Source organism: Ambystoma mexicanum, chromosome 6q (assembly GCF_040938575.1).
Source record: "Ambystoma mexicanum isolate Mex_15411 chromosome 6q, UKY_AmexF1_1, whole genome shotgun sequence".
In the NCBI taxonomy this organism is placed as follows: Eukaryota; Metazoa; Chordata; class Amphibia; order Caudata; family Ambystomatidae; genus Ambystoma; species Ambystoma mexicanum.
The window spans coordinates 518,248,853-518,320,941 of record NC_090937.1 but is presented as its reverse complement, the minus strand read 5'-3'; positions in this window follow the sequence as shown (position 1 = coordinate 518,320,941).

The window sequence follows — 72,089 nt, the reverse complement described above, 5'->3', positions numbered from 1 at the left end:
TGAGGCCAAATGACATTGAGATTGCACAAGTGCAGAGGAGAGGGAAGGGGAAAAGTGCCAGGGGATGAGGAGGAATTCAAGCGCTATACATAGGTGAAAAACAAGAAGTGCAGCCAGCAGGTGACAGTGTAAAGGTTGAGTGCGGACAACACTTGTTAGAAAGTGCAGCTAGGAGGACTGTACAGTTGCAGATACAGCCCCAAGTGCAGGGTTGCCAGGTGGCAGTGCAGGTGTGCAACTGGGTGGGCAGGGACCTGGGCCTGTGGTTCAGAGGGTAGCCAGGTAATCAGTGCAGCACCAGACAGGAGATCAGCAGGGGAGAGGAAGAGAGAAGGCAGAAGCAACAAGGAAAGTTTTGAACTGTTTCTGGAACCAGAGATGGTTCTGCTGAAGTTTAAGAGAGGCAGGGAGGCTGTTCAAGAGGGAAGCACCACCCAAAGAGAAAGATCTGCCCCCAACTCTTTGCTTGGAAAAGTGACAGACCCTCAATGAGTTGGAGGTGGAGGAGTGAAGAGCTCGAGTAGGAAGATACTTCTGAAGAGAAAGCTGGAGATATTTTGGTGCCAGGCCCCAGAATGCCCTGTGGACAATGCAAAGGGTCTTGGACTTGATCCTTGCAGCCAGTGGGAGCCAATGGATAGATTTCAGTGCTGGAGTGATACGATTCCTGGGCTTGAGGCCAATGACAAGTCTTGCAGTCCTGTTCTGGATGAGTTGCAGTGGACGAGAGTAGAGGTGGGCAGATTAAAAAAGAGGCTGTTACAGTAGTCAAGCCTAGAGAGAACCAGGGGTCTCGGAGACAGTGAGCTTCTTTGGAAAGGAGATGAAAGGAAGAATATTTCACAGGTGGGTGCAGAAAGAGGGCCGAGGGAGGCCAGCCAGACAGTGGCCAGAGAGTGGCGGGAAGGAGGGGGCAGGTGTGCCGATGAGGAGGATCTCTGTTTTACTGGCATTCGGCCAGTGATCATTGGCTTTACACCACTCCTGGATTGCAAGCAGACAATAAAGGAATAAGAGAAGGAGGAGAGGCAGCAGATGGGAGCCTGAAAGCGAGTGGGGTGTCATCAGCATAGCACTGGAAGTTGGAGCAGTGGGTAGCAATGCAGCATGTGAGAGGTGCCAAGTATTGGTTGAAAAACCACAGAGAAAGGTTAGGGCCCTGCGGAACATTACAGGTGGAGAGAGAAATAGAGGAGAGGGAGTAGCCAAGTTGGACCTGGGAGGGTCGATCAGAGAGGAAAGAAGTCATCCAGGCCAGCCGGTTGAGAAGGATGACATGGTTAACCATGTCAAAGACAGAATAGGATATAGTAGTATGAGGTCAGAGGCGAGATTTTTTTATTTATTAATTCATTCATTTGTTACACACTCAGAACCTGGGGTATCACGGTGTGGTTACAGCTTAGAAATTAGTCATACAATAGTATAATAGGCATAAAACCTTACTGCAGCAAACAGAAGATTATACAATACACTCACAAACATTATTTACAGTTAGATCAGGTGTGCTTATTGCTAATATCGGTGGAATACCAGGTTTTTAGCAGTTTTTTTTTAAAGCAGGGGAGCAAGGTCTCTTTTTTGATAATGATAGGGAGGGAGTTCCAGTGTTTGGGTGCTAAGACCTGGAAGCTGCTAGTCCCCGCTGTGGTAATTTTATACCGGGGAGCCACTAAGAGTTAATTATCATTAGACCTTAGAGTTCTAGTCGATTCTTTTTTCTGAAGAGCGTTGTTGAGGTAGATCGGGGCTTTTTTAGCAAGACCTTTGTGTGCAATGCAGAGAGTTTTAAAAATCATTCTGGCATTGATTGGTAACCAGTGGGGCTCCTTCCTTATCTTGGTAATATGGTTACACTTTTTTATCCCTAAAGCTTCTCTTAAGGCTTTGTTTTGAATCAATTGCAGTTTGCTGAGATTGGTGTTAGAGGTCACTAGCAATAAAACATTGCAGTAATCCAACTTGGACCGTACTAAAGCCCTGGTCGGAGTCAGACATTGTCTACTTAATGCTATTAGTTTGGATGTGTACACTGCGGTGGAGGAGAGCGTACTGATATGTTTAGACATGGTGAGGTTGGCGTCTAGGTATACACCTAATGTTTTTACTTGCTTGAGTACTAGAATTAGAGTGCCATAGCTATTTATCGAGGAATAGTCTGCAGGGAGGGCAGCTATTTTGGAAGGGGAGCCCACAATGAGAACTTCAGTCTTCTCATCGTTGAGGCAAAGACTATTTAGAGGCATCCAGTTTTGAATAATGGCGTAAATTTTGTTAATGGTCGTGTGTCTTGGTCATAGTTTCCTGAGATAGGTATGAGGATCTGGGTGTCATCCACAAAGTTAGTGTAGATGACACCCGTATTTTCTAATGTAGAGAAAAGGAGTTTAGTATAGGCATTATAAAGGGTGGGAGAGAGACATGATCCTTGGGGTACTCTAATGGGGACCGGGATGGGATTGGCAGCTTCTTTGCCCATGGCAACTCTAGAACTGTGTTCAGCAAGAAAGGATTTCACCCACATAGTGGCATCGTTAGAGAAATGGAAATCCTTGGCTAATGAGGTGCACAGTTTGTAATGGTGCACAAGGTCAAATGTAACGGACAGGTCTAACAGCAGGAGGATGCTAAGTTTCCCTGAGTCTCTGATAGTGTCTTTTTGGATTTTGAGATCCAGGAGGGCCGTTTCCGTACTATGATTGGGCCTGAAACCTGATTATCTGATTCCGAGTACATGGTTCTGTTCCAGATGGGCTCTTATTTGTGTGTAAGCTATTTTATCTATGAGTTTGAGTATAAATGGAACCGTTGTTATTGGACGACAATTGGTAGGTACATTGTTGGTGATGAAAGAGGAATTGACAAAATGAGAGATAGGTAGGGGTAGGGAGGATGCGCATGCTTTGACTAGTTTATCTGGGACGTTATCCCCTTTACAATTGGATTTTTTTAGCTTGGAAATGGTGTCAAACACTAGTTCTTGAGAGACCGATGAGAAATGGAATAGGGAGTTTGTATTATCATTGGAAGAGGTTAGTGGCTAGAGCAATTTTGTCTGCTAATAACAGTCTTTTGGTACTTATTTTATTTTGTAACACAACAATTTGGAGGCAAGTGCATCTTGAATAGTGGTGCACCATTCTTTGCTGGAATTGGTGTGAGTCGTGGTAGGGGTAGGATTTTCTAATTCTCTAAGGATTGAAAACAGTTCTTTGGAATCTGATGCAGCATTACTGATGTGTATGTTGTAGGAGTTGGCTTTATGGGAGATAATGGCTGTTTTATAGCTCATATTGGCGTCCTTGAAAGCTTTGGCAGATTCGGTAGTGGGGTGTTTGTTGTGGGCATGTTCAAAGGCATGTTTCATTCTTCTTAGGGCGGCTAGTTCTTCATCAAACCAGAAATGGGTCTTTTTGTTAGCACGTCGTGTTTTAGTTGTGATGGGTGCTACTTCGGCGATGGTGAGGGTGAGGCATCTATGCTAGTAGTCATCAATGGTGCTAGGGTCGTTACTGGCAACTAAGGTAGTTGCTAGGGTTTTGTTAAGAGTAGGGACAACATTCTCTACAGTGAGCTTTCTGGGGTTTCTAGCTTCAAAAGTATCCATTATTATTGTGTTGGCAGGACGAAGTTTGTCACTATTGAGGGTGAAATTAATGCAGAAGTGGTCCGAATAACTAAGTGGAGTAATGGCATCAATAGTTAGTCTGGTATTAAGTGAAAGGATCCAGTCAAAGGTTCTGCCCTTAATATGGCATTCACCAGTTGGGTGAAATTCAGATGTTTGAGTGCTGAGTGTAGAGCTGTGACTTTAAGGTCTTGTTCATCATTGAAACCTCATTGAAACCTCAGTTCAAGTCTCCAAGTCTCAAGTCTCCAAGGATGGTGCATTTCATGTTTGGTTTGATGAAGGGTGCAAGAAGAAGTGGGATGTCTATTTCGGGATGACTATTTGAGCTAGGTGTTCTATAAATCACCACAAAGTGCTTCAGGGGGAAGGGAAGGTTCCAGAGGTGAAAGAGTGGTTGCAGAAGTTGGCCAAGGCTGGAGTGAGGGTGCAATGTGGTCCTTGATGGTTTTGGAGGAACAGGGAAGAACCTGTTTAGAAGAGGTTTTCATAGATCAAGACTTGTCTTGAAACCTTGTCAGGGGAGAAGAGAGGAGAGGCAGAGAAGGGAGGGAGGTGGCCTCGGGGGGCCTAGGGAAGAGAAGAGTGTGTGGGGAGAGGCAGGAGAAGCCGGGAGGGTGGATAGGATGTCCTGGATTTTAGTGATGAAGTGAGAAGCCTGGGCCATACAGAGGACCTGAGAAGGGACAGGGGAGGTAGAGACTGTGGCAGGTTTGGCCAGCTACTTGCAGATTTTGAAGAGTTCAGCCAAGTTGTTAGATGCTGCAGAAGCACAGACTTGGATGTGAGCTCTCTTATTGGTGAGGAAAGAGAGTCAATATTTCCTTTGGAGCAGACGGCAGGCCAGTTTTTCAGAGGATGTACAAGAAGCCAACCATTTCTTCTCAGCCACCCTATACTTGCGTTTAAGGGTGATGAGGTCTGAGTCATACAAGGAGTTGCACTTGACTTTAGGTTTCATGCGGATCCTCATGACAGGGCAAGTGCATCGAGAGTATCAGAGATAACGGAGTGGAGCACGGAAAGGGCTCTGTCAGGGTGTGATTCAGCCAGAGGTGCAGGAGGGGGAGAGAAAGATGCAGCAAAAGCTTCAACTGACACACACTTCATCAGTTGAATGACTGAGAAGGTGGGTGGCAGTGTGTTGGTAGGCTTGGCATGAGGGGTAGAGAGAGAGAGAGATGAGAGGAAAGGAGACAGTGACTACCCCAGGAGAGAAGTGGTGAGTGGGTTATAGAGGGGGAGGTCTGGGGAGATTATAACATCAAGAGTGTGCCCTGCAGTGTGAGTCGGGCCAGAGGGAAGAATAGAGAGAGAGACAGCGTCGCAAAAGTCGTGTTAGAGTCCAGTGGTGGGACGAAAAGCAACCAGATGGGTGTTGAAGTCTCCAATGAGGCAGAGTTGAATGGTCGAGACCAGGAAGGAAGAGGAGAGGTCCATCCACTCAGAGAAGAAGGAGGAGATCTGACCAGCTAGCTGAAAGATAGTTGCCACTGTGATAGAGTGGCCAACCAGGCATTCAAAGGAGGAGCAGGTCTGCATAGGAATGACAGAGGCAGGAATACACTCTGGGAGGATCATGGCTACAACCCTACTGGGCTTGTGACAGAGCTGGCCATGTACCATGTCTCAGTGAGACAAAAGACACCAAGGTTGAGTTCTTCAAGGAGACGGCAGATGTCAGAGGAGTGTTTGACAGCTGAGCGAGAGTTAAGAGTAGCAAGGTGGAGAAGGTTGCCATCCTTGAAAGATTTCTGGTGATGGGTACAAATCAGAGGTACTCCCTGCAGAGGTATAGAAGCAGCCTGAGGGAGGCCAGAGGATGTAGGCAGAGAGAGCAAGGTAGCCAAGGAGATGGAAGAGGGCACCAGAGAAGTAGCAGAGGATGGAGGCAAGGAAGCCGAAGCAGGGAGAGAAGGGACAGCGGGAGAGGAAAGGAAATTGATAAGGTGTGGGAAGCGTCTATCAAAGAGGAGGCAGTTGGCCGGAGGGCCTTTGACCATGACGTTGCCATTAAGGTAAACAATAATGATGACCTTAGAGGAGTGGAAGAAATCCAGGAGGTCCTCCCACTGGGTGCCACCATTAATGGGAGAGGAAGAGAAAGGAGACAGCACAGAGACCATATGAAGAGTCCATAGGAGGAACGACAAAGAGAATGTTGGTGAGGGTCTGATATAGGTATTAGCAAAAGGGGGGCCTGAATTGGAGACCAAGATTTCCTTTTTGAACTTCTTCCTACATCAGACTTAGTGAGAAGGGTAGGATAGTCAATAGAGAAATAGTTTGAGGACAAAGGAGAAGCAGAGAGCACCATAGGTGATGAGGAGGAGGGGGAAGAGGAGTGAGAGAGGGGTGGGCGGGGACTTAGAGAAGAGCAAAGGGGATGACATTGGGGGAGAAACACGGGAGAGACTGCAAGCTGAAGAGAACGAACAAGATAGGAACATCAGGGCAGAATGAAGGCCCATGCAGCTACTGGGCACAGCTAAATTCGAACTCAGCAGGACAAAATGAAAACACAATGCAGTCACTGGGCAAAGCTAAATACGAAATCAGCAGGACAGAATGAAAACACAATGCAACCACTAGGCACAGCTAGAGATAATGAGTGCATCTATCTGCTCCCTCGCAGAATGGCACGTCTAATATCTAAGACAACTATGGTCAATCGCCCTCCACCACTAATAAAGTTGCATCCTATACACCATAAAAATAATACATCCCGCCCTTTGCGCTTTCATGCTCGGGTACACTCATGTATCATTTTAGGAGATTCTTCACTTCTATCGACCTCGGAGTCTCCCTTTAAAGGCCTGCACTTCAGTCAGAGTGAAGGCAGCGCTGGACCAGAAGGACCTTTGGGAACTCGGCGTCCACAGACCTCCTCGTACTAGAGCTCTTCGTACTGGACAACTGATGCTATCCTGCACTCCTCTGGGAGCAGGGCTGCAATTCCCACACCTCAGTCTAAAGGCTGAGATATCAAAATTTGTCAGAAAGGAGTGTATGCTGGTGCAAGAAGTAACACATTTTTATTCATGGCCCAGGCACAGTTTATACAGTAAATTTAAACATATCACTGAAAAGGACTGCATGAAAAGGCGCTGTCAAAGAAACACCCCTAAAGCTATGACTATAATAATAGTCAAGCTGAATGACATTTGTAAGATTGTAGCATGAAAAGAATCTTCCCACACCAAGCTGACAAATCAGACCCTTATAGAAAAGCATACATTATATTTTTAAATTGAGACCACAAACCTTCAAACAATGCCCTCAATTACAACATGTGATGTCACAATCCAACTCCAATTCCCAAAGCACAAAGTTAGTTAATTGAAACATTTGAGACGACCAGTAGAACTTTAATCAACTGCCCTGGTCACCTCATCTCTGTTCAACCGGAAAGTGCTTTCCACTATGTCACTGTCAAAGCCTTGAACCACGGACGTTCTGCTACACAAATGTTGCATATCGGAAACACTTTAACCCTTTTCCCCACGGAAAATGTACTACAGGGAAATTTGAAACCGCTGTGGTTCTATTCGGCTCCAATAGAAAGGATATTTTACAAGTAATTTTGAATTATAAAATCGTCATGCATTAATTATTCATTGGCGGAATCAGTAAACTCTAATCTATGGCCACAAAGAATAACCACTGTAGGTATACTTCTTTCAGTAGTAGCCCGGGAAGGCAGACTCTGCACTAAGTCACCAGTCACAGCAGCTTCTGCTGCACACAAAAAGATAACATACATTTTCTGCAAAGCAACCTTTTAAGGCCTATTTACCCATTACATTCTACCATTAAGTTTGATTATACTTACCCATGCCCCTGTATTTATGAATTTGTTATAGTATGAATTGGGTTGAATTTTATTTCACAAACATCAGAAATAGACTCCTCCCCTTTGAACATGCTACTCTTGCAGCTGATAAGTCTGTTCCATGATACCGCGTTGAACTTACATCTTTATTACACCCCTTCTCGCAAAATGATAGCTGTATTTTTCCCATGGTGCTTTACAGCCGAGAAGCTGAGAGGCTTTTCAGAAATGAAAAAGCAACCATTGTTGCCCAAAATTCTATTGGTAATGATATTTCACTTGCTGGATGAATTTGAACATGCTGGACGCCCTCACAACTAACGCCCACTTTGGCGTCTCTTCTGCCCTTCCATGAAACCTCTTGTGTTCATCTGCTCCCAGTCAAAGCACAACCAGTGGTGAGTGGAGTATTTCTCTGGAACCTTTTAGGACCTGTTCTTTGTGTATTAGATACACCTTGTTAACCCACTCCAGAACTCTCCGCTGCTGTTTTAACACTATTTTTCTATTATTTCTTGTTTTGACCAAATATGAGGTCAGACTTTAGCCGGGCATATGAGACCTACTATCAACGTCTCCTCCACTCACACTTTTTATCCTGTGTTTAATGTTCCCAAGCAAGTTTACTGTTAAAATGTGTAAATGGATGTTTTACACCTTATGTCACCTGTAAATATGTTACACTGAATTTTCAACAGAACTATGTGTTTGTTTACCACAACGGTCATTATATACTGTTATGTATATACAAAAACTTAAACTACTTTGCAAAAAAAGAAAAAGCATCAGCTAAAACTAATAAATGCTGATATTTTCATACAAATTTGAGATATGTGTTTGTCAGCAGCAAACATGTTCTTTTCAATAATGGTTGCCCCAATTGCATGGGCACCCATAAGGGTTTAAAAACCAGTGTGCACTAGATGTATTGTGTGCACACTTTTGGTTCATAGAGGGTAGGACAAACCGCCTTGGATGAATTTGAATGACATTTTCAAAACCAAGTATTTGTCAATGACAAAACCCCCAAAACTATTTTGGGGACAAAACATTAAAAAATGAAAATGTTATTAAGAAGAAAAAACACCAAATTTCTCAGCCTATTTATTTTCCCATAGAGCAAAAGGGCAGTTTTTGAAGTGATTGCACAAAAACCATTTGCTTGTATATAGGCCAATGAGGTGCTTGTGTTTGGTACTTTGTTATTAATAAATCCATGCTCCTCTAATCACTGAGCTACAGGGTCTCCCATTAGAAGCATAGCTTTTGTAATTATGATATGGCTGTTGAAGGAGTAAATAGATAGATTGGACCATATAGGAAACAATTTAGGACCAACGCGAAGAGGTTCTCAAGACCCCTCCACCCACCAAACTGGAACAGTTTAGAACAATTAGTTACACGATGAAAAAAGATTAAGAAAACATAAAAATGCAGTTTTCAGGTAATACCATTAGTTTTGTGGTAGAGACAATGTGCCGTTTTTGAACATCCATACTGTGAAAACCGCTTGACGGATTTGGACCAAATGAGAAACAATTCGGGCACAAAGCATTGATTAATTACCTTGACTGATTTAGGGTAAATCCATCCTGTAGTTTGTAAAAGATTTGACAAAGAACAGCATACTGCTTGCTCCTTAAAACCTTTATATCGGCCTTGGTACTATGCAGAAGACAGGCTAAGATCAGCCATTAACTTTGACTTGCCGGATGGATTTGGATGACATTTTATAAACAACACATTTATCAAGGGCCCCTTTGTTTTGGGAACAATTTGTTAAAAAATTACAAAGTTATCAAGAAATATAAAAATGCACTTTTCAGCTTAGTAACATTCATTTTCCAATAGAGTAAAAGGGCAGTTTTTGAACAGCCGAAGCATGAAAACTGCTGGGCAGATTTGGACCAAACTTTGGAATGTACTCCTGCACGACATTATAGAGTTTAATAACATTCTCAAAATCATAAAGAGACTCAAAGCTCTGCTGCTCATATAGTCACTCATAGGAGAACACAGATTGTTTTGAACAACAGTGCTCGGAACACCTGGCTGTTGGTGCAATAAAAACACCAATATCACTAGCAATAGCAATAGGATTCTCATCAGGGGATTTAGGGTGGGTTGGGGAACCAGTTACTGGTAGAAAGGTTTTGGTTTAGTAGAAGACCACGTGAATCTCATGAGATTACAGCAGCAACACTACAAGACATGCTCAGAAAAACATGTAATTCACATGAAGCAATGAGTGATGGGGTTAGTGGAACAGGGTTAGGGAGAGAAAATAATTGAGTACAGTAAGGGCACATAAAAAAAGGAAGGGGAACACATGTGTATTGCCGGTGAGTACTTGGAAGACTTTTTAATTCAAAGTCATTTTTCCCGTTATGGCAGGAATCGGTGAACCTCCACACTACCACAGGAATTTCTGTTACTGGAAATGATCACTGTGAAATTATCATGAGAATATGGAGTTTAAAAAAAAAGAAAGGTTTAACATCTGCAGTGCCTATATCTACTGGGCAGGGGGCAATGGGTGTTTGGTAACAAATGAATGATGTCACATGGCCAGTGGCCAGTGGCCATGGCTAGTGGGACCAAAGAAAAGATATTGGTGCAACACGTACAGAGACCATGGCCAAAAGCCATAGTTAGCGAGCCCGCAAGAAGCTATGCTACATGTTCAGCTGTGGCCATGGTTGAAGGCCATGGCTAGTGGGCCCAACATAAATCTATTGTTAAGACATGCACAGTGACCAAGGCAGAAGGTCAAGGCTAGTGGGCCCCAAGGAAACTAAGAAATATCAAAACCCTTGAAATTCAGTGAAAAATCCTTTAAGAGAGAGTTAAGGTGATCAGATTCAGTGCAATAAAACCCATAGAATTCAGCACTCACATTTCAATCAAGTCTACCTCAGGGAAGACAATGTGTTACATAAACAAAACAGAGATAGTGGGTAATGACCAGGATAAGGCCAGGGAGGAAACAAAACAATGGTGGAGATTGGGGGGACCATGGCAATAGGAGGGGGCACCTGGTGAGTGCCTGGTGAGGACAGGGAAAAGTTTTTGATTTTCAAATATTATTGGGGGAATCCTGGGGAATCAGGTGGGCATGGGTCATTCAATGCTGTAGTGTAGTACTTTGCCGTTATTGGGGGGTTGGAGGACATCAGTGAATCCCAGGGGAATGGGGAGTGACTGAAAAAAAAGTAAGTTTAGAACTGCAGTGATCAAATCTCATAGCCAGAGGGTAATGGGTCTCTGTGCCGAAGGTCATGGCTAGTTGGCCCCAAAGAAACCTAATGGTGCAACAAACAGAGGCATGGTCCCTGGCCATGGCCAAAGGCCTAGCTAGGGTAGTGGGCCCCAATGAAACATATTGGTGCAACATGTACAGTGGCTGCGGCTGAAGGCCATTGCTAGTGGGCCCGAATGAAACCTATTGGTGCTCCATGTACAGTGGCCTCAGCCGAAGTCCATGTCTAGTGGGTCACAAAGAAATTATATTATATCCAAACCCTTGAAATTCAGTGAAAAAAACATAGTTAGGAGAGAATTATGGAGATAATATTTAATGTGAAAAATACATAGCAACAAAACCTTTCAAATTCAGTGAAAAAAACCTTGGTTAAGAGAGAGTTAATGTGATCAGATTTAATTCAACAAAACCAATGCAATTCAGCAATCACATTTTGAGCAAGTCAACCTTGACTATGTGCCTCCTGTTGCACAGTGTATGGCCACAATGATGACACCCCTGATGGCATCACTGATGACATCACTGATGAAATCACTGGTGGCATCAATAATTACATCATAAATGACATTACTGATAAGTTATAACTCTTTTGTTAACCTCTTTGTATACATACTTTATTTTATTACGCTTAGCAATAATAGCAATGATTATGTATGGAGCATTAATTTGTAGCACTTATCAATATATAAACTTTAAAATGTAAATATGTAATGTTATAAAATGTTTTATATATTGTGTATAAGTAAACCATTACAATACTTCAATACAGGGAAAGTACCAGAATCTGGTAAATCTATTTCAGGTATTTCAATCATAATATAATAAGTGTCTATAGTATCAAAACACAATAATAATAGATAGAAGTAGAAACATGCTTAATTGTGTTATGAAAATAGTCAATGTTCACATTCGAATTGACAATTCTCTCTACTGCAATAGCCTTGCATGAACACATTATTTTCTAAATGACAAGTTTTATAAAAATAAATCACATATAAAAGAAAGTGTGTGCCCGTGTGGCTTGGGATAACATATAATCTAAGAATTGGAAATTTAGTTAATATGTAAAAGAAATCAGTTACTTTTACTACATAGATTCAATTATAGAAATGAAATGAAGATCAGAAATGTAATACTTGGGGCGTGGCTTAGTGCCGTTGGTGATGGCCGCCAGAATCGAGTGCTCACGCTGCGGTGAGACTGTAGATTGTTATTACGCACTGCTAATAGTGTATTGCCACAAGAAATAATGTTTTCCTTACATCCCTGGTAGTCTGTGGCATGTTTCTTATGAGCTGGTGCGACTGCATTCCAAGCTCATTGCAGCATTATTCATACAACCCTTTTTGTCAAACCAACCGCAGTAAATAGCATTCTTCATGCGAAAATGTGTTTCTCGAGGATCAGACGCTCTTTCAAGTATTCTGGTGCTTGACCGTATAGACATTTATGCAAAAAAGTGTTCATCTCGAAATGTATTCTGGCCTCTACTGGCAACCAGTGTATTCCCTCCTGTGCGCAGATAACGGGTCACTTCTTGCAATACAATTAATACTGCCGACTGAATCCTTTTGGAGTGTCTGAAGATTTCTGGTGCAGCCCTTACCTGCTCCGGCCAAAATTGCACAGCAGTAGTCAAGCCTAGGCATTATCGAACAAGTGTGGTACAATTTGCCAGAGAAATATAAGGCTTTACCAATCTAAGAAATCTTAGGGGGTATTGTGATTTACACACAATACTGCATATTGTGGGAGTTATGGTATTGAAGGAGATCAATTCCTGTTCCTAAACACTTGGCTTACAAAGCTCCTAGATCTACAGAATTCAGTTCAACTGAATATTCAAAGAGCCCACCGGACCGGCCCCATCAACCCAACGCAATCATCTAACTACGCATCTAATAATTCTTCTAGAACTTTCATATATGTATTACTTGATCATACTCATGTTATTCTTATTTTGGAAAAAGCAAAATCAAGTAAACAACTTGCTTGGAATGGCAAAAGGATCTTCATTACCCAAGATATATCTAAAGCCACGGCGGCGAGAAGCAAAAATGTACTTTCACTGAGACCAGATTTAAAACAGTTCAGTGCGAAATATGGCATTATGCACCCAGCCACTCTTAAAGTTACTCTCAACGGTAATCCTCTGCCTTTCAAGATCCAACGGATCTAAGACACTTCATCCAATACCAACGAAGAGACGACATGGACATGTCAAGACCATCTACTTGAACATCAACACTTATTCTTCATTAAACATTAGCAATCATCAATGTAATGTTTTCCTCACTGGAGTGGAGTACTAGGGTAGCTGTGTCCTCAATGGCTCTCCTACCTCAATGTTTCTTTTTTGATGAACATGGATCGGAATGGCCATTTCCTGTTAGCCACAATTATTTTTGATGTTCTTCTTCTCAGATATTTATCATCTATGTTGTTTGTCCTCCCACTTCCCTTATGTGTCCTACCCTCTGTTTCCTTGTCAACCGCGTTAATGAACGGATCCATCTATTCCAAACGGTTGCCTAAATTCAGGTTTAACTTTATTCTTGTATCCTCTCTGGCAGTATCTATTATGTACATATATTTAAGCACTACAACATGTATGCTATTTTACTGTAATTCCTTAGAGTCAATGTAACCTCATGGAACATTAAAGGGTTACATAAACATATTAAAAGACAGAAAATACTATCACGCTTTAACAGAACTAAACCATCAATAGCTTGCATTCAGGAATCCCATCTTTCAAATGCAGAGGCGGTCAAACTTAAACCCCATTTGGTTGGTCAAGTCTTCTCAAGTGCAGCCAACGAGAAAAATAATGGCGTTATCACTTTGATTAACAAGAAATGTAATTGTCAAGTGTTGTCAAATTAATCTGATGACATAGGCAGATGAGTATTTGTTAAACTATTAGTTGACTTTATTGAATACACTGTCTTTAGCATCTATGGTCCTACATTTCCTGACCCCTCCTTTTGGGCACAACTTAAAACCCATATTTTCTTCTCTAATCCCAATAATGTAATTGTCTGCGGGGATTGCAACAAGATTATGGATCCGTTATTAGATAGGAAATCCACTGTATGCTTTAAGCACAACAAATCCTATACGCAATTCACCAAATGTATCTCAGAATTGGGCCTCATAGCCACCTGGCGTATCACTCAACCTTCTGATTTAGAATTCACATTCATTTCCAGCCCTCATAAAACTCTTTCAAGAATAGATTATATATTCATATCTAAGACTCTAACTAGTTGCTTCCTAGATGCCAACATGTATTGCATAGCATTATCTGATCTTCCACTAATTCATATTCAGCTCTCCTTCCCATAAAATACCTGCAAATCCTATAGATGGAGACTTAATCCAGCCTCCTCAAGGATGAATCCTTCATACCCTTCATAACCCAACAGCATTACAATTACTTATCAGAATACTTAAGGCAAAACACTTCTGTTATTGACATCTGGGACTGCTACAAAGCAGTACTTAGGGGACATATTATATCCTTTGCAGTGAAAAAAAGAAAAGCGCTTCAACAAGAAACAGAGAATATTCGGAAGCAATTTAAAATCCTTGAATCTCAATATTCATGCAGCAACTCTGATACTATCTTGAAAAACATTATTAAGCATCAGAATTCAATATAATAAGATTGTGACACAATATTCTTGTGATAACCTGTTAAAATAGAAAGCAAAAATGAACAACAACAATTGTAATTGTCAATTGTCGGCAAATTAATCTGATGACATAGGCAGATGGGTATTTATTAAACTATTAATTGAATCTATTAAATACACTGTCCTAAGCATCTATGATCCTACATCGCATGACCCTTCCTTTTCAACATAATTTAAAAACCATATTTTCCTCTCTAATCCCAATAATGTAATTGTCTGCTGGGATTGCAATGAGATTATGTATCATTTGTTAGATAGAAAATCCACGGTATGCTTTAAGCACACCAAATCCTATACCCAATTCACCAAATGTATCTCGGAATTGGGCCTCATAGACACCTGGCGTATCACTCACCTTTCCGACTTACAATTCACATTCTTTTCCAGCCCTCATACAACTCTTTCAAGAATATATTATATATTCATATCTAAGACTCTAAATAGTTGCTTCCTAGATGCCAAAATGTATAGCATAGCATTAGCTGATCTTCCACCAATTCATGTTCAGCTTTCCTCTCCACACAATACCTGCAAATCCTATAAATGGATACTGAATCCAGCCCTCCTCAAGGATGAATCCTTCACACCCTTCATAACCCAACAGCATTACAATTACTTTTCAGAAAACTTGAGGCAAAACACCTCTGTGATTGACTTGTGGGACTACTACAAAGCAATACTTAGGGGTCATACTATAAGCTTTGCAGTGAAAAAAAGAAAAACGCTTCAACAAGAATCAGAGAATATTCTGAAGCAATTTAAAATCCTTGAATCTCAATACTCATGCAGCAACTCTGGTACTATCTTGAAAAACATTATTAAGCTCAGGATTCAATAGAATACGACCGTGTCACAATATTCTTGCGATAACCTGTTAAAATAGAAAGCAAAAATATTCCAACTTTCTAATAGATCAAGTAAATCCCTGGCCTCATACCTAAAACTTTAAAAAAAGATATAGCCACAGTTGCAGTTATTAAAAATTGTATGGGAAATACAATGTTTTCAGACAAGGAAATCATAAACATTTTCTCTACTTTTTTATCACAACTGATACTCCTCTGAAGCCTCTCGCAATACCACACACATTCAGAAATGTCTCCAAAACATAACCCACACTACATACCCTTTGGTTAATCTACAGTCAGCCAATGCCCCCATTTCTCATGGGAAATCCAAAAAGCCATCAAAGACCTAAAAAAAGGAAAAGCCCCTGGACCAGATGGCTTCTCCAGGGACTTCTATGCACACTTCAAAGACCATCTATTACCTAAACTTAGTGAACTTTTCTCTCAATTCCTCCTGGATGGTGAAACACATGGATCCTTTCTAGAAGCCATGCTTATAGTTTTTCCCAAACCCGGTAAGGATCCCGAATCACCTCAGAGTTATGGACCCATCTCCCTTATCAAAAAAGATTGTAAATTTATTTAAAAGATCCTAGCTAATAGACTTCTCCCTGTGCTACCTAATCTAATAAAATCAAGTAGGCTATACTAAAAGCAGACTATCTTCCTTCAACATAAGACTTGTTTTGAACATTGTAGTCTCCATTCATGGCTCTAAAGATCCAGGTGCAGCAGTTGCTCTACATGCTGAAAAAGCGTTCGATCAGGTGGAATGGAACTACATGTTTGAAGCCTCTAAATGTCATGCTATTGAGTCCCTGTTCTTGCTATAATTAAAGTTCTTTATCCTAATCCTAAAACATCCATCTTCATTGACGAACAAATACCTCCAAACTTCCACCTAATTCCGAGGTACATGCCGAGGGTGTCCTCCCTCCCCACCTCTTTTTATCCTAGCACTTTAACCCTTTTTTGAAAGAATAAGACAGACTAACAATATAAAAGACATTTGGTGTGGGGATCTACAATTCAAATTGGTGGTGTATGCTGATGATGTCCTATTACTACTAAATAATCCAAACCCTCCTTGCCACACTTCTAGATATTACTGCACGATTATTGGAAAACAAACTGAACACAGACAAATCAGAAATTCTCCCTCTTAATGTACATTGTACCAAACATCAAATACTAACCTCATTTATGAAATGGTGTCCTAATGGCATCAAATATCTTGGGATACATATCTCCTCCTCTGTCAAGGATATCATTAAACTTAACTCAAGATCTCTACTCTCTAGAATAAATGAACACTCCAATTCCTGGTTCCCCCTCTTTCCAATTATTCTGTATCTCTGATATATGCTGCCAATCCCTCTTCCCAACTTTTTTTGAAATCTATAGACACCTGCCTGTTGCTGGAGGGGTGGGATTTCCTGACTTTAGAAAATATCATATGGCTTTTGTATTAAAACAAGTACAGTTATGGTTCACTCATGAATGTTCTATTAGTTCACCCCAGTGGTTATGTCTAAAGAGACAGCTATGGTATTCCCTCCAACTCTTGCTGATTGCTATTGCATCAAGACGAAGAGTAGATTTTTCAAGAGTACAAGTATTATCTTATCAGCCCGATACATCAGAATGTATTTGTTCTCTCTAAATCCAAATCCCTCCCGCTACATCTCTCCTTACATCTGGTTTAACCCTATAATTAAGATTAAAAAGAAATCAATGTTCGGAGACCATGGCTCCCTCTGGGTACCGAAATTCTGGATCAGTTGTTTGTACAAGGAACCCCTGTCAACTTTAATGAAGTTGTTGAAAAATTTATTGCCCCTTTTTCATTTTTGCGACAATTTCTTTCCATTATTCATTCTATTATAGAAAATTATGACTCCCTCATTTGTAATATCACTATCTGTGCAGTCTATGTAAGCTTGCTATTCAGCCTGGCAGCATTACTGTGCTCTATTGTATAGTCAACTAGAGTGGCTTCAATTATGGAATCATATATCCAAAGTCACCACCTCAGCAAGCTTATTGCAAACTACATACTTTTTTTGTATCATAGAATTTGTATTAGTCCATCATTTCTCTTTAGATGTGGTCATATGCTGAATGACAATTGCTGGAGCTGCCATCAACCCTCAAGGCCTTTTAAGCATATGATCCCTGACTGTAGATTTCTTAAAACCTTTTGGCTCAACACATGGAAAAATATCAAAAACATTGTTAACATATCAATTGACTTTTGTCCTCAAGTTCTTTTTTCTGCTAGTGTTATCCTAAAAGATGCTATCGATAAAAATAAGTGCTTCTTCGTTGATTTGTTTATTATGCTAGCCATCAGAACTATTTCAACCAACTGGAAAAATTAAGACAGCGTTCTTTATAAGATGCAGTGGAATTCAATATGTAACACTCAGAGGCGCAATGCTTCAACTCTGTTCTTATTACTAAACCATGAACTGAAATGGAAACCCTTTATAGAATTTTAACATATGTAACTTTGGTTTAATTGTTATGTATTAATAACAAATTCTGCACCATTCCCCAAAATACATAAATGCTTTCATATGTTTCTTCTTTGTAATAATGTCTGTATGTACTTACCATTGTATACTACATATTACATTTAAAGAACTAAGGACCAAATACATTGTGCTCTGTAAGTGTGAAATATGTATATTTATGTTATGTCAAAAAACAGAAGTGCCATATTTTATAAATATAATTAGTCAAACCAGTGACATCAGTGCATGCATGATGTAATTAGTGATGCCATCAGAGATGTCATTAGTGATGTCATGTATGTTGTAATTAGTGTTGTCACCAGTGATGTAATCGGTGATGCCATCTGTGATATTATCATTTTGGTCAGAAGCTGTGTAACAGGGGACAGACATTTAAGGGGAAATTGCTTTAAATGTGATTGCCAAATTTCAGGGGTGTTGTTGTGTTAAATCTGATCACCTTAGGTCTCTTACCCAAGGATTTTTTTCACTGAATCTATCTATATATATATATATATATATATATTCAATGAAAAAACTTTGTTAAAGGGACATTATGGTTAAGTTGCGCTACTAAAAACCTATGAAATTCAGTGAAAAAACTTTGTTAAAGGGACGTTATGGTAAAGTTGCGCTACTAAAAACCTATGAAATTCAGTGAAAAAACTTTGTCAAAGGAACGTTATGGTTCCAAGTAAAACCGAAAAACCCTTGAAATTCGCCAGTTATGTTAAGCTAAGCAACCATAACTCGTGCCACCACCGTGCACTGCTAAGACTAACACCCAGGACATCAAAGATGACATCATAAATGTCATTGATGACATCACTGATGACATCACATGTGTATGTACTTTTCATGAAATGTGTGTACAAGGGATTCTTATTATAATGTTGCGAAACAAGTGTCAAGGATCATTGCAATAAATATCATACCCTAATTAGTGCATTGAACGGTGAATTGATATAAATAGCATTCTATTATGGGGTTCTATCTAGTATACTAAGCTACTGATACAGAAACATAACATGGTGTGCAGTGTACAAGATGAAGGTATAATATTCGCAATGTTAATATGTTGAATAATGAAATGATAATTGTTTTCTTAATAGATTTTTGTGTACTGTGAAATATGTAATACGTAGCTAATAAAACATTACTATAGACAAAACACAAAGACACAAGAACACATACCAATATGGGTATATACAGGGAAAGTGAAGTTAGCAAAAAAGCACAAGTAGTAGCAGAAATAATTCATAACTTAACTGATTATTTTCATGCAAATAAATGATTGCTCTGTTTCAAAGCTGCTATTCACCCTATGTATATGTATCACTTGATGTGATTGGACCCACAGGGAAAGTACAGCCATAAAAAAAAAAACAACAGAACTATCAGAAAGTGCTCATAAGTCTATTGATTATCTTTATGCACAAAAAGGATTGCTGTCTTTCAAGCTTGTGTCTTCCCGTATGTATATGTTTCATATGATGTGACTGTACTCTAACAGAATTACTGTAAGAACCGACTTGAAGGATATGTCTACAAATAAAATAAAATGTTTAGTTTCTGACTGTTACTGAAGAAAACCATGTGGCCTAGATATGTCAGCAAAAGAAAAAAGAGTGAGCCAGACATGTGATGTCATCAGTGATGTCATCAATGACATTTGTGATGTCATCTTTGATGTCCTGGGTGTTAGTCTTAGCAGTGCACGGTGGTGGCGCGAGTTATGGTTGCTTAGCTTACCATAACTGGCGAATTTCAAGGGTTTTTTGGTTTTACTTGGAACCATAACGATCCTTTGACAAAGTTTTTTCACTGAATTTCATAGGTTTTTAGTAGCGCAACTTTACCATAACATCCCTTTAACAAAGTTTTTTCACTGAATTTCATAGGTTTTTAGTAGCGCAACTTAACCATAAATCCCTTTAACAAAGTTTTTTCATTGAATTTCATAGGTTTTCATTAGTACAACGTGACCATAACATCCTTTTCAATAGATGAAGACCACTAATATCTTATGTCCTCAAAGTGGGAATGCCGGGTGGTAAAAAAACCAAAAACATTTTCCTTCCTACGCCGGGACGCCTGCGGCGTCTCGGTGTAGGAAGGAAAATCTTTTACCAAGATGGCCACCATGGAAAGGGAAGGCGGGGTGTATAAAGAACACAACGGCGCATGAGCGGGGTTGGGAGGGGCACAGGGGAGACGCATGGGCATGAGAGGGAACAGGGTGCAAAAGGGGCATGAGCAGGGGATGGGGGGAAAAGGAAGGAAACACAGGGCATGAGCGGTGGTGGGGGGAACACGAGAGAGACACGGGGCATGAGCAGCGGGTGGGGAGGAACATGAGAGAGACACGGGGTATGAGCAGGGGGTATGGAGGAACACGAGGGAGACACAGGGCATGAGCGGGGGGGTAGAGGGCACATACGGGACATGAGCGGGGGTGGGGAAGAAAGGAGAGAGACAAGGGGCATGAGCAGGGGGTGGAGGGAACACGAGGGAGACACAGAGCATGAGCGGGGGGCGGAGGGTAACACGAGGGAAACACGGGGCATGAGTGGGGGGTGGGGGGAACACGAGGGAGACACGGGGCATGAGCGGGGGGTGGGGGGCAACAGGAGACAGACACGGGGCATGAGCAGGGGGTGGGGTCAACAGGAGAGAGACACGGGGCATGAGCGGGGGGTGGGGAGAACAGGAGACAGACATGGGGCATGAGCGGGGGATGGGGGAATGGAGACAGATACGGGGCATGAGCGGGGGTGGGGAGAACAGGAGACAGACACGGGGAATGAGCGGTGGGTGGGGGGCAACAGGAGACAGACACGGGGCATGAGCAGGGGGTGTGGGGGCAACAGGAGAGAGACACTGGGCATGAGCGTGGAGTGGGGGAATGCAGGAGACAGACACGGGGCATGGGTGGGGGCAACAGGAGACAGACACGGGGCATGAGCAGGGGGTGGGGGGAACAGGAGACAGACAAGGGGCATGAGCGGGGGGTGGGGGAACAGAAGACACACACGGGGCATGAGCGGGGGAGTCGGGGGCAACAGGAAAGAGACACGGGGCATGAGCGTGGGGTGGGGGGTACAGGAGACAGACACGGGGCATGAGCGGGGGGTGAGGGGCAACAGGAGAGAGACACGGGACATGAGTGGGTGGGGGGAACAGGAGACAGACACGGGGCATGAGTGGGGGGCAACAGGAGACAGACACGGGGCATGAGCGGGGGGTGGGGGGGTACAGGAGACAGACACGGGGCATGAGCGGGGGGTGGGGGGCAACAGGAGAGAGACACGGGGCATGAGCAGGGGGTGGGGGGAACAGGAGACAGACACGGGGCATGAGCGGGGGTGGGGTAACAATAGAGACAGACACGGGGCATGAGCAGCGGGTGGGGAGGAACATGAGGGAGACACGGGGTATGAGCAGGGGGTGGGGAGGAACACGAGGGAGACACAGGGCATGAGCGGGGGGTAGAGGGCACATACGGGACATGAGCGGGGGTGGGGAGGAAAGGAGAGAGACAAGGGGCATGAGCAGGGGGTGGGGGAAACACGAGGGAGACACGGAGCATGAGCGGGGGGCGGAGGGTAACACGAGGGAAACACGGGGCATGAGCGGGGGGGAACACAAGGGAGACACAGGGCATGAGTGGGGGTGGGGGGCAACAGGAGACAGACACGGGGCATGAGCAGGGGGTGGGGTCAACAGGAGAGAGACACGGGGCATGAGCGGGGGGTGGGGAGAACAGGAGACAGACACGGGGCATGAGCGGGGGATGGGGGAACAGGAGACAGATATGGGGCATGAGCGGGGGTGGGGAGAACAGGAGACAGACATGGGGAATGAGCGGGGGTGGGGGGCAACAGGAGACAGACACGGGGCATGAGCAGGGGGCGTGGGGGCAACAGGAGAGAGACACTGGGCATGAGCGTGGAGTGGGGGAATGCAGGAGACAGACACGGGGCATGGGTGGGGGCAACAGGAGACAGACACGGGGCATGAGCAGGGGGTGGGGGGAACAGGAGACAGACACGGGGCATGAGCGGGGGGTGGGGGGAACAGAAGACAGACGCGGGGCATGAGCGGGGGAGTCGGGGGCAACAGGAAAGAGACACGGGGCATGAGCGTGAGGTGGGGGGTACAGGAGACAGACATGGGGCATGAGCGGGGGGTGGGGGGCAACAGGAGAGAGACACGGGACATGAGTGGGTGGGGGGAACAGGAGACAGACACGGGGCATGAGTGGGGGGGCAACAGGAGACGGACACGGGGCATGAGCGGGGGGTGGGGCGGTACAGGAGACAGACACGGGGCATGAGCAGGGGTTGGGGGCAACAGGAGAGAGACACGGGGCAAGAGCGGGGGGTGGGGGGAACAGGAGACAGACACGGGGCATGAGCGGGGGTGGGGGAACAATAGAGACAGACACGGGGCATGAGCAGGGGGTGGGGGGCAACAGGAGACAGACACAGGGCATGAGCGGGGGTTGGGGGGCAACAGGAGACAGACACGGGGCATGAGCGGGGGGTGGGGGGCAACAGGAGACAGACACCGGGCATGAGCGGGGGGTGGGGGGAACAGGAGACAGACACAGATTAGAGCGGGGGGTGGGGAGAACAGGAGACAGACACGGGGCATGAGCGGGGGGTGGGGGGAACAGGAGACAGACACAGGGCATGAGCGGGGGGTGGGGAGAACAGGGGACAGACACGGGGCATGAGCGAGGCGGTGGGGGACAACAGGAAACAGACACGGGGCATGAGCAACCGGTGTGGGGGGGCAACAGGAGAGAGACACGGGCATGAGCGCGGAGTGGGGGGTACAGGAGACAGACACGGGGCATGAGCGGGGGGTCGGGGGTACAGGAGACAGACACGGGGCATGAGCAGGGGGTGGGGGGCAACAGAAGAGAGACACAGGGCATGAGCAGGGGGGTGGGGGGTACAGGAGACAGACACGGGGCATGAACGGGGGATGGGGGGCAACAGGAGAGAGACACGGGACATGAGCGGGTGGGGGGGAACAGGAGACAGACACGGGGCATGAGCAGGGGGGGCAACAGGAGACAGACATGGGGCATGAGCAGGGGGGTGGGGGGGTACAGGAGACAGACACGAGCATGAGCGGGGGGTGGGGGGGTACAGGAGACAGACACGGGGCATGAGCAGGGGGTGGGGGGCAACAGGAGAGACATGGGGCATGAGCGGGGGGTGGGGGGAACAGGAGACAGACACAGGGCATGAGCAGGGGGTGGGGGAACAAAAGAGACAGGCACGGGGCATGAGCGGGGGGTGGGGGACAACAGGAGAGAGACGCGGGGCATGAGCGCGGGGTGGGGGGCAACAGGAGACAGACACGGGGCATGAGCAGGGGGTGAGGGCAACAGGAGACAGACACGGGGCATGAGCAGGGGGTGGGGGGGAACAGGAGACAGACACGGAGCATGAGCGGGGAGTGGGGAGAACAGGAGACAGACACAGGGCATGAGAGGGCATGGGGGCAACAGGAGACAGACACGGGGCATGAGCGGGGGGTGAGGGCAACAGGAGACAGACACAGGGCACAAGAGGGGGTGGGGGGCAACAGGAGACAGACACGGGGCATGAGCAGGGGACTGGGGGGCAACAGGAGAGAGACACTGGACATGAGCGGGTGGGGGTAACCGGAGACAGACACGGGGCATGAGCGGGGGGACAACAGGAGACAGACACAGGGCATGAGCGGGCGGTAGGGGGTACAGGAGACAGACACAGGGCATGAGCGGGGGGTGGGGGGAACAACAGAGACAGACATGGGGCTGGAGCGGGGGGTGGAGGGTACAGGAGACAGACACGGGGCAGGAGCAAGGGGTGGGGGGCAACAGGAGACAGACACGGGGCATGAGCGGGGGGTGAGGGGCAACAGGAGACAGACACGGGGGAAGAGCGGGGGGTGGGGGGCAACAGGAGACAAACACGGGGCATGAGCTAGGGGTGGGGGGCAACAGGAGATAGACACGGGGCATGAGCGGGGGTTGAGGGGCAACACGAAACAGACACGGGGCATGAGCGGGGGATGGGGGGAACAGGAGACAGACACGGGGCATGAGCGAGGGGTGGGGGGAACAGGAGACAGACACGGGGCATGAGCAGGGGGTGGGGGGAACAACAGACACGGCCATGAGCGGGGGGTGGGGAGAACAGACACGGGGCATGAGCGGGGCAACAGGAGACAGACACGGGGCATGAGCGGGGGGTGGGAGGAACAGGAAAAAGACATGGGGCATGAGCAGGGGGTGGGGAGAACAGGAGACAAACACGGGGCATGAGCGGGGGTGGGGGGCAACAAGAGAGAGACACGGGGCATGAGCGGGGTGTGGGGGGTACAGAAGACAGACACAGGGCATGAGCGGGGTAGTGGGGGGCAACAAGAGAGAGACATGGGGCATGAGCGGGGTGGGCGGGGTACAGGAGACAGACACGGGGCATGAGCAGGGGGTGAGGGGCAACAGAAGAGAGACACAGGGCATGAGCGGGGGGGTGGGGGGTACAGGAGACAGACACGGGGCATGAGCGTGTGGGGGAACAGGAGACAGACACGGAGCATGAGCGGGGGGTGGGGAGAACAGGAGACAGACATGGGGTATGAGCGGGAGGTGGGGGGCAACAGGAGACAGACACAGAGCATGAGCGGGGGTGGGAGGAACAGGAGACAGACACGGGGCATGAGCGGGGGTGGGGAGAACAGGAGACAGACACGGGGCATGTGCGAGGGGGTGGGGGGCAACAGGAGACAGACACGGGGCATGAGCGGGGGTGTGGGGGGCAACAGGAGAGAGACACGGGCATGAGCGCGGAGTGGGGGGTACAGGAGACAGACACGGGGCATGGTGGGAGCAAGAGGAGACAGACACGGGGCATGAGCGGGGGTGGGAGGAACAGGAAAAAGACACGGGGCATGAGCAGGGGGAGGGGAGAACAGGAGACAAACACGGGGCATGAGCGGGGGGGTGGGGGGCAACAAGAGAGAGACACTGGGCATGAGCGGGGGGTGGGGGGTACAGAAGACAGACACGGGGCATTAGCGGGTTAGTGGGGGGCAACAGGAGAGAGACATGGGTCATGAGCGGGGGGTCGGGGGGTACAAGAGACAGACACAGGGCATGAGCAGGGGGTGGGGGGCAACAGAAGAGAGACACAGGGCATGAGCGGGGGGGTGGGGGGTACAGGAGACAGACATGGGGCATGAGCGTGTGGGCGGAACAGGAGACAAACACGGAGCATGAACAGGGGATGGGGTGAACAGGAGACAGACACGGGGCATGAGCGGGGGGTGGGGGCAACAGGAGACAGACACAGGGCATGAGCGGGGGTGGGAGGAACAGGAGACAGACACGGGGCATGAGCGGGGGGTGGGGAGAACAGGAGACAGACACGGGGCATGAGTGAGGGGGTGGGGGGCAACAGGAGACAGACATGGGGCATGAGCGGGGGTGTGGGGGGCAACAGGAGAGAGACACGGGCATGAGCGCGGAGTGGGGGGGTACAGGAGACAGACACAGGGCATGGGTGGGAGCAAGAGGAGACAGACACGGGGCATGAGCGGGGGGTGGGGGGCAACAGGAGAGAGACACGGGGCATGAGCGGGGGGTGAGGGCAACAGGAGACAGACACGGGGCATGAGCAGGGGGTGGAGGGGAACAGGAGACAGACATGGAGCATGAGCGGGGGTGGGGAGAACAGGAGACAGACACGGGGCATGAGAGGGGGGTGGGGGGAAACAGGAGACAGACACGGGGCATGAGCAGGGGGTGGGGGGCAACAGGAGAGAGACACGGGACATGAGCAGGTGGGGGGAACCGGAGACAGACACGGGGCATGAGCGGGGGGGCAACAGGAGACAGACACAGGGCATGAGCGGGCGGTGGGGGGTACAGGAGACAGACACAGGGCATGAGCGGGGGGTGGGGGGAACAACAGAGACAGACACGGAGCACGAGCGGGGGGTGGGGGGCAACAGGAGACAGACACGGGGCAGGAGCGGGGGGTGGGGGGTAACAGGAGACAGACACAGGGCATGTGCGGGGGTGAGGGGCAACAGGAGACAGACAAGGGGCATGAGCAGGGGGTGGGGGGCAACAGGAGACAGACACGGGGCATGAGCAGGGGGTGGGGGGCAACAGGAGACAGACACGGGGCATGAGCGGGGGGGTGGGGGGAACAGGAAACAGACACGGGGCATGAGCGAGGGATGGGGGACACAGGAGACAGACACGGGGCATGAGCGGGGGGTGGGGAGAACAGACACGGGGCATGAGCGGGGCGGTGGGGGGGAACAGGAGACAGACAGGGGGCATGAGCGGGGGGTGGGAGGAACAGGAAAAAGACACGGGGCATGAGCAGGGGGTGGGGAGAACAGGAGACAAACACGGGGCATGAGCAGGAGGGGTGGGGGGCAACAGGAGATAGACACGGGGCATGAGCAGGGGGTGGGGGGAACAGGACACAGACATGGGGCATGAGCGGGTGGGGGGAACAGGAGACAGATACGGGGCATGAGCGGGAGGGGTGGGGGGCAACAGGAGATAGACACGGGGCATGAGCGGGGGGTGGGGGAACAGGACACAGACATGGGGCATGAGCGGGCTGTGGAGAGAACAGGAGACAGACACGGGGCATGAGTGGGGGGAGCAGAAGACAGACACGGGGCGTGAGCGGGGGTGGGGGGTGGATGGGAGGGAGAAAGACACGAGGGGCAAGAGCGGGGATGGGCAGGAGGGAGAAAGACACAAAGGGCAAGAGCGGGGGTGGGCGGGATGGGGAAGAGGGAAAGAGTCACGGGGCAAGAGCGGGGGTGGGCGGGAGGGGGAAAGAGACACGGGGCAAGAGCAGGGGTGGGCGGGAGGGGGAAAGAGACACGGGGCAAGAGCAGGGGTGGGCGGGAGGGGGAAAGAGACACGGGGCAAGAGCGGGGGTGGGCGGGAGGGGGAAAGAGACACGGGGCAAGAGCGGGGGTGGGTGGGAGGGGGAAAGACACGGGGCAAGAGCGGGGGTGGGCGGGAGGGGGAAAGACACGGGGCAAGAGCGGGGGTGGGCGGGAGGGTGGAAAGACACGGGGCAAGAGCGGGGGTGGGCGGGAGGGGGGAAAGACATGGGGCAAGAGCGGGGGTGGGCGAGAGGGGGGAAGACATGGGACAAGAGCGGGGGTGGGTGGGAGGGGGGAAAGAAACGGGGCAAGAGCAGGGGTGGGTGGGGGGGGAAGACACGGGGCAAGAGCGGGGGTGGGCGGGAGGGGGAAAGAGACACGGGGCAAGAGCGGGTGTGGGTGGGAGGGGGAAAGAGACACGGGGCAAGAGCGGGGCAGGAGCGTGGGTGGGCGGGAGGGGGAAAGAGCAGGGGTGGGCGGGAGGGGGCAAGAGCGGGGGTGGGCGGGCGGGTGAAACACACGCGGGGAAAGAGCGGGGGTGGGCGGGAGGGTGAAACACATGCGGGGCAAGAGCGGGGGTGGGCGGGAGGTTGAAACACACACGGGGCAAGAGCAGGGGTGGGCGGGAGGGCGAAAGACACGGGCAAGAGTGGGGGTGCGGGGCAAGAGCGGGGGTGGGCGGGAGGGGGAAAGAGACATGGGGCAAGAGCGGGGATGGGCGGGAGGGGGAAAGAGACACGGGGCAAGAGCGGGGGTGGGCGGGAGGGGGAAAGAGACACGGGGCAAGAGCGGGGGTGGGAGGGAGGGGGAAAGAGACGGGGCAAGAGCGGGGGTGGGCAGGAGGGGGAAAGACACGGGGCAAGAGCGGGGGTGGGCGGGAGGGGGAAAGACACGGGGCAAGAGCGGGGGTGGGCGGGAGGGGGTAAGACACGGGGCAAGAGCGGGGGTGGGCGGGAGGGGGAAAGACATGGGGCAAGAGCGGGGGTGGGCGGGAGGGGGAAAGAAACGGGGCAAGAGCGGGGGTGCGGGGCAAGAGCGGGGGTGGGCGGGAGGGTGAAAGACACGTGGGGCAAGAGCGGGGATGGGCGGGAGGGCGAAACACGCGGGGCAAGAGCGGGGGTGGGCGGGAGGGGGAAAGACACGGGGCAAGAGCGGGGGTGGGCGGGAGGGGGAAAGAGACACGGGGCAAGAGCGGGGGTGGGCGGGAGGGGGAAAGAGACACAGGGCAAGAGCGGGGGTGGGCGGGAGGGGGAAAGAGACACGGGGCAAGAGCGGGGGTGTGCGGGAGGGTGAAAGAGACGCGGGGCAAGAGCGGGGGTGGGCGGGAGGGGGAAGAGACACGGGGCAAGAGCGGGGGTGGGCGGGATGGGGAAGAGACACGGGGCAATTGCGGGGTAGGGCGGGAGGGGGAAAGAGTCACGGGGCAAGAGCGGGGGTGGGTGGGAGGGGGAAAGAGCGGGGGTGGGTGGGAGGGGGAAAGACACACGGGGCAAGAGTGGGGGTGGGCAAGAGCGGGGGTGGGCGGGAGGGGGAATGACACACGGGGCATGAGCGGGGGGAGGGAGAGAGACACACGGGGCATGAGTGGCGGGTGGGGGGAAGGAGAGAGAGACACATGGGTCATGAGCGGGGGGTGGGCGGGAGGGGGAGAGACACACGGGGCATGAGCGGGGGTGGGGGAGGGAGAGAGACACACGGGACATGAGTGGGGGTGGGCGGCGGGTGGGGAGAGACACACGGACATGAGCAGGGGTGGGCGGCGGGTGGGGAGAGACACACGGACATGAGCGGGGGGTGGTAGAGACACACGGGGGTGGGAGAGACACGCGGGGCAAGAGCGGGGGGTGGGCGGTTTGGAGAGACGAGCGGGGCACGAGCGGGGCATGAGCGGGGGTGGGCGGGAGGGAGAAAGACACACAGCGTTCGTGTGCAGGCGGCAGATCCCGCTCCTCAGCCCTCCGTTGGCCACCGTGTGCCGATGGCGTGAGCGGGGGGCTGGAGGAAAAGGGAAGACACTTAGCATGAGTGGGGGGGTGGGAGGAACAGGAGACAGACACGGGCATGAGCGGGGGTGGTGGACTTACTGTGCAGGTGGGATACCAAGCCTCTCATGCGAGGAACAAAGATGGCGGGCGTCTCTGAAGCCAGACGCACTGCACGCTTCCACGCATCCAATGAGAGAGCACGTCAGATGTCCGCGGACATCACGCAAGCTGCTTGCCCAATCACCGTACTGTCCGCAGAGCGGACAGGGAAGTGTGTCCGCGAAGCGAACACAGATATCACTAATTTTTTTCACTTACATTTTTGTCATTTTTTAAAAACTACTGGACGGATTTACACCAAATAAAGCAAAGCACGCTTTCGGGACCAAGCCGCTGCACCTGCCGCTAATTTGGTGTGAATCCGTCCAGCGGTTTGGGCTGTAGGCGTGAGCAATGTTTTTTCCCATTATGTCTATGGGAAAAAAAAAAGTTTTGGGACCCCCCTATAACTTTGCCCCCCCTGGACGAATCCTCACCAAACTTTGCAAAATAATTCAGAGTGAACCAACTACTTTTTTTGCAAAGTCTGGTGAGGATCCGTCCAGGGAGAGAGAAGTTATAAGCCACCCAAAAAGTGCTCTTCCTATGGAAACAACAACTTACCCATAACTACATGGCCACTACTGTGGCCATGTAATATATATATATATATATACTTATATATATTACATGGCCTGCGGTAGCGGCCATGGAGTTATGGTTAAGTTGCTCAACCCATAAGAAGAGCACTTTCTGGGCGGCTCATAACTCTGCTCCCCCTGGACGAATCCTCACCAAAATTTCTTTTTTTCCCATAGACATAATGGGAAAAAACTGTGCTCACGCCTACAGCCCAAATCGCTGGATGGATTTCACCACATTTGTGGCAGGATTGGCGGCTTGGTCCCGAAAATGTGCTTTTTTTAATTTGGTGTAAATCCGTCCAGTAGATTTTTTTTTAAACAACCAAAATGTAAGACAAAAAAATGAGTGATATCTATGTCCAGTCTGCAGACTCACTTCCATGTTCCGTCCACGGACCGGCCTCTGATTAGCCCAGAAACATTTGCAGACTTTTGTGTGTTCTGTGGACATCGGGACGGAGCCGCTGACTGGGTGGAGAGAAAACGTGAAATGCGTCGGTTTCCGCAAAACGCCTGCCATTTTGGATTTGTGGACATTTTTGGGGTCCACGCACAGCGCATCGAAGACATAAAAAAAAAAACAACTTTGCACTTGTCAAACTCAACAAACAATCTCTGGGGAGGTGGGTGGGATGAGGTTGGGATGGGATATGGCCATAAGCAGCCAAAAAACGGGTTGTTTCATCCCCGCCAGTCCGCAAACACTCCAGATGTCCTGGAGCAGTCCTGTGGTGTCCACAGACACTTCAGATGTCCTAGGACATCTGTACCTATTTCTGCATTACAGGATTGGGGAAAAGCATTTTTTGGATGGCTTATAACTTTAGTGTCACTCAATGAAACTGCAGGTAATTTTGCAATTTTATTCTAGGCCTAATCCTGAATGGTTTTGCAAAGTTTTGTGGGGTTCTGTCAAGAGGGGGCAAAATTAGAGGGGGGGTCCGAAAATATTGTAAAGGCATATAAATGTGGTGTCATTTGACGAATCTGCACAACATTTGGCAAAACGATTTTGGAACTAGATATACATGGTTTTCTAAGGTTTGGTGGGATTTTCTCAAGAGGGGGCAAAATTAGAGGGGAACTCTCAACATTTTTAGATGGCTTTTAACTTTGTTGCTATTTGACGAATGTGGACAAATGTTTTGAGAAAGATTATAGACCCAACCTTCAATGTTTGTGTAAAGACTGAATGGATTTTGTCAAGTGGGGGGTAAGTTATATGACTATTGTATGTACATACATTTTGAAACTTTTGAAAAAATAAAACATGGGTGGATTTTGAGCAAACTCATGAGTAGCATCGGCAAGGACATTAAAGCATGGTTTCGCAAATGTGCCCATGTTTTATTTTTTGACAAGTGTCATAATGTAGGTACAAAAAATAGTCATATACCTTTGGTGACTGAGGTCTACCTGTGGTCGTGGGCAGTATCCAGATTGTCTGGGTAATGGCATAAGGTCATGACGCAGACAATCTGGCTACTGGCCATGACTGCGAGGGACATAAAATTGTGTTAAAGTGGCCATGTCCACATGCGACGGCTGTGTGGTAAAGTTATTCGAAAGTAGGATAGGTTTGAAAGGGAAAGAAAATATGCTTGTGATAATATGGTCGTAAGGTTCTGCAGGCTGCCATAGAAACGGAAATGGGGCTCTGTACAGAGCCCCGCCTTCTCTTTCCATGGTGGCCATCTTGGAAAAGGATTGTCCTTCCTAGAACAGGATGAGTCCCACTGTAGGAAGGAAAGACCTTCCTTCCCACTGTAGGAAGAGAAATCTATTTTTTAGCACCCCGGCTTCACGCTTTGGGACCCAGGATTGCTAATGGCCTTTATACCCCATTGCCAGCTCTGCAATGGAAGATAATGATCCATAGTCCTCTTTATTTATTTATTTATAGCACGCTAAAGCCCACAGACATCAGGGTGCTCAGAGACAAACTTTGCTTGGGCCGATAACTTGGGCTGCTGGGCTGTTATCCCCTGTTATGGACGAAAAATTGTGTTAAATTGGCCATGTCCACCTGGGACCAGCTATGTGGTAAAGTTATTAAAAAGTACGATAGGTTTGAAAGGGAAAAAAAAATTGCTTGTGGTAACATGGTCATAGGGTTCTGCAGGCTGCCATAGAAAGGGAAGTGGGGCTCTGTACAGAGCACCGCCTTCTCTTTCCATGGTGGCAATCTTGGAAAAGGATTGTCCATCCTACAGTGAGACGCCCAAGGCATCCCGCTGTAGGAAGGAGAATCCTTCCTTCCTACAGCGTGATGCCGTAGGCGTCCCGCTGTAGGAAGTACATGTTTGAGCACCCAGGGTTCCCGCTTTATGCATTTCACTTTGTTATCTTAAGCAGTTGGTACACTCCCAACAGTGGTTAAGAACTGCCACACCCATGATTCTATCTGGGTGCTAGAGGTAGGCACGTCCTCTGCCTCATCTTCTTGGTCCTCTTCATTGTCTTTGGATGTGCTGCGCTTTTTCTGTTGTGTAGGTCCTCCAGCTGGTGGTGAGTGCTCTTGGGGAGTAGGGAGGGCAATACCCGATGCCATATTTAAGAGCAATAGCAGTTTTACTGATATTCATCCAAGTATTGGCTTTACAGTAGATTGTTAATGGATAATGAGTAAGTATGGATGTAGGAGCTGTGCACGGGAACATTTTGAGCTTGAAAGTTCCTAGATCAGTCGAAAAATGCAGTTCCAAATAGTCTTCCAAGAATGGACCTGATTCCGAAGTGCAAACACCTTCGCTGACACATCATCATGCTGCGTGCGAGCGCATGGTCACGTGGCACTGTCCAGAAGGTCTATGATGATATCAGACGTTTGTGGATGTCGACAGATGCAAATACATTGGAGAAAGTTCCAAAAAGTGTCTAGAAGAGTTAAAAACGATGCTAGAAGGTGGGAAATGGCAGAGTTTTAAGGTGAAACATTGTAAATTGGACAGAAGTGTTTCTCTATTGGGGTAAATATGATATTAGTAAGTTGTAGGAAAATAGCATGCACTGGTAAAATCCCATGACATTCAGTGAACATTTTTTGTTAAATGGACGTTATGGTTAAGTTGCACTGATAAAATACTATGAAATGTAATGAAAAAACATTGCTAAAGGGACGTTATGGTTACAAGTAAAACCAAAAAACCTCAGAAATTTGTGAGTTATGGTAAACTAAGCAACCATAATTCGCGCCACCACTGTGCACCTCTAAGACTAACACCCAGGACATCAAAGATGACATCACAAATGTCATTGATGACATTACTAATGACATCACATATCTGGACCACTTACTTGGTTTTGTTCACTGACATACATAGTCCAGGTGGTTTTGTATCTGGACGTTAACCTTCTCATATGTTCTTAAAGTACGGTCCATATTGTTTAGTCTCAGCTGATGGTGCACATACATGGGGAAATAAGCAGGCCTCCAACACTCATTTCATTGGTACACATGAAGATAAACTTTCTTCCTTACTTTAGTTTCCCTGTATGTGCATTTGATTTGTATGTATTGTAGTTCTTCATATGTACTATATTGTTTGTACTGGCAAAAGTGTAATAAGTCTTGAATTGTTAGCTAGTTTTTTCATGTTTAACATTACTCAAAACCCACATAAGGTAGAATTCATTATTGTACTTTCCAAGATTATAAGATTATAAATATTGTACTTCTATGATGCATGTTGCAGCCATTGCCTATGTTTATATATGATTAGGTTCCTGTATTAACAACACTCAAATACAATGTTGTTTAGATGAGTACATTCTTTAATCAATTAAGTAGTTCACAATAGGTCCCGTGATCACCCCTGACATCTTGTTACCAACATTATAAACGCAACCCCTTGTACGGACTTTTCATGAAAATTTATTTCACATGTGATGTCATCAGTTTTACTTGTAACCATAACGTCCCTTTAACAACATTTTTTCATTGAATTTCATAGGTTATTATAAGAGTGACGTAACCATAACATCCCTCTAACAAGGTTTTTCCATTGAATATATATATATATATATTCATTAAAACATACTTTCTTAAAGGGACGTTATGGTTAAGTTGCGCTACTAAAAATTGCTTAGCTTACCATAACTGGCGAATTTCATTTTTTTGGGGGGTTTTACTTGGAACCATAATGTCCCTTTACCAAAGTTTTTTTTTTACTGAATATAGATATACATAGGGCCTCATCACGAGTTGGGCGGTAATGCCGGCGGTATTACCACCAGCGGTATTAGCCCTACCGCCAAACCCCCCGGCTCTATTAGCACCAGATCACGGGTTTGGCGGTAATGGAATTCCCCACTGAGCCCATTCGGGAATGCCCCATTCCCCATTGGGCTCAATAGGGAATTTTCGCACTGAAATCCGCCGGCAAGGGGTTGCGTTTATAATGTTGGTAACAAGATGTCAGGGGTGATCACGAGACCTATTGTGAACTACTTAATTGATTAAAGAATGTACTCATCTAAACAACATTGTATTTGAGTGTTGTTAATACAGGAACCTAATCATATATAAACATAGGCAATGGCTGCAACATGCATCATAGAAGTACAATATTTGTAATCTTATAATCTTGGAAAGTACAATAATGAATTCTACCTTATGTGGGTTTTGAGTAATGTTAAACATGAAAAAACTAGCTAACAATTCAAGACTTATTACACTTTTGCCAGTACAAATAATACATATGAAGAACTACAATACATACAAATCAAATGCACATACAGGGAAACTAAAGTAAGGAAGAAAGTTTATCTTCATGTGTACCAATGAAATGAGTGTTGGAGGCCTGCTTATTTCCCCATGTATGTGCACCATCAGCTGAGACTAAACAATATGGACCGTACTTTAAGAACATATGAGAAGGTTAAGAGCGCAAATTTTCGGCGGATTTCCCCCCAACTCAGAGCTGGGGGGAAATCCGCCAAAGCCCTGATTTGGCGGACCCTTAAATCTGGCGGTAATAGCGCGACCGCCAGATTTAAGGGTTACCGACAAACTCGTGATGAGGCCCATAGTGTGAATTTGATAGGTGTTTACTAGTGTGAATTTGATAGGTATATACTAGGATTCCCTTACTTTATATACATGTAACATATAATATACTGAACCCCCTGCTAGAGATTTTGATGTCCGCGGACTGTGCTATGTCCGCAGACAGATGCGGACAACATCAACACTACCCAAAAACTCAAGGGGTATCTTAGATTGTGGTATCATGCTATATAAACACTGAACAAGTTCAAAAACAGCACATGAACACATTATATTTAATAATACATAAGAAGTGGAACCTGTATATGTAAGACATCAACCGTCCATTTAAATAGAATATGTACTAGAATGGAATGTACCAAAACAAAAAAAGATATGCCTCCAATATAATTACCTCATATAAACTGCAGAGCAAGAAGCAACAGCAGACCTACACAATAGTAATAACAAAACTTACCCGAAACTAGTAAGTAAACTTCATTTTTCTTATATATTTCTAAACTTTCTGTATTAGGTACACTAAAAGTGATATATTTTCTTTTTACATAGAAAGGTCCAGTACTTTGGAATGGCTTGAAAAAAATGCCCCACATGATGAAATGAGTGAAGACAGTGATACTAATGGTAGACACTTCTCTATATAAGCCAATTAATAACCATTACTTTATGTGTACTTAACACATGTTTTAATTTTAACAGACCATGCAGTGAAAATAATATGAAAAATGAGACATTAGAAAATGTTCTGCAGTGAATGGAACACAAAATGGATATTCTAATGGACAATTGCAATCTTTTAAAACATTTTGTGTAGGACCACATAAAAGAAACCATTAAATATCATTGTCCCACATGTACCTGTTCCCCCACTCCATGTCCCAGTCAACTATCCCCAAATCCTCACCACCAAGACAAACGTTATGATGAGACTTCCATCCCTTCAACCCCTCACATCCATCATCTCTAAACCCCTAATTCCTCTGTGTTTGTGTCAGTTTCTTCCCCCTCTCTTTCATAAATGTTATATTTGTATATAATAATAAAATATTATGTGTGTTGTTACTTTATTCCTCTGTGTCTTATTTTTTTTTTAAAAGGCAGTTGGGATGTCCGTGGACAGCGTGGGTGTCCGGGATGTCCACAATTAACCCAAATGGAGGTGTCCTAAGAACACTATACCTGTCCGTACTGTCCATAATCAAGATGAAACTGTTCTTAGAACACACCCGGTGTCTGGGATGTCTGAAATTAACCAAAATGGAGGTGTCCTAAGAACACTATACCTGTCTGTACTGTTCGCAGTCAAGATGAAACTGTTCTTAGAACACACCCGTGGTCCGGGATGCCCTCAATCAACCAAAATAGAGGTGTCCTAAGAACACTATACCTGTCTGGTCTGCCCGCAACCAAAATGGAACTGATCTTAGAACACACTTGATGTCCGGGATGTCCACAATTAACCAAAATGGAGGTGTCCTAAGAACACTATGCCTGTCTGTACTGTCCTCAATCAAAATGGAACAGTTCTTAGAACACACTCGATGTCCGGGATGTCCGCAATTAACCAAAAATGGAGGAGTCCCAAGAACACTATGCCTGTCCGTACTGTCCGCAATCAAAATGGCACTGTTCTTAGAAGACATTCAATTTCCGGGATGTCTGTAATTAACCAAAATGGAGGTGTCCTAAGGACACAATACCTGTTCGTACTGTTCGTAATTAATATGGCAGTGGCCACACTGTCCGTAGAACATCTACGCACATGTGCACCACACCGATAGGTCCTACAAACATTGTGCCTGTCCGTAACTGTCTGTCGCACATGTGTCGCACTTTTAATTAGTTTGAGGACACAAACACTGTCCGTAGAACACCCGTACAAATGCGCACAACCTTCCCTGCACATTTCGTGTCCTGCAGACAGCCATCTCATTCGCGAATGTGTCCGCAACATCATCATGTGACTGCACCCACGGTGAGCATGTGTCCTTATTTGCGGACACTGTCTGAGTCCCTGAACATTTTAAAAGTGCTTTTTTGGACAATCCAAAGTATTTTACAGTAAAAGTCCACCATTGCACATGTCCCAGACAATGTCCCTGGCAATATACATAATTTTTGGAACTTTTTGTGCTTTTATTGGTGTTCGACCTGTCTAAGGACTGCGTGGCTTTCCGCGGAGCGTGCACCCGCACCCCTATAAAAGGCCACATCCCAGAGCTTATCCTCATTCTGTCTTTCTACTATTGCAGATTGACCTGCTTTTGCTGCTCTTGCTGCGATTGCTTCATCAAACATGATGGCATCCATGGCTGCTGCTGTTCCTGTTTGTGCTACTTCTGCCCAGCACCACCCCCACCCCCTCCACCACACCACCTCCCCAAGGGCCTGCAGAGGGGAACAGGTGTGAGGATGCAGAGGAGAGGGATTAAGAGGATGAAGAGGATGAGGTAGTGGAAGTCCCTACTACCAGCACTCACCATGAGTCTTGGGTGTGGCAGTTATTTAGCACTCTTGATGGAAGCCAAAAGCCTGTGCGAACAAGGTGGTCTGCAATCAGTGCCACATGGTGCTGAGTCATGGAAGGCCTAGTTCGTATAGCTTTGGTACGACATCAATGAAGCGACACCTGAGGTTGTTCCATGGTGGGGCTATTCATAAAGTTGTACCTTGCGATACACGTAGTAGGTTGAGTTCCTCTACAGCATGCTCCGTTTCCGCTCCTGTCACCACAAGAGACAATCCTGTGGGACATTGCATTCCTCCAGCTGCCTCGCAGGCCATTCATGATGCTGTTGATGCTTACCTTTCAAGGGTCACAATATTGTCTATGTACTGCAACACAGAACTCTGCAGGGGGAGAACCTTCGGAGTGCTTTCGAGACTGTCGTCAAGGAGCATGAGAAGGTCTGAGACCTACCTAAATAAGTCACACCCTACATCTTCGTCTCTGCACCTGCCCTTTCTTATCCCTGTGGTTGGTGCCCCTTCCTTACCCTCCTTTCCCCTCCTTTCCTTATGTGTCATGTTTAAAAAAGCAAAACAAATATAAAACAATAAAAACAAAAAAATACACAGTTTAATAATAGAAGTGACAAATAAATAGTGCAGGGCCCTGTGCATTTTTTAGAAGTCTGCAGACAGTCTGTGACATTTATTTTTTGGGGGGTGCTGCCCTATCAGAACCATTGCACTTTTCTATTGGAAGAGGTGGTGGCTTTGAAACGAGCATTTTGGTGGTGTTTTTTTGTGTTTCAAAAACTTCAAATGATTAACACCTACTGCACAATGTATTAATGTAATTACAAAAAAGGTTGCAATGCATTTTGTATATTTCGCAGAAAAATCTTATTGCCAGCAAAAGTAAGATGTACTCCATCTCTGCGAAAAAAGTATGTGCTATGAAACATAATATTTTCATTGTGAAAAGAGGACATGCCAACTTCTCTTAAAAAGGCACAAACATCTTTATTGGCATTGTGCCTCTCTTTCTCCATTTGGGGACCAAATGGAGCAGAAGGCAGCCACATTTGTCTCTGCGCAATACGAGAAAAAATTACTTGGGAATTTGGAAATATGTCCATGACCTACGCAAGTCTTTCTTTCATTGCAAATTGCAAAGAAATTCCAGACACATGTCCTAAACTGTTCCCTCCACAATTTATAATAATTATGTCTGGATGACGCTGTGTCACCAAAGTAGCGCAGAGAAGTACCAAATCAAGCCACTTCATTCCACGCACTCCATGCCAGTGCACTTCCACATGAGGGTATCCAAGATGTGCAGCCACTCCACAGTGTTCTGCATGCACCTCCAACCAATGTATCCACGAGTCTCCCAAAATCCAGACATTGGCCCTCATTACAACTCAGGCGTTAAGGGTTTAACGGCGCTGTCGGCGCCGATAACCCTTAACGCCTGATTACAAGTGTCCCTTTGCGTGTTGGTGTTTAACGCCTGCTTTTAGCAGGTGTTAAAAATTCAACCCGCAAAGGGACTTTGGAGCTAATTACGGCACCGTAATTTACGGTGCCTTAATTAGCGCCTTCCCCATTCCCATTATGCCCTATGGGGGCAAAAATGGGAATGGGGAAGGGCAAATGGTGAATGGAGAATTACCGCCCCACTCACCTTGGAATGGGGCGGTAATTCCGCCATCCACCATGGCGGAATCGTAACCTTAGCGGCATGGACCATGGTGCTAATAGCACCATGGTCCTCTGCCAAGGTTGTAATGCGGGCCAATCTGTTTTCTGAAACACACAGTCATAGCTATCTGTTCTTCTCTCAGGAAAAAAGACTGTCGGACAAACTTTCTCCTTACACAACACACCCAGTAAGCCTTATTGACCAATCCCTTGCTCTGCTCATTCTCATTTGCATGCCTCTCAACCCCAAAATCCCTATATGTAATATAAGCTGTCCGGAGACAACCCCCACGTCCGTGGACATATCGAAAAATCTGGGCGAGATTAATGTAAATTGAAATAATGTACCCCATTTCCCCTTTGAGGTTGGCTCTGAAAATAGCCTTTCTTTTTGTAGATGCTTGAGAGACACCTTTCATTTTATATTTTGTTTCTTTTTTCTTTCCTATTTTACTCCTAAAATCTTCACATAAGCTTCTCCAAAGCTACCCTTATGTTCCAAAACAGCATGGCATTTCACACAAAAAATAAAGAAATTCCATCTTCTTTAAAATAAACAGCATTACCAGAATCAATGTTCTCATTATTACAAAAAAACATACCAGCTCTAAGCATGAAAGCAAACATGCCTCGGTTGATTGCACACCTAGCAATATTTTGATGAGGACAAAAAACATAACTACTGTCCCGTATTGCCCTAGGTACTAAACCAGAAAAAAATAACTTTGGAATTTGGAAGAACTTTCATTACTGCTTGAACCAAGTGTTCCAAATCTGCTATCAAAGTAGGGGCACTGACAGCCCAAATGCAAAGCACCACAGTGCAAAACTACCACATGGGGACTGTTCATCTTTCCCATATCTTCACAAACGTGTACAATTCCCTGCACATTGAAATAAGGCACAGTGCTCCACACCACCTCCACTCCTTTAACATCAAAATTGTTTGCCACATTCCTGCATTTTGCATTCTGCTCTAAACCATGCACAAACATATCTCCAACCACCAATACTCTGACTTTCTCCACCTCTGCCATCTTCACTACACACAGCCTCTTTCAACACAAACCACAACCTCTACACCTGATTGGCTAATCCTTACAGTCCCCTTTCCATGCTGGATTTGCTGAAAAACCCTGGATGTGGCACGCCCTGTCCACGGACAGCCAAGGTGTCCATTGAGCGTGTAACTCTTAGACAGCCTTCTACCCTTTCCACTTTACTCTCTGTGCCATTCCCTCATTAGATACAGCTAAGCAGTCACACAACCATCCACCAATCACATCCAAGAACTCTACATCTAACTCTATCATCATAGTTCAGCACTTCAATGTACTGTTGATCACTCTGAGTACAAGTCTCATGTCATTGGAAAGCACCTACTACAAAAACTACTGTACAAGTCTCCAAGATTCCTACTTGCAGCTTCATGCATATCCATATGCATGAATAGAAACTACAGGTATGCATATTTTCTGCACAGTACACATACAGCTCTTGTATAAATGCATATAAACAGGGTAACTGCCACTTAACTTTTATAACCTATAAAATGAACTTACTGTCAGTTTTCCCATCTGCTATAATCAACTGTCACTTCCAAACCTTTCTGCTATCTAAATTCATTTTTTACACACACACAGCTATCTAAAAAAGTGTAATTTCAAAATAAAAGATGGGAGAAAAAACATTATAATTGTAGAAACACACTTAGTAGTGTATTACAAAATTACACACAGCCAGTATGAGTTCATGCATCTTTATACACTCGCACAGATAGACACTATCATTAGAAAAGCTCCCAGCTGAAATAACATCACTGCCTCTACATCAGATCCTTCTGCTTTATTACCCACACCTTTACAAATGCATACATTCCATGTGCTTATACAGTTTCTGCCATTTACCCTATAAATGTAGCAAAATAAGTATATGATTATTTCTTCTTTCTCCTAACATCCAATAACACAGCCTTAAGAAACCAAGTGAGTTTCATATGCTCAGTATGATACTCATTTGCAAAGCATGGTCAACTAACAGATTCTAAGTAAAATATACAGGCTGCACATAGTCAAAGGAAACTGCATGCAGACACTATGTTCAGTTATCAAAAAACACTACTACTACAAAAACATAAAAATCAACGTCTAAATTAACAACAGTGCTATAAACACACAAAATTACTAACTTCTTTGTTTTACAATTACAGTGAAGACCACTCTCTTGAAAAGCAGCAGCATCTGAAGTACAAACAACAACTCAGAAGAAACCTACTATTTCCATACAAAAAAGTAAGTACAATACTACCATAATGTTCTAACTGTTACTCAAACACACTGTGGGGCTGAATAATGGAATTTTTGTGCTGGAAAACGGGGATTTGTGCACCATTCTGCCCACAAATCCCCATTTTTTAAACAGGGATTTGCGTGCAGAATGGCACACAAATCCCTGTTTTTCGGCACACAAATTCCATAAATCAGCCCCTAGAATGTTAGTATTGCAGAAAAAAACTGTTTTAATTCTTTACCAGTAGATTAAGTATTAATGCTCTCCTCAACTCCAGCTTACTTTGTACTGTCATCTGAACCCCAGTATAGTAACAGACAAATACAAGAATAGCCTTCCCAACTTGTAGCTGGCCATTGCACAATCACACACCTCCGCATACATCCTTACCATCATACTCAGACACTCATGCACACAGCACACATACATTGCACAACAGCCCAACACATACCTTCTTTTTTTTCCAACAGACGCCAAAAAATGCCTAAAAAAAAGCAAGTCCATAGAAAGCAACACAAAAGTAGAGCAAATCAAAATAAAAGTGTCCAAAAGAAGCATTCATCTCTAGCAGAATGTGTAAAAGAAGTTCAAACAAAACAGCTAATACAGTCATTAAGCGAAACAAAACAAGCTTCCAGTACAAAATCGTTGTCTCCTCTTTCAAAATGTAAAATGAAACAGAAAGTGATTAATAAGAATTCAGCTACCACTACTGCTAACACTGCTCCTATAAATCTTGATGTAGTGGCAAGTAACCATACCAAAAAAAGGATTTTACAAAAAATGTTCCGCCACAGAGTCCTTCAGAATCTTATAAAAACAGGAGAGAAATCATGCACAACCGTTAAAACCTACCATAGAAAATTAATCTTAGAAGCTCTAATAGACAGTGCAATCCTTCTCAAAAGGAGGTTATTTATTTTAGTTTTAAACAGAATGAAACCACTAACAAAACTAACTTCTAAACTACAAAAAAGACTTCCCAATAAACGGAATGTCAACAAAAATAACTTCTTAAATATCTGTGGAGGTGAGTGGAGTCACACCACGAGCACAGAACCATATTTTAAAGAAGAAGCGTACAAACAAAAGCAAACAAATACAATTGCCATACATAGCAGCGGACGAGGGTATGAACAACTTAATAATACCATAATGGAAAAAGAAATGCTGCTTACAAAAATATCCTCAGAAAACTCTGTATCACCTCTCCATTCGACTGAACGATAAACGTCCAGTGTACAAATGGCCATGCACGTCAATGTGTAACTTTGCCAAAAAAGCTTTCAAATCTTTATGCCAGTTCCTCAATCAGTATGTGAAAGGCAACGACAAATTCAAAATGAAACTACTACAAAATATGGATACCTGTCCAGTGCGCAAATATACAGGACCACAAGGACATTCATTAGCCTGCATTTCAGGGCCTATTTGCAAAAGCACCTTCCATCATATCAAAATGATATCAACACATCATTCAACTATAAGAAATCTAGTCCATAAACTGTACTATGCTAAAAGTGCTGCTTTATCACTAGCCAATTCAAATAATAATCTTCTGCATGGTACAGCCAAAGACCTACTCGAAGAAATAGAGCATATCCAGAGAAAATATTTTGGAAGTGAAAGCCACTCACAAAATGCAATAGCTTTACAGCAGACTAGCAACAATTGTACAGATGGCAACCTTCTACTACACACATACAAAAAAGAAATACTAAAATTTAAAAGAACATCCGCTGAAGTACCAAACCATGTGTGTGTGTGTGTTGCTGCAGAACATTTTATAAAAGTAGCACAACAATTGTAGACATAACATACAAAATAGAAGACTATGAAGATTCCAAATGGTTTGAATTAGCTCTCTACCTTGTAGCAGAAAACAAATAGAATATAACTGACCCCTTAATACTTTGCAGTTACTGCACTGCAAAACTTGACAACAACCAAACTCCTTCACGTGCTATCACAAACAACTTGGAATTATTCCCACTCCCAAAACCCCTGCAACAACTCAATGTATATGAGAGCATCATAATTCAAACAGTGCACCCATTTCAAGCAATAATACGCCTTCCACCAAAAACAACAAAATTATGTCCCTCTGTTTATTTACCATTCGATCTGAAAGAAAATGCACATACTCTGCGAGTGCCTCGTCCAACAGATCAATCATTAATTGTCTTAGTAAATGGTGTAGCTACAAAAGACAAAAAAAAAAAATTGGCAACAACTCGTGGACTTACATAAAGTTAGACAAGCCTTACGATATCTATAAGACAATAATGAATACTACAAAGAAATTAATATTGAGGAAAACCTGAGGGAAACCACTGAAATAATTCAAGAGTCATCATAAACTGGTCAATTTCAACTTCTAGATCCTGCTACAGTATCCAATATTTTAGACCAATATTCAATTCATCCATTACACTCTAAAAACACCATAGATGATGCACTGGAAACGTACCAAATGCAACAAACCAAAGGATCACCAATCAGCATATGGGAAAAAAGTATAGAAGCACGTGCCGTTCCTCTACTCTTTCCTACTGGGAAAGGAGGAAGGTACGATGATAGACCCACTAAGATAACAGCATGAGAATACTGCTCTTTACGAATGTATTCTGAAGATACCAGATTTAGACAAAATGTGGAATACATATTCCACCTACTCTTTGAAAGTGAATTATCAACTCTATGCTACGGAGTTGCACATACATTGAAATCAGGTACCCATTTTCAAAATATATCAGCAACACAATTACAACAAAAAGTGCAAGAAAAAGATGAGGTTCTACAAACAAGCATTACAAATCAGTTAGCAAACATGTGTGGTACAAAAAAATACTTTTTCCGTCATCATGGAGATGTACGTTGTATGATAAGAAACCTTGGCACACCCACATAGCTTGTTACATTAAGTTGTGCAGAATATTCATGGGAATATTTACATGATTTCCTATGCATAGCAAACAAAAACAAAACAAACATAGATATACTAACACCTGAAGAACTCTGCTCTCTAGATCCCATTAATGTTTCAAGATATTTCCATCATCGCTTCATTGCTATGTTACACTTTATTTGTAATAAAACTGTTCCTCCCCTCGGAGAAGTGTAACACTTTTTTTGGAGAAAAGAGTACCAAGCCAGAGGATCACCACATATCCACATGCTTTTATGGAATAAAGACGCTCCTAAATTTGGTCAAGACAGTGATGCCACTGTTTTACAGTTCATCAAAATATATGTCACTTGTGAAATTCCTTCACAAACAACAAATAGTGACCTTCATGCACAAATTTACAATTTCAAAGACACAAATGTGGGAAATATTGTTGACAAAAATATAAAAACAAAGGGAAATACTACACCAAATGCTGCTTTGGTTTCCTTAACCAGTTACAGAAACAGGTCAAGTAAACAACTTCATGTGTTCAGTTAGACATAGTGTCAAAGGTAAATCACCTAAGAATACATATTACATAAAAAGAACAGAAGACACAAAACATATCAATGATTACAATGCAATCATTGCTCTCTTATGGAATGCAAACATAGATGTGCAGTACATTGTAGACACTTCCACTGTGGTTGCACAATATGTTACAGCCTACTTAACCAAAGCAGAAAAAACAGAACTTCAAGAACTGTGGGATGGCCTATCATCTGACAAAACACTGTCACAGAAATTGTACAGCTTAGGCATAAAAATGTTCTCTCATAGAGAATGTGGCTGCTATGAAGCTGTAGACGGTTTAACCGGTACTGCTTTGTATGGAAAATCTGAAAATATAGTATGGATAAGCCTTGGTACTGCTAAATCTAGAAAAATAGTTCTCAAATCATATGAGGACATATAAACAATAGCCAAATAGTATCTCAACAGCCAAGACATTTTGAAAAACAATTTACTGAACATATGCTACCCAAACAAGAGTACCACTTTGGAAACCATGTGTCTAAACCACATAGCCCAAAACGTCAAATACAAAAATTATATAAAACCAGATGAAAATAAAGGTAGATACAGAGGGACAAATTGTGAAGGCAGCTTAGTGAAATTTACCAAATGAAGCTTAATTAATCATATCAAATTGTCATTAAAAACTCCTCAACATAAAGAACTATATTACAAGTCCCTGCTACAACTTTTTAAACCACAAAGAAAAGAAGAAGAGTTATTATATATCTATGATTTCTCTGAAGACACTTTCAAAGCAAATGAAATCAATATAACAGATGTAAACTTTACAAAGTACAAAACAATGTTGCACAATGAACAGCAACACAAAGAAGAACTCCAGGCCCAACTAGATGAGGACACTCCAGACAGTAGTCAACCTTCTGTAACAGAAAGCCAAGAACCACTGGACAGCCACTAATAGCAAATGAGGCAGAATTAACTATGACAGAAGTAGAAAACACCATGTGTCACTATGAAGAAAATACAGAACACGTCAATGTACTGAAATCAAAACTGAACAATGAGCAGTCTAGCATTTTTCAAGAAGTAATAAAACAAATTGAACATGGTGTACAACATGAAAATAAAAACTGTACCTGCCAAAACTACAAACCCCTACTGCTATACAATGGTCAATAGTCAAGCTGATTCAGGAAAAACATACTTAATTAAAATCATCAGCAAGTTCCTTCAACAATTGACAAACAACAAACTGTCAGCTGTTGTAACTGCTCCCACAGGTTCAGCTGCCTTCAAAATAGGTGGTGTCACTTTACACCAATTACTACTCCTTCCAGTAGAACAACAAAAGAAATTAGATTATTACAAACTTTCTACAGAAGCTGCAATGAAACCACATAGAGTTTTGAAACAAATGAAAATGCTACTAATAGATTAAGTGAGCATGGGCTCCAACCTAATGTTGGCTTTGATTCACCTCAGATTACAAGAGGTACTCAAAAAAGACTACAAATAGCTCTTTGGAGGAAAACACATTATTGTTTTCGGAGATCTTCTTCAATTAACACCAGTGAAAGGTGAACCTATTTTTAAATCCTTAGGGCACAAACCTTGCCATAAAACTCTTGGCAGCATAGGAAATGTCAACCTTTGGCAACATTTCCAATACAGAGAATTAACATAAAACATGTGCCAGTCTGCAGACCTCACATATGCCAACATTTTGAAAAGTATAAGGGTAGGTGTACTATCTCAAGAAGCACAAGCAATATTAAAAACCTGGCACATCCATGCACTCTATGTCCATAACTCATGTGCTGCTGATGTCATGGAACAATTAGCACACAGAAATGTCAATTGTATGACCTGAAGCCAACTCTTGCAAGCTGTTCAAAATTCAATGAAACAATGTTGAAAAAATTAATGCAACCAATAATTGAAATTTGCTCCACAGACAAACTGGATGTACATGGTATGACACCACCCATGTGTCAAAAAGCCACAACAAGACTAAATAACTTAGAAAACTCTATCTCCAACACAGCTGGTACGGAAAAAATATTAAAATTATCTTTAAATTGTAGAATAATGCTTAAACGTAACCTTGACGTGAAGCAAGGGCAAGTTAATGGAGAACTTGGTACCGTTGTTGGCTTTCAAACATACCCACGTGACAACAACATTCAATTTGTCAATATTCTCAAACTATCAGAAATGAAATGGATAGGATGCTCAACAGCCCGATTCCTTCTTTTCAAAGACATGTATGTACGCAGAGAACATTTTTCTCTAACTCTGGCATACGCAGTCACCATTCACTAATTACAGTCTTACCCTAGATAAAGAATTGATAGATATTGGTAGCACAGTCTTTAAAGAAGGCATGAGCTAAGTAGCATAATCACTTGAAGGACTATTTCTAATCAAATTTGATGCAAGTAAAGTAAATGCTGATATTCCTTGCATTCTAGAATACAATAGACTGTGTTCACTCTATACCCATTCTAAAAACCTGTTCCACAAAATGCAAAACGTTATAAAAGAAAACTACTTCAAACAGAAACGAAACATGATCTCACAGCAAATCCTCCAAAGAGAGTAAAAGAAGTTAATAGTTAATCAATTACTACAACCAAAGTAGAATCTACTGCTCAAAGTAACTCAAGTACTTCTTGAAAGAAGCAACATACACAACGAAAAAGTGACTTGGACACAGAACTATCAGGTCCCTTCAAATTTTCAAATATAACTGCTGTAAATTGCTTGGCAAATGTAGCAATAACTATTCTATTTCAATTGCCACCAATTATTGACAACATTTACTTGTACACAATACAGACCAATTGTGTTTTGCAAATGTTAGTCCTTCATAGAAATGCAACCAACAATCCTGACAACACCCACAGTGTTCATGGAATAAGACAAGAATTGGACTACTGTGCTGGAATGGGCAAATTCACTATAAACTCACAAGAAGATCCACACAAATTTCTAATGCACTTACTACAAGTACTGGAAAACAAAAACATACCTATTAATTAAGTCTTTCAGATTTCATACATGTGGAAACATACATGCACTCTCTGCAACCATGTGGCACAGGAACAAATCCCTAATGAACGCTTTGTGTATGTATCGATACCTAACTGTGAATCCATTCCATTTCAGCAACTTGTACAAAATGCAAACCACAGCAGATTGTGTACTACCTGCAATTCAGTTAATCGCTCCCCCTTACAAGTACAGACACATAGTTAATACGTAATACTAATGCTTTTATGTCACAATGCAGATGGTACCAAAAACAACTGCAAGCTGACTGGATTCTCACATGGTCAAGTATCACTTGGTAAGAAAACCTTCACAACAATGGGTATAATCTACCATGCAGGAGCCACAACCAATGCATGTCACTACACTGCATATATAAAAAAAGAATTGTGGATGGTTTGAATGTAATGATAGTACCATTACTTTAAAGCAGAGATTACCAGCAAATCTTATAAACGCTTATTTAATATTCTTAAAACCAAAATTTAATAACAAATCTGTGCATAAACATTAACCAAACTTCAATTAGAAAACTATAAACAGTTAGAATACACCAACAGGTATCTAACTGCCCCAAGATTCTGCAACAACCAAACAGATACATCAAAACCACTAAAATATAACAAACAATACACAGTTAGAATACGCCAACCGGTATCTAACAGCCCCAAATATCTACTACAACCCAACAGATACATGACTAACTTTAAAGAATAAATACAAAACTAAAACCAGTTAGAATACGCCAACAGGTATCTAACTGCCCCAAAAAATCTGCAACAAACCAACAGATAAAAGATTAGCCAGAAACAACAAATAAACACTGAAAACAAAGAAAGAAAGAAATTGTACCATAACAAAAAAGTGTTTTTATTTTTTTATCCAGCATGGATTTTCTTTCTGCCACAGACCCAATGATTTAACAAACAAACACAGAAACTGAGCAAATTACACAATACACTGGTTGAAATATAGTGCTTCTAAAGTACTAAATATGAGGGTCAAAATAATGCAGAAATGTCTATTATGCAATGCAATAACTCATTATGAACTACCTACACTAACATGTGATCTTTTCTTTCATCACATAAATTGAAAAATATGATCTGCTCCAGTTACCCAAGTCATGAAAAAAATATATCCAATCACAAAAAGTCCAACAGTAACTATTTAATAATTCAACTCACAAATACTGCTGCATAACACAACCAACTAAACATCTAACCATACAGTTCAATCCAAAATGTTTACTTCCATGGATATGATATACTGCAGTGCTTGTTACCAAACAATCTTAATTGCATGATTTAGCCAAAACTTCACATACAGCCATGGAACGGAGGGTGAACGCCACAATATTCCCATTAGCATAACACAAAATGCAAATGGAAATGTTGGTAAATCTTATTGAGTCTATGTACTTTACTGAGAAATATAAAGTAGATGGAGTATATACATTTTTTTTTTAGTTCTATTTTTTAACTGTGAAAGGTTGTTCCGAAAGGAACATTTCTTTGGTTGTTTTTGGATGTATATATTTTTGGCAGGAGAGCTAAGAACGAAATGTGGGGAGGAAATGAGGGTAGATGCACTAAACACTAATATGGAGGTGTAGGTGGACAGGGGAAAATGTTGAGCGTGTGTTATTTCTAAGGTAGGGGGCAGTGTTTCTCATGCTCTTTGATTAAAGCAGTGGTGGTGTCTCTTGGGGAGGAGGGATGGCAACAGCTGATGCCATTTTAAGATAAATAGCAGTTTTGCTAAAAGTATGCACTGTGTACTAGATTGTTAATGGATAATGAGTAGGAATAGATGTTGGAGCTTTGCAAGGGAAATTTTGAAGTTGAAAGTTCCTAGATCAGAAGAAAGTGTTGTTCTGAACTGTCCGTGAAGCATGGATCTTATTGTGAAGTGCGGACAGGTTCTTGGACATGTCATCATGCCGCGCGCCAGCGTATGGTCATGTGGCACTGTCCTGAAGGTCCGCAATGAAGTCAGATGTTTGTAGAAGTCCACAGATGCAAAACTAGTTGAAATAGTTGCAAAAAGTGTATAGACGTGTTAAAAATGATTCTAGAAGGTGGGAAATGGCAGTTTTTTTAACCCAGGGGGGTTGCCAGAGCCCAGCATGAAATATGAAACATTTTTACAAAATATATATTTTTTATTTTTTTTTAGATTGGAGGAAATGGGAAGGGGCAGCTCACATGGTCAGACTGGACCATAAAACGGTCTCAGGCACCAATGAAAAAATGGTCAGCAGTTGCAAACGGATATTCAGTCCTTTAGTCACAGACTGTTTCAATATTACCCAAGGGGTTGGTTTTTGTTCAAATGTAAACAAATTGTGATATTTAAAGAATATTTATTCAGCAACAATGGTCAGAACTACTAGCTGCATAGTGAAGTAACTCCTCATCTGGCCCACATTGGCCAAAAAGTGGCCCATTTTGACTGGCCTACACAAGCATTTTTCATTTTTGGTAAGGTCAGGGCCCTATTGCCCTATAGGCCAGTCCAAGCCTGCCGGCTCATCCATAATGGGTGAGGGGGCGTCCACCCACTGGCCACCTCACCAATTATGGAGGAGCCGAGGAGCCATCCCCCTCAGCTGCTATTTCCAGCTGAGGGAGTGCTCCTGGGCTGGCTGAACTGTCAAAGGGAAACACTGTTTGCCTTTGACAGTGCATTTCCACAGCCGCAGATGATCACTGAGCCTTGCAAAGCTGGGGGTGTTTTGCTTCGTCAGCCTTGCATAGCTCATTGGAAATGCTGGCTGGGGCACTGCATGTATGTATGTGCGAGGGGGTGCTCCTGCGCCTCCTCGCACATACGGGCAGAGCAACCTGGAGCAGGGCATTTTAGCAACCACGCGCAGGCCCCTGCAGAAGGTACGTTTATGGTGACTTATTTTTTATTTAAATGTGTATGGATGTGTGTATGCTTGTGTTATGGGACTGTGGTGGAAGCAGGATGGGCGGCAGCACTGGGATAGTGGTGGGAGTAGGATGGGGAGTGCCCATGGTCTGTAATGGGAGTAGGGTGCGGTGACGGCACGCAAAGGTTCATAGCGATTTCTGCATACTGTCCATCTGGCACTTTTGGGGGAGCCCGGCCTGCCCAAACTTTTATCAGGGGGGGGGCCCAGGCCAAAAAAGTTTGAAGAACACTGCCGTATAGACTTCCACCTCTAAAACAATTTATAGAAAACATTCAAGCAAAACAGCTAGTAACCTTACTCAACAAAACCAGCCACCACTAATAAAAAATGAGGCCCCTCTTGCAAAAACTAAAAGTAACAAGACCATACAAAAAGATATGGCTGAGTTTCAAAACACATCTGCTGAAATACCAGAAAAAGGACCTCATAAGGAGTTGGGCGGTATCCCAGCTCTGATTCCCATTATGTCCATTGGACCCAATGGGGGTTCCTTTGCACTACTGGTGCCGGTGAAATTAGCGCTGTGCTAATAGCACCGAAAACATGTAGAAAAGGGAGATTTTTGCCTCAATCAAAAATGCTGCAGGTAAAACTCTCACTTTCCGCCCAACTCGAGTTTGGGCGGAGCAGTAAATGCGGCAGTAATAGCGTTACCACCACATTTTACCACTCTGCCCAACTTGTGATGAGGCCAAAAGTATGTGTACGTTGCTGCAGAACATTTCATGACAAGAGCACACATATAGTAGATATGGCCTACAAAATAGAGGACAATGAAGAACCCCATGGTTCCAATTAGCTTTATATTTTACAGCATGAAATAAATACAAAATTAATGACCCCTCAATAGTTTGCACGTGCTGCAATACAAAGCTTGACAATAGCCAAATGCCATCATGTGTTGTCATTAATAACTTAGAAATGTTCCCACTTCCAAAGGCTCTCCACCAACTTAACTTGTATGAGTGCATTATAATACAAACAATAAACTAATTTCAAGCTATAATATGCCCTCAACTGAAATGGTCAAATTGACTCCATATGAGTTATTAAAAGGCAGCCGTGGCAAAGTAGTATATTTGCCATTAGTTCTTAAAGAAAATGGAGACACTCTAAGAGTACAACGGCCAATAGATAAATCTTTGATTGTACTAGTTGATGGTCTGCCAACAAAAGACAAACAAATATGGCAACAACATGGTGACTTAAACAAGCCCCACAATATCGGAAAGAAAACAGTGAATACTAAAAAGATATAAACATAGAGGTACATTTTTGAGAAACCACCCTAATAATTCAAAATTCACCGGCAACAGGTCAAATTGAATGTGTAGATCGTGTTACTGCAGCCAGCATTTTATACCAGTATACAATTTACCCACTATAGACCAAAGACACCATTGAAGATGCATTAGAAACATATCAAATGTGTAAAGACAAAGGATACCCAATAAGTAAATGGAGGAAAAGTGTAGAAGCATGTTCTTTCCCTCTACTCTTTCCTAGAGTAAACGGAGGAAGATATGAGGAAAGATCCAAACATATTACTGCATCAGAATATCGCTCTTTACGAATGTATTCTGAAGACCCCAGATTCAGACAAAATGTAGAATACATGTTTCACCTCCTGTTGAAAAGTGAACTAGCAACTCTTCGTTATGGAGTTGCACACACATTGAAAACAGGCTCTAATTTCGTAAACATGTCTGCTACCCAACTGCTTAAAAAGTGAAAAGACAAAGATAAAGTTTTGCAGTCAAGTATCACAAATCTCTTGGCAAACATGTGTGGTACAAAAGAATACTGGTTCCGAAGTCACGCTGATGTACATAGTATGCTCAGGAACCTAGGTCCACCAACATGGTTTGTTACTTTAACGTGTGCAGAATATGCATGGTATGACCTGCACAACGTCTTATGCACTGTAAACCAAACTAAAGAGGGAATAGAAATAAAAACACAAGAATAACTCTGTTCTCTTGCCCCTGTTAATGTATCAAGGAACTTTCACCATCACTTCATTGCCATGCTGCCCTTCATCTGCAAAAAAAACTACCCCTCCGCGTGGAGAAGCACAACACTTCTTTTGGAGAAAATAATACAAATCCAGAGGGGCACTACAAATCCACATGCTTTTGTGGATAAAAGATGCTCCCAAATTTGGCCATGACAGTGATGCCACTGTTTTACAGTTCATTGAAAAATACATTACCTGCAACATCCTTTCAGAAACCACACATAGTGACCTATGCAAACAAATCCCACACTTCCAAAAACATAAGTGTGGCAAATACTGCTGATGTAGATATAAACACAGAGGTAAATATTATATCAAACGTCGCTTTGGCTTCCCTAGACCAGTTTGCAAAAAAGGACAAGTAAATAGCGTGCTTTCTTGTGTTAGACACAGTGTAAAAGGCAAATCCCCTAAAACACATACAACATAAAAAGAGACAAAGCATCCAAGTACATCAATGATTACAGTGTAATCATTGCCCTGTTGTGGAATGCAAATATAGACATACAATAAATGCATTGCAGACAATTCCACTGTAGTTGCAAGATATGTCACAGTCTATCTCACCATAGCTGAGAAAACAGAGCTAAAGGACCTCTGGGATTACATACCATCTGCCAAAACATTGTCACAAAAATTGTAGTTTTGGTATAAAATTGCTCTCCCATAGAGAATTCTGGTGCTATGAAGCTACAGTCTTATATGGCAAATCGAACATATTTGGCCTCATTATGAGTGTGGCGGTCTTTAAATAAGGGTGCCAGTAGCAACGTACCAGCATCCTTTCCAGACCACCATGCACATTTTCTGCAGGCGGGGGACATTACGCCTGGCAGGTCTGCCCTGCTGGGCGCAATGGCACCCACCCACAAAGTTATCATGTAAGCACTGTTACCAAAAGGTACTGGTGCTTCAATTAACCCATTCCTGGGGAGTCCAATGGGACTCCCCGGGAATGGGGACTTACCAAATCTGCCGCCTGACTTCCCACTCCACTGGGAACTGTAATGTCCCAGTGGCACCGGGAAGTCAGGCAGCGGATTCAGTATGTTACGAGGATGGCAGCAACCCACCAGTAGCACTGGTGGGTTACCATCGTCCTCGTAATGAAGCCCATTGTCTGGCTAACCCTGGTCCTGCTTCATCCTGAAAAAGAGTACTAAAATCCTAGCAAGAGATAGAAACAATAGCCACAAATGATCCCAACAGCCAGGACATTTAAAAATAAATGTAATTGACACATACTACCCAAACATATGTACATCTTTGGAAAACATGTGCCTGTACGACATAACCTGAAACTTCTCCTACAAAAATAATGTCACACCAGATGAGACAACTGGCAAATATTCAGTCTCAACTTGTGAAGGAAGCCCAGTGAAACGTATCAAATCCAGCATAATTAATCATATAAAGTTATCATTTAAATCTCTGCAACATAGGGAACTTTATTATATGGCCATACTGCAACTTTTTAAACCTTGGAGAAAAGAAGAATAATTATTAGGTGACTGTGACTCATTTGAAGCTGCATTCAAAGCAAATTGAAAGCGCTATAACAAATATCAATTTCAAACAATACAAACTAAAGTTGGACAATGAATGCCCACAAGAGGTAGACATTGAAGCTATATTAGATAAAGACACTCTTGAGGGCAGTCAAACTTCCCTTACAGGAAGCCAAGAACCACTTGGAGAACCACTCGGTCTAAATGAAGCAGAAATCGCCATGACTGAGGTAGCAAATACCATGTATGAATATAAACAATTTGAAGAAGACTTGTCAGTACTCAAATCACTGCTAAATGATGACCAACTCACCATTTATCTAGAAGTCACTAAAGAAATTGAACATGGTTTTAAACATGAAACTAAAACTTGTAGCTGGAAAATGTATAAACCTCTGCTCCTGTAAGCAAATGAGGAAGCTGGTCCTGGCAAAACGTTCCTAATTAAAATAATTAGCACATTTCTACAAAACATAATAATCAAACCTTTCGGGTGTTGTAACAGGCCTCGCAGGTTTATCTTCCTGCAACATAGGAGGTGTAACTTTACACTGACTACTGCTCCTCCCAATAGAACACCAAAACAAATGATATAGTCCAATATAGTTAGAATATGCCAACAGGTATCAAAATACTTTAAACATACCCTTAATTACAACACACTTCAACTACATTTCATATCACACTTGCACTCACATAATTTATCCATGCTACTGTGCACAAATATTCTGTACCATACACAGTTTTTAAAACTATGTAAATGCCAAAAACGGTGTAAATTTCCAGTAAGGTTTTTGTAATCCGCTATGGATTATTATTATGACAATATTTGAACATCCAATTATGTCAATCCACTATGGATGATTTCATGTCAATACAACAACACACTAATGTTGTACCAAACATTGTACATGGAATGTACTATTTATGAGGGTCAATAAAGTAAATCCATATGTATAATTGTATGCAATCAAAGGTTTAACCTATCTTGTTTAAATCATTATCATGTTTTTTTCACAGAAAAAGAACCATAGATTCCAGGTTTATTACCATATGGAACTTAGTAACCATACCCAGTATTATCCTATTTTTTTCTTCACAAAGAAACAAATACTGATTCCATAAGCACAATCCTCAATTATACCATGATCATAAATACCATATACACTTCAATTATATCATTCCACCATATTACAAATACTGTACACTCCCCCTTCAGGACCTATAATTACTATAAACATATTGCTATAGTGTGTTTAGCCAGTGGCCAGATTCTTGGGGGATACAATGCCCCCAGGAATCTGGCCACTGGTCACAACCACCACAATAGAATTAAGCCATAAAAGAAGTATGTACAACACACCTTCAAATAACAAGACTCACCCTGAACCTCCTCATTCCCAATAACATCCACAGACTTTAAAATGACTGCACACTCGGCGACACCTGATCCACATGTTTTTATCTTTGAAAAGAACTCTGTATCCACTTTTTCTAATCCCACACCCTTTCCAGGATATCTACCGGCCACAAAATAACCCCAAATGTAATGTCGACACTTTTTTCTCACTGCAAACTCCACAGATCCAATATGGTGAACATTTAAAAAATGATGACGCACCACACATTTTTTAACATCCAATCAGCGCACGTCTTTGGTGTCAGCGGACACTAAGCCACCTCCTGATTGGACCACAGGCATCTGCGAACTTTGAATAAGGAAATGAGTCCATGGACCAGCCCAAAACATCACACATTTTTTGTACCTACTTTTTGCCAATTTAAAAAAAAAAGACTGGATGAATTTACACCAAATTTGCAAAAGCATGCATTTTGGACCAAGCCTCCTCTACTCGCGCACGTTTGGAAGAAACTGTATAACAGTTTGGGCTGTAGGCACAAGCAACATTTTCATTCCATTGTGTCTATGAGGATTTCAAAGATTTTGGACTCCCTTTAACTTTGCCACCCGTGGATCAAACCGGAACAAAGAGATTTGTGAGGATTCGTCAAACGGTGCCAAAGTTATGAGCCCCCCAAATACGGCTCTTTCTATGAGTTGAGCATCTAAACTATACCTACACGTATTTGGGTTTACCAATAGCAGTATGCCAGATGTAAAGTCCTTCATCGGCTTAAACATGCTTAAACAGATGCATTGTGCTGTGCAGAGGGAGCAATTAGGTAACATATTTAGATGTTATTACATGTTTCTGTTATAAAAACATTGTTTACATTTATTTTAATTTCATATTATTCAGAGATAGAGCAGCACGTGATATGATATGGCATTTATAACGTGCCTATGCACAAGTGTTTCAAGGCGCAACGAGGCAAGGGAGGGGGAACAGAAGGAAGACAGACAACAATCCTGCCAGGCCAGGTGTCATTCAGATCGCGCAAGTACATGGGAAGGGGGAAGGGGGAAAGTGCGGGGGGGAGAGGGGAGGGACAGTGCAGTACATGGGATAATAGAATTAATAAAGAACAAGTAAAAAGTAAGGCCAGCAGGTGCCAAGTGCAAGGGTAAGTGCAGGCATCAGGTGACAAGTGCTGGTAGTGGGACTATAGGGATGAAGGAAAACAGTCTGCAGGACCGGGGTTTGCCAGGAAGGCAGTGGAGGTGTGCAACTGGCGGGGTAGGGGACCAGAGCCTGAGATCAGAGGGTGGCCAGGTAACCAGTGCAGTTTCAGTTTCAGCCAGGAAGTCAGCAGGGGAGATCAGGAGAAAAAGCAGAAGCAAAGAGAAAGGTCTCGAGGTGCTTCAGGAACCAAAGATGATTCTCCTCAAGTTTCAGGGAGGCAGGGAGGCTGTTCTAGAGGGAGGCCAAGCCAAAGAAAGAGATATACCACCAACTCGATGCTTGGAGAAGCGGCTGACCCTGAGGGAGTTTTAGGTGGATGAGCAAAGTGCTTGAGAAGGAAAATATTTAGGAAGAGAGAGTTGAAGGTATTGAGGCCCCAGTCCCCAGAAGGCCTTGTGGACAATGCAGAGGGTTTTGAACTCAATCCTCATAGCCACTGGGAGCCAGTGCAGAGATTTCAACCCTGGAGAGATACGATCCCTGGGCTTGAGGCCAAGGACAAGTCTTGCAGTCCTGTTCTGGATGAGTTGCAGAGGGCGGAGTGTGGAAGCAGGCAGATTTAGAAGGAGGCTGTTGCAATAGTCCAGCCTAGAGAGAACCAGAGCTCTGGAGATAGTGAGCCTCTTGGGGAAGGAGAGGAAAGGAAGAATACCTCTGAGGAGGTGCAGCTGATAGTGTGACTTCTTAGAGACATCAGAAATCTGAGGAGAGAAAGAGAGTGTGGAGTCGAAGATGACCCCAAGGTTTTTAGCCTCACAGGTGGGAGCAGGGAGAGGGCCAAGAGAGGCCAGCCAGAGAGTTACAGGAAAGGAGGGGGCTGCTGTGCCGATGAGGAGAATCTCTGTCTTATTGGCATTAAGGCAGAGATCATTGGTGGCACACCATTCCTGGATGGCGGAGAGGCAGTCAGAGATGAGAGAGGGAGAAGAGGTGGCTGAGGTTAGCCTGAAAATGAGCTGAGTGTCATCCGCAAAGCACTAAAAGTTGCAATGCGGTGGGCAAGAAGTGCAAGGTATTGGTTGAACAGCCAGGGTGAGAGGTTAGACCACTGGGCAACACCACAGGTAGAGACATAGACATAGACGGTTGAGCAGGATGGCATGGTTGACTGTGTCAAAGGCAGATGAGAGATCAAGTAAGATGAGGTCCCAGGGGATGCAGGAATCAAGGCTGGAGAGCAAGTCTTCACAGATGATCAGAGAGAGCAGTTGCCGTGCTTCTTTTAACTCTGAAGCCAGACTGATGATCATGGAGACAACCAACAGATTCCGTGTGAAGATTGAGCTGGGAGATGGCCAGCTTTTCCAAGAGTTTGCCCAGGAAAAGAGTGACGGCGATTGGGCGATAGCGTAAAGGCCCAGTCCCCTTCTTATGCGTGCAATACAAAGAAATAAGACACACCCCACGGGGAATGGGACTAAGAGAACAGGCTGCGGGTGTTAGTTTTCTTTTATGTAAAATTGGCATCCAGAGAACTCTGCTGCCTCAGAGCGCTCTGGCAAACATCACAATTACATAAACCTATCAAGGCAAAAATATTAGTTGTTCCATTGTACAGTGCCTTGGTGTAAGCGCTCTATGAATAAACAAATCAATCAATCAATCAAAAATCATCATTAGTGACACCATCATATAAGGAACTGCATGGACACAGGATTGAATAAAAATAAAGTAACATATGTAGCTGTAGGTGCTGCTCCCTCCGGATTGGTTGCTCGGTTGGTGGGAGGGTGAGCGTCATGATGTCCATCTGCCTGTGTACGGGCGGGGTGAAGTTCAGGTCGCTGTGAAGCAGGGTGGCCACTAGCTAAGCTAACATGAGATACTACCATTAGACATGGACTAACTAATAGTCACTACAGCTCCTTTGAACAAACCATTATAAGCCTATAAATTGCATACATATACTCACACCATCACTCGTTGGGACTTATATGGAGTACCGGGCTTAAGGGTCTTGGAAAATGTGATCACATTGATCGAAGGGTGGGTATGCGCACATCAAAAGAAACTAGGGGGCATGTTGACATTTGTTAGTTCTAGGGTGCAATATACTGTGACATAGGTCTCATTTTAGTTGGGGGCATCTTCGGGCTTAATAGCAGGGTCGCGTGTCTGGTACAACAAGAGAATACCTTCCAGAGGCACAGATTGATATTGGCAGTAATTTTCCAACAGCTTGGGTCAGAGGGCACAGGCAGGTTTGTGGAGCTGGAAGATCTATAAGGCCTGTTCAGGCCAGTTCACACATGGGGCAGTGATCTCAGAGGAAGGGTGAGATGTTACATTTGTTTTTGTTGCAATTACCTCCGGTTCAAGTATGAGAATGGAGCTGCAAGGCTTTCAGGCACAGTGAGAAAAGGTGGGGGCCATGTGTGCGGTGTGCGCGGCGCTGCAAAGAGGAGAGAAGCCTTTTTGTATTATCGCAGTGAGGCCCAGTACAAAAAGATGGAGTCGAGGGTGCACAAAATGGTTGCCAAATGTCTCTCGCAACAGCCCCACCTATGCCAATGCCAACATAAGGTCAATGTTAGCATAAGGGTAATGGAGGTGTCCCCCACTATTGGAAGAGCAAGTGGTCCATGTTGTGCTGAATGTATGACGGGATACCTAGTTGGCACAGACAGAAAAATAGTAAAGTAAAAACCATGACTGGGACAAAAATGTTCATCACGGTGCTGAACCAGGATGGTATCCAATTGAACATGTTGTAAAACCAGTTGCTTGGCTCTATTCCTCCTTCTTTCAACATTCTTTCCCCCAGGCTGTGTACTGCTGAGATGACGTTGGAGAGGGTCCCATTATCTGCGTCTTCAGAAGGTACAAATGTACAGCAGGCGCTCCTGATTTTTCGGCAAACACTGCCATCCATTGCTGTGAGAAGGTCTAGGACGTACCGGTTCTGCATTGTAATTAAACGCAAGGTGCAAAGTTCCACCTTGATCACATTGAATCCCTCTTCAATGTCGTTGGCTGGTTGTATCAGCTTCCAGTGGGCGATTTGTAACCATTTGGCGTTCGTTCACACCTGAAGACCTGGCGTTAGGAGGGAAGCAAAGAATGTCACTGCAGAGTTAAAGAGTTTGTATTTTGCCGGGATCTCAGCAAAAAGATTGGATGATTCGCTGGAAATATAGTTTGATGACCTTTCAGACAGAATGTCGTATGAGTAAAGCTTTGTGGTTGTTGGCTGGGTTGCTGCCGATGTGTCAGCCGACTGCCCTGCTGCCGATATGCCAGCCGATTCCCCTGCTGCCGATATGCCAGCCGAACCTCTCCCCCCTTGGATATTTTTTCTGGTATTACCATTAGTGCTGAATGCAGAGTGGCCAGGGCGCAAGTACCTCTCCATGATGCCGGTAGACTTGTTTACCACAGACCCAGTACATGTCCATTAGCGCAGCTGTACCTTTTTTCATATCAGGAATAATGATCGCTTTGTTTAATTGTTTGTTGGCACCCATCGGCACCTTCCCTTCTCCGTGAAAACAAAGTTCATGTGAGATTTCTTTTTGGGTCTTGAAAGGTTTTTCGAGAGCAGTAACCCATGTGAGTTTTGCAATGTGCTGGGACCAGACGGGAGCGCACGTTTCTTTGACCCATTGAAAGTTTTCTTCAGTTAGTCCTCTAAGTGCTACAGCTTTGCACTTGATCGTTTCGTCATGCCACTTGTTTTCTGTAAATCTTGTTCCTCTTATGACAAACAATGGTTCTTTAATATAAATTACTCCTTGGTGCTTGCACGTGCATGTTTTCTCATTCTGCAGCATTTCTATTGTAACTCTGTGTGCCTGGAAGGTGCTCCGAATCCTACATAATACGAGATGAATCAAACACTGGGCGTCTGACAAGCGCACCTCTTGTGGTACAAGTATTTTAGGTGTGCCTGATGCATGCGATATGAGAGAGCAGACATAGCAGCTCTCGTTTGTGGCTTGTTTTGCTGTACCACTCATGTCTGAGTACCATTTATTTGACTGGTCTGGGTGGCGGGGGTCTTGTATTACATCTAATCCCAGGCCATGGTAGATATCATATCTTTTCCCTCCCGCCCCCCTTTTCTGTCTCCTCCTCCCCCTTCCCTGTCATCCATCTTTTTTACTTTTTGATAATTTATGGGAAAAACGCCTACCCATTTTGTGTCATTGTGTTCATTCGCAGTATACCAGGCCTGTGGTTCTGGTGTCTCTTGGATAGCAGCAAGATTAAAGTGCATTATAGTGCCTGGTGAGGTAGGTTCTGTGGTTGCTTATACATCAATATCTATCAGTTTAGACTCATTCTCCCAAAAGTAATCCCCATCATACAGATTGGTCTCCTTTTCAATACTTGGCCTGATGGCAACAAGTGGAAAAAGGGGGACTATTGCTTTGCGATTCTTGTACAGCATAGTGAGGTTTGTATTAACTGAGTGATTATGTTTCCACATAGTTTTCACGCCTGCAATATAAGTGTTGAGCCTTCTCGTATTAGGTTTACCCCGCTCACCCCTTCTTTCATATCATCAATAATGAAAGACACAGTATAGTACCATGCCATAAAAAATAACATTGTAGAAAAAAGTATTGCAGAATATTTTATAACACACTCTAAATTTTAATATTTATTAACTCTACTATCTACCCTATCACTAGCTAAAATTGTGCCGTCATCGGTGAGTGCACTCCTTTCTGCCATTGTGTCATCTGGAGGGGTGATATAAAATTGTTATGTGACATCCATACATTTCATTATTTATTTAATCACGTTATCAACCTTTTTCACTAATCTATTACTAAATTAATCATTTCAATGGTGTGCACACCTTAATGTTATTCTTCTATTTTCCTGTGCTTTTTATCAACATGACCTTATTTCGTAATTAATATTATTTTCTTTCACCAATGAAAATCATTTAGAGAGAGAGAGAGAGAGAGAGACAAAATACATTTTTACTCATTCCTCTCAATTTTCCTTTTCGTCAATCTCTGTTTTTTCATACTTTCTCTTTCACCCACTAGCAACTTCGTTGCTGTCAGTTTGTTCGCATTGAGGGATTGCACACATGCTCTACTCCCATCTGATAGATGTACCCAATATGTCAATCCCTTTTACTGCAGTAGGTGTGCAGTAGATAACTTCATATCAGCCATGAAATCTTGGGGAGTTCCATCTCCAAAAAAAACTTCGCACATATACATTCTCTCCTGCCATTAACTGACCCTTTGGGCTGTCATGGGCTGGCATTGCAGTGTCTGTCGCAGCGTTTTCGGTGAATGGTGGCACAATTTGTTGTGCTATGCTATGCACTGTGCGTGTTAAATGGGTAAGGTATTCCTTGAATTCATCCCCCAGCACTGTGGCATCTCTCTGAGCGTCTGAAGCTCCTCTCACTGGAGAGAGTGGCATAGAATGCGCCTTCCCATCACTATTTCATGTGGGCTCAAATGATGGACTTTACTTGCCTGTGTTCTGAGGTGGAACAGTGCTAGGTGCAAGCAATACACCCAGTTTTTCTTAAGTGTGTTACACACTTTGATAACTTGCTTTTGAGCAGGCCGTTGATTTTTCCCACTATCCCGTTAGCCAGGGCTCCAGATAAGGTGAGTACGAGGCCTTTTTACACATGAAAGTTTCGTAAATATGCCAGCTTTATTATTTTCCTGGGTACATTTACACACAGGTTTAGGGCAGAGTGCAGTGCAAAGGTCAGGTTACTTGACAGAAACCAGAAGGCTTCTTGTGATTTTTATTTAAGCCACCTCTGAAACAGAATGTATTTCTCTGACACCTTTCAAAAACATAAACTGCACACTGATAAAAGGAATGGTTTCTTTCCATTCAGCTTCCGAAGCGCTGTGCCTGTTTTCCTAGAATTTTAGGATTTTATAATTAATAAGATCAAAAACTAAGTTGCCATTGAGAATTCTTTTTAAAAAAAGTTATGCTTTTTTTTCCAGTGAAAGCAAACCAGTATTGCACAATTGTATTTTTCAGAGTTCCGGTGCTGTTTGCATAATCATGCAGAGGCAGATCATTTTTCAGCAAAACCTGTGTCCCTGTGATAATCCAGATAGGTATTTAACTTTATGTAGCGCTTCATAAATGGTTCATCATACATCTAGGTACTGTGAACATTGTACCTCAGTCGATACTTAGTTAACTAACCTCTGAAGGATGTTAGCCAATAAGATAGCTCAGCCGGTTGAGCACTAGTTGCTGCAATCTCTGCGTGATCTGTGGGTTGTGGGTTCAAACCCTGTGAAGTCCAACTCAGCCTTTCATCCTTTCGAGGTCGATAAAGGAGTATCGACTTTGGTTTGGTGGTAATTGGGATAAATATGTTCTATGTACAGCGCTTTGCCAAAAGAGCTATATAAATAACCATTTGACCACTAGATTAGATATAGATTTTAGCATGGAGTCCTTGCCTCTCTGCACTGTTGTATCATAACATTGGCATACCATTAGGTAGTAATAGCTCCAGGAAATTAGGACTTTTAATTAAACATTAAAAGACAATTCTGCTATTGAATCTCAAAACACACATTACAAATTCATGTATGCTTTACTTGGCTAGGTTTTTGTGATTTCAGCATTTAAATATATACAGGAGAGATCAAATGGCCAGAAATAATGAAAGGTGTATTCTGTCACAATGCAGAAAGCTGCTGCATAGTAATGATTTCCATACAGTTTTTTCACAAGTCGGCTGGATGTTGCATACATTTTACTATCTTGCAAAGGAGAAAATTCATTTTTACTCTTTTAAAATCACATTTACTCTCAAAGTTTAAAAATAGAGAGTAAAATACTCCCACCTCAAAACCCTATCTGGAGCACTGCCGTTAGCCATCAGATGACAAATCGAACACAAAGGCCCTCATTACAAGGTGGGCACAAAGGGATACCGGGCACCGGTAATGACACTGGTACCAATAATCCCTTTGCGCCCTATTCCGAGTTCCCTTTGTGGGTCCTTCCCTTAACGCCTGGTTTTACCAGGCGTTAAGGACGGGACCCACAAAGGGATACCAGGGTCAATAACAGTACTGCAATTTGCGGTAACGTTATTGATGCCTTCCCCCTTCCCATTGAGCCCTATGGGGGCTCAAATGGGAATGGGGAATGGCTTTACAAATGGGCACTTACCGGTCCCGCCAAGGTCGGACTGGACCGGTAAGTCCCCATACCATCAAGTCGGTGGCGGTACCGGTATTGGTGCTAGTCATGGCGCTAATAGCGCCATGACTAGCACCAACCTCGGAATGAGCGCCAATTTGTGCTTAACCCCCAGTAACAATGTTACTTCCTTGAAGAGGTAATTTACAAAATGTGTGCCATTTTCTTATTACATCACATATGCCCCACCTTGAGAACACCTCCCGCACCAGGAATTTTGTGGCACATTTTGCATCTGGGTGGGGGCATGGTCCAGCTTCCACCCACCTTGAGAAGGGGCAAACTATCGCAATTAAGTATCTTGATCCGATACATCTTTCTCCCATATCCGCGTAATCAATGTGGAGCTCTATAAACGGGGCCACAGGGCACTGTAATGTTCCTCGTAGTGTCCTTAGTGTCATTCCTGAACTGTGTGTCTGACATGTGGTACATTCTATAGTGAATGTTGACAAATGTTCCTGTAAATTTGGAACAAACCAATGTTCCTGTATTTCTGCTGCAATGTGTTGTTTAGTTACATGTGTTGGGAAGTGTAGTTGTTGGAATGTTATTTCTAGTAGCTCCACTGGCATCACTACCTTCCCTGTTAGTTCCTGTCTCCATATTAGATCTGTTGATGATTGTTTGCAACCTCTCTTAGTCCATAACTCTTGCTCCTCCATAGGTGCATGTCTTTGGAGCTCTATTACTTGGGATATTGGTGTATGGCTGTATCCTTCCTCCGATGTATCTGTGCTCGGTGATTTGATAATGCATTCTATTGTTTGTGATATATTGAAATACGCAGCCTCTTTTGCTACTGCGTCTGCTGCCGCATTTCCCAATGAGATTGTATCTGTGTTATTGGTATGTGCTTGGCACTTCACCAATGCTACTACCGATGGTTCTGCTAATGCTTCTATCAGTTAATTTAGTAATGTGGCATGTTGTACTGGCAAACCATCTGCCCTTCGGAACCCTCTTTGTCGCCATCGCGACAGCCCTGAGAGCAGGGTCGTTGCTAGGGGAGGCTAAGGGGGCTATAACCCCTGATCTTTTGGTTGTAGCACCGGATAGAATCTCAGGAGCTACAGCCAAAAGACTAGCTAGCCCCCAGTCCCAACAGTTCCGACATCAGTTTAGCCCCGCGTCTTTTCTAGCAATTCCCCTGCCTGAGAGTACTGTGTTTGTAGCGTATACTGAGACAGAGTATATTGTTACCGCACATCCTTTAGCAGTGCACAGTGCCTCAATTAGTGTGGTCAGTTCTGTTGCTTGTGCGGAGTAATGAGAAGGGAGGCGTTTCTGTACAATAATCTCATATTCTTCTTCTTCCATTCTTACAACTGCCGCTCCCGCATGTTTTTCTCCTGTTTCACTGTCTATTGATGCTGACCGGTCTACAAGTATATTTCTCCCTCCTGTAGTGCATTTTCACTTGCTTTGTCAATATCATCCCCTTCTCCCTCACACGTAGCACAATCATGTGTCTGGATATCTTCTACTGTGCAGGGCTCTGTAATGCATGTGGCTGGGTTCACTGTCATACATCTGGGCACATGAACATTTGGAGTCGATATTATTATCTCGTATCTCATTTCAATATTTACTCACGTCTTCTCTGCACCCTTCTGTCAGCCATGGGCATTTATTTCGCCAATTATGCTGACGATACGCAGATTGTTATTAAACTTTCTGGTGAGTACTTAAAAGACTTGGAGCACATTAACTACATTTTTGCTGAAATCCGGAAATGGGTGGCGTTAACCTCTCTGGCTCTTAACAACGCCAAAACTGAGCTGTTGATTCTAGGTACTCAACAGAGGTTAAAGAAACTGGATACAAAATATGACAACTTCTTGATTGGTCAACATGTTATTCCTATATCAAAATCTGTAAAAACTTTAGGGGTCTTTTTTGACCCTCAATTGTCTTTTACTCGAAAGAGAAATTATCTTAAATCCTCCTGTCACTATTATATTCACCATTTATGGCAGTTACGTCCATGCTTGTCTAAAGAAAATCTGGCTCTGATCGCAGCTGCGATTGTGAATTGCAAGTCAGATTATTGCAATAGTCTCCTGATTGGTACCTCGCAGGCCAATCTTAAGACTTTACAGGTAATACAGAACAGTGCAGTGTGAGCTGTAATGGGCCTCAAGCGCAATATGCATGTCTCTAATGCCAGGTGCAGTTTACATTGGTTGCCAGTCCAACAGCAGTTACAACATAAAGGTTTGACCATTGTGTATAAATGCCTGTATGATAAAGCTCCACCATATCTTACCGCCAGGTTAAAAAAGAAATTGGTTGGTCGCTCTCTGCGCCCAAGCAGCGATAATATCCTGGTTCAACCCTTGTTCATCTTAAAAAGATTTGGAGGAACAAGCTTTAATTCCTGGGCCTCAGCCTTATGGAATTCTATGCCAAAACACCTTGTTTTTAAGAAACAACTAAAAAACTCCTTGTTCGACAAAGGTTAAGGTTAACTATCCCCTTTTCATAATGCTGGTGCTCTGAATCCTGTATCTCACTGTATGTACCCTTACATCGGTATATTGTGAGTTCTAGATGTACATGGTTCTTTCATGTTTCATGCTTTTTTCCCTTTTTCTCCCTTCTTTTGAACTTTCCATGTAATCTGTTATCTGTCTTTTCTTTCTCTTGTGTGCACCCTGAGGCCTCCGTTTAGTGGCGCAATACAAACATTTAGGTAAGATAGATAGATAGATAGATAGATAGATAGATAGATAGATAGATAGATAGATAGATAGATAGATAGATGTGCTGTTTCCCTTTATGTTGTTAACACTGATTTTGACCTTTCTGGAATTGCAAAGAGTGAGTGTTCTGCGTATAGGGTCACAGAGCATCCCATTATTATGGTGGCGCTTTTTTCTATTGCAAAGGCCGTTGCAGTGAGAGCTTGTTTGCATGTGAAGTAGCCCTGCATTACCAAGTCTAATGTACCGCTGTAATAGGCCAATAGCTTGTGACCTAGTGATGTTTTCTGTGTCAGCATTGCAGTCATTAAAATACCAGTGTGAGAATAAGTAAAATTCCCGATCGGAATCTGGGCTCGCCAAAACTGGTACGTGTGCAATTAGATCTTTCAGTTTGAAATACTTTGTCATCATTTCATCTGCCAATTTTAATGGCACATTATTCTTTTGTGCTTCCTTCAAAGCCTGTAGTAGTAGGTGTGTGTATGCAGCATAGTCAAGTATCCATGCACGGCAGTAATTACAGATGCCGAGAAAATTTTGCATGTCCTTTACAGTTTTTGGTATGATCAGGTGGCCTATGGCCGCTGCTCTGTCTGGTAATATTCTCTTGCCATCTTTTGGAATTAACTGTCCTAAGTAGAGTACTTCTGCTAGGCAATATTGCAGTTTGCCTTTGTCCACCTTGTATCCTTTCGCGGGCAACAAATTTGACAATGTTATTGAATCAGCCCTGCACTGTTCTTCACTTTTACTGCAGACAAGTAAATCATCGACGTATTGTATTATTGTGCTTTCTACATCAATGTTTCCAAGATCTTCGTGCAAAATTCTATTGAAAATGCTTGGGCTTTCACAATATCCCTTCGGTAGTCTATAATGTTCATATCTGTTGCCCCCTAGCGTGAACGTTGTGAGGTACTGGGAGCTTGGGTCAAGCGGTATTGAGAAGAAAGCGTTTTTCAAATCCACCACTGTGAAACACGTGTAATCTTTAGGTATGCTACACAATATTGATGCTGGATTAGGCACTAATGGGAACTCTTTCTGTATGATGTCATTAAGTGGGCGTAGGTCCTAAATCATCCTCCAAGCCCCACCCTTCGCTTTTTTGTTCGGAAAAATCACTGTGTTACATGGTGAATTGGATGGTACTATTATCCCTTGTGCTAGTACTGCGTTTATTGTTTCTTGTATCCCTTCCTCTGCCTCCCTTGATAGTGGGTACTGTTTTACTCTACAGGGTATGTTTCAATTTTATTTTAATTGGTCGTAACTTCTTGCAATAGCCCTACATCATGGGGGCCTGTGGTCCATATCTCTGGCAGGACCTTTTCCATATCTTTGTCAAATATTGTAGGTGGCACATTAACACTAGCCATGAGAGGGTTGTGTATTTCCCTGTGCTGTATCATAATATCATATGGTATACTTATTTCCATTATTATTTCTCCATCACTCTCACTGTTGGTGAACAATTTTTCATCAGTTTAATTGCGCAACATTATATTTGGGTCTATGCATAGCACTGTCTCCTCTCGCATCCATGTGTGTCCAGTCCTTTTATCGCAATACGTTTACTTGAAATGCTCGGTAAAGGAGATTGTCATGTTTAATTTACTCACAAGGTATCTTCCCAACAAATTAATTGGTGAGTCTTCGTGATACAGTAGGGGTGCGCGCACTGTTTTTCCCCCCACCATTATGTCAAAATCTTTTGTGTAAGGAACTTTTAAAATAGCCCCAGAGGACCCTTGCGTTTCCAAATTTCTTCCCGAGAGCAGGAACCGGCCTTCCATGAGGCACGATTTTTCAGCTCCCGAGTCCGCCATAAAGATGACCTGTTTATTGCCTATCTCCATCCCCACTAGTGGTTCCTCTTCTGCACGTAGGGTAGTGGATAGGACTGGACACGCAAGTGCTTTCTGTGGGCTTTCCTAATCTGCATATGTCTTTGTTCCTGGAACAGAGAATACATTATCTCCTACCACCGCTACACCACGAAAAGGTGGCGGTGAGCCATTAGCGGATGTGGCGAAAATATTATTGTTCGCATTGCTCATAGAATTCTGCCTTGCCATTTGTTGTGGCATACCTCTCTGCTGTGGTTGTTGTTGGTGCTGCTGTCTTTGTTGCATTTGGGGCTCATTATAACATTGTTTGTTCTGTCCATTCCCGCCCATAGGTAACCCATAGGGACTGCCTGGGTGTGGGTGACCATGCTGCTGTTATTTTCCCATAGGGGGCTGTCCCTGATAGTAATCCATAGGTTGCATTCTGCATTCTCTTGAATAATGCCCCCACCTCCCACAGTTCCAACATGACCCCTGCAGTCCTCCTCTCATCCCAGGCCCTACATATCCTCTATTTCCCATTCCTCTGAATCCCCCTCTTGATCCTCAGTACCCACCTCGTCCTCTTGCTGGCCTCGCTTGCCATTGGGGCCCTCCGTACTGTTCCTCTCCATCCCACTGCTCCTGTCCATTTGCAGCCCATGTTGTGGCCATTCTGGCTGGTGTGTTTCCCACTCCCTCTTCTCCTTCACCTTGCCAGTCAGTCACTGTTGTAGCATTCAGCGCTGCAACTTTCACAAATTTATTTTTCACTAGCTTCGCCTTGTCTGGCAACCTTTGCTGTGCTATCTCTTTCTTTGATCCTCCTACAATGGTGCACAATTATGCTCTGAATCTCGGGCCAGCCCTTGGCTTCTATCCCAGCTATTTTATCCAAGGTCTTCTGTACCTCCTTTGGGAGCCCTTTTCTGTTATAAAGTAGAGGAAGGTGGTAGATTGGTCCCACGCCGTACCTGTTTCACTTCTCCACAGGTCTTGCACCCGGAGGATGAATTGTGTAGGCTCCTCCTCATCTCCCATAGTGCACTGCATCACTAAGTTAGCCGGGCAAAAAGGGTTGGCAGAGAGTTTCTTACGAAGAGGGTGCACAAGGAAGTGCTTCAGGGGGAAAGGGAAGACTTCAGTGGTGAAGGAGTAGTTTCAGAAGTCAGCCAGGACAAAAGCCAGAGAGACACTGTGTGTGTACCAACCAGTACTGCTAGTTCAGAGATGACTCTTCATTCAATAGCCCTTTGACAGCCATATCATAATGAGCATAGGTGTCCAATAGAAATATTGAACATTCACATTCTGTCATTGGATTGATAATGCTCAATCTGGTAGGTTTAAATATCCAGTGGGAGCAAATAGGTATTATGTTCAGGTTGTATTGCATTTTTCTGTTATAAAACTATGGTTTCATGTTTATTTTCATCACCTATGACCTAGTGACAGAGCATCCGATATGCTTATCTCAGCCGTTGGTAGTTCCAAGAAGCGTTCATCGTAAATCACACCATTGATCGCTATATCACAATGCTAAAAACTTAAAACGGGTAAAAACTTAAAACGGGGCGACCTATTAGCCCAGTAGTTATAGCATATGCTTACCAATAGCAAATCTGCAGATTCAAGTCCTGTCACAAGATCATCAAGGCAGTTGGATGTTTCCAGTTATATCAAATAGTTCATATTTGTTTTAATGCATTTTCCTGTTACAAAATATTATTTTATGTTTATTCATATTTCACATAAGCCAGAGATAAATCAGCAGATATGTTTATCTAAACCTATATTGTTATTTCGGAAATGCATCATAATCTACCACACCTTTGAGGGCCATGTGGTAATATACAAATCTTTTATTTTGAAAGAGAGACCTAGTAGCTTAGTGACCAGACAGAGCCTTTGCCAATAGCAACATTGCAGGTTCTGACATGGCTTGAAAATGCTCCGATTGGTTGGTTGATGTAATAACTCTGAGGTAATATATTTAGTCTGCATTTTTCTACTATACGAATATTGTTTTAATTTTAATTTCATTACAATTTACTGTTATGCAGAGATGCAGTATGTTTATTGCAACTGGTATTGGTAGTTCTGCTATCCATCATCCTCCATCACAATTTTGACGGGCAAGTGAAAATGCAAAATGTATTTTTAAATCACACACAACGACTCAGTGTTTAGAGCACACGTTTTCCAATATCAATTTTGCAGCTTCAAATCCTGTAGTTGGATTGTAAATCCGTAAAATGGAAGGTTTAGGTATGCAGTGTGAGCAAATAGGTAACTTCTTTATATTGACATTTATTTTACGTCATAAAGCATGTTTTCTTTTTGAATGGCAGTTCCCGAATGCATAATCCTCCATCACACCTTTAAATACCATGTCATGATGCAAAACACTTTTCTTTTGAAATGGAGACCCAGTAGCTCTGTGGTAAGACCATAACTTTACTGTTAGTTTGCAGGTTGAAGACCTGTTATTAGCTTGATAAAAATCAAACTGGTGGCTTGAAGTAAGCAGTTTGAGCAAAGAGGTAATATGGTTAGATTTTAGTGGATTGTTCTTTTATAAAAGAATTGTTTCATGTGTATAGCAATACTCATGGTTAGGGATATAGCAGTATATATGTTTATCAAAACCATTATTGGTAGTTTTGAGAAGTACCATCATCCAACACACCTTTGAAGACCATGTCAAAATGCAAAAAGCTATTCCTTCTTTTAAGGTAGACCCAATAGCTCAGTGGTCAGAGTTTAGGAATAAAAATAGCAACATTGCAGGTTCAAGTCTTGTCATCCACTTGTAAATGCTAGGGTTGGGAATCGAGTGGAGCAAGTACATAATATATTTTAGTTTCCAGTGCATTTCCTGTTACAAAAAGATTTTTCTATGATTATTTTCATTGCACATGACATGGAGAAAAAGCCAGATATGCTTATTACAGCCGGTATTTATATTTCCAAGATGCATTCTCATCCATCACGCATTTGAAGGACATTACATACTGCAAAAGGTTTTTTTTTTTTTCTAACAAGATAACAGATAGCTCAGTTGTGAGAGTTGCAGCATTACAGGTCTAAGTTCTGTCATTAGCTTGAACATGCTGAAAATGGTGGGTTGAGGTATCCAGTAGGAGCATGTAGGTCATATTTTTTTGATTTCAATGCATTTTTCTGTAATGTGTTTATTTTAATTACAAATGACTTAGAAATAGAGCAGAACATACATGTGTATCCCAACTGGTATCAGTAGTTCTGAGTTGCATCATCATCCATCACACCTTTGAAGGCCACGTCATAATGTAACACACTTTTCTTTGTAAAGTAGAACCCAGTAGCTCAGTAGTTAGTGCATCCAGATGAAAATGCTCAAGCTGGTAGCTTGAGGTATATAGTGCATGCAAATAGGACATGATTTTAGTTTGTTGTGCATGTTTCTATTAGAAGAACATTGTTTTATGTTTCTTTTCATTACACATAACCTAGAGATAGAACAGCAGCTATGCTTATCACAACCAGTACTGGTCTTTCTGAAATGCTTCGCCATCTACCACAACTTTAAGGGCCATGTTATAATGCAACAAGCTATTCATTTTAAAGAGAGACCCAGTAGTGGAGTGGTCAGAGTGCAGGATTACCAATGGCATCATTGCAGGCTTGAGTGTTAGCATCATCTTAAATTATTCAAACGTATGAAGGTTGGAGGGTGTTCTCTCTGGGAGCATTGACTAATAAGCAAGCCAGTGGAGAGACTGGCCAATCAAAAAGTGGGAGACAGGAATGTCACAATGTGGGGAAATATACCTTTATAATAGTGGAACAACACATGGAATAAGGAACACTCTGGAATCAAAGGCTGCATAGCAGGATATAACCTGCTCCAAATATATGATTGCTGTGATTGCATTGTATCGAGAGGACTGGGCCTTATCCATGTGGAAACCTTTACCTGGGCAGACCTACTTTCCAAGAAGAAGGATAAGCTATCAATGAGTTTCTTTGAAAATGCATGTGGGTCCATCCTGTGTCA